The following is a 54,807-nucleotide window of genomic DNA, read 5'->3' as shown; positions in this document are numbered from 1 at the left end:
GTCTGGACGAGGGCAGAGAGAAGTCAGTATTTCTGTCAGAAATCAGCCATGTCCAAGGAAACTAGAAAGATAAATTCAGGGCCTTAACATGTCATTTACCAGTCTAGTATACACCAGGCCTTCAGGACAATAAATAAACAGAATAAGATCAGCATCTATAATCACCCTATACAAAACACCTTTATACCAGAATAAAGCTTGGTCAATGTCTAAAAAAAATTAGCCCTCAACCAACATAACCATGCCAACAAAACCATCAGGATAGATGCAGTTATACTGACAACACATTTCTTTTGCCAGCATAGCTTACTTTATTCAGGGAACTGGTATAAAGTATGCTGGCAAGAAGGCTCTTTTGCAGTAGGATTGCTGATATTGTTTGGACATATTCCTGCAGGTTTCATCACAGAACATAACCTTCCATTCCTGGAGACTCCAGGACTATCCTGGAGGGTTGGGAACCGTAATTTTTCAGGTATGTGTGGCATCTCCACTGTGAAAGTTGCCGGGTATGGCTATAGTAGGAAACGCTTTTTAGTGTAGACAAGGCCTGAGCGTCTCCACACAGAGAAGGCTGCACCGCTATAACTGTACCAGTAGAATCAAAACGGGACAACTTCTGGGTATCCCGCAAGCTATTCCGCTCACCTAGGACTACAACTCCCACGATGCCTGTGGATGCCCTGGGCTCAGAGAGAGGGTGCGCAGGCGCAGTGACTGGGGAGGGAGAGGAGCAGTTTTGCTGAGGAGAGCTGCAGGACGCTCAGTCCCTGCCGGTGCCGGGGTGAGTCTGTGGGGGCAGGTGGTGGCGGGCGCGCGGGCTGTCTCTGGGCTGGGCCCTGGCGCAGCCCGCGGTGAGGAGAGGCCCGGCTGGGGGCAGCGGGCAGAGCCTCCCCGGAGACGGCGTGGGGCGGGGTGCGCCGAGCCGCGGGTGCGGGTCTCGGGGAGGCGCCGCGCGCCCCGCAAGGTGGGCACGAGGCTCCCCGCTGGGCGCGAGGCTGCTCTGCTCCAGGTGTCCCCAGGAGCAGGGGGAGGTTTGGTCCAAGGGGCTCTGGCAGCGTCACAGCTCCACGCCCCGGGAAACTTCCTCCTTCCTTTGTCGCTGCGCTCAGCGGCTCCCGCCCTCGGGATTCCCTGCCGCGCTGCCTTATCTGCCCCCTGGCTTGAACAGCTCATTAGCGTCTCACCAAGGGAACCCCCTCCTGAAACTCGCTGTCCTCTGGCTCTGGGAACAGCAACTTTCCCACTCTCTGCTCCCGCCTCCACCCCTGCCCATCGCTCTGCGGCTTTGCTCTGTTAGAACATGCAGCCTTCAAGAGCCTTGGGGTGGTTCCTCGTTTCTTAAGCCATTCGGTCCATCTCCCGGCCCCAGATATGTTCTGGCTTGGGGCCTTGGTCTCTTGCTTTGAGATCTCCAGCCGAGTTTTGTTAACTACCGGAAAATAAATGCCCTGTCTGAAAACTTTCTTCATTCATGTTGATTAAGTATTCGATAATCAAGATATTTGCAAACAAAGATTTGGTGTTACAGGAATTATGATCAGGTCTCACCCACACCTGCATTGTAAATCAACAGATTGGAAGTGTACTGCTTTTCTTTGTTAGTCTTGGAAGCATATGTTTGTAAAACAGCTGTACTTAAAATGTAATAGAATAATCATCACGGATTACCTACAAAAAGGAGAAAAAAATAGTCGTGACCTGTTGAGCATTTTTCTGAGGTGTAAAGAAGGCTTTGAAATGGCTTTCGCCCCCCCCACCAAAAAAAATCTGTGGGGTGACTTTTTTTTTAATGTGTGTGGTTTTTTTTTAACATTAGAAGTGTTTGATTTTTTTTAAATAACATCTATTTAGCTTAGTAACATTTTGGAGAAAGGAAGCCTTTGTTAAAAATTCAGCTCCCCCCATCCCTTCAAGTGAAGCATGCAAACTAACAATGTATGTCTTCTGAAACCCAGAGCCTCTCCTCCACCAAAACCCTGGAAAGGACACATCACATTTTTTTAATAATCTTCTTCAGGTCATCTTTAATATATGTGAGTACCAGTATTGCACTTAGCTTTCTTATGGTTTTGAAGACATGAATTCAAGCATTTATTTTTCTATCTTCCCAAGTAGAGGTATGTGTTAACCTTTCTATCATCAGTCTGACTGATCATATAAAATAGCTACAATTTATACTTTAAAAACTTGGCCTGCAGAATCAGAGCTCTCTCTTTCTCTCCTCAGCTTTGACACAACTCTCTAAATTTGTTTTGTACGTGTTCTACAACTTAAAAACTGCTTATAAATAATTTTTAGAAAGCTACTTGCCAAGGAATGCTTTTCTGGCATACCTATGTTTAACAAAAGGATTTGTACTATATGGAGTGTTAATGTAGAAATCTTCCGGTAATGAAAACTGCATGTCTCGTGAGGCTGTGTTCAAACAGGAAATAGGCCCATTATAAAGAGATGTTTACGTCAAGACATGTAACTTGAATGACAAGGTTCAGTGGGCCCCTTTGCAGTGTAAATGTGCATATACTTGTCTGTTTCAGTGTGCTCTGAGATTCTCATGAACAAGCTTGCTGTGTTGGCCTCTGAAAGGTAAACTCTGACCTAATGTATTCTAAAACATGGTGCTGTGTTCTTTAATCTAGAAAAAATAACTCTAGAGGAAGGCAGAAACAAATATTTTAAAAATATATGTTTTTAAATAATTGCCATGTTATCAGCAGTTGCAAAATTAGAAGATAGTTGGGTAATCCTGGAATGTAATTTAAAACAGGAAAATAGAGAGCAGGCTATTTCAGTAAAAAAAATTCCTCTCATAGATATTCAAACAGCTATGTTTACAATACCCTGTTGCAGTAGACAAGAAAAGAAATAGTATCTGTGGAAACAATTATTCTAGCTGGGGTAATTTCATGTTAATATGCCTTAAAGCAAATTTACTTTAACACAGTTAATGTATCCTATACAATTACATTTTGCTAACTGATTGTGTATATAGATTTTTAATACACAGAAGCTTTAATGGGATGAATGATTTGGCATGGAGTCCTTTAGAACTTGGAAGCGTTTGGTCTTTTGCTTTTCTTTCCATTGTTAGACTACCAAGTATGTGGGATGAATTTAAAATGGTTTGGTAACTGCTAAAACTTGTTTTGATATTCTAGATGAAAAGATAAAAGAGGAGTCTCTTAAAGTGAAGTTTTCCTTTCTCCTTTTTGTTTCAGGCCATTAGTGGGTTGTCGCTGCTAAATAAGCAAAAAAGAGAATGCAACATAATTTCTCTATCTGGAGAATTATAACTAAAGCATACTTTGGCTTTTCTGTTTTTGTTAGAGGATAACAAATCACTTAAGGACATACATTGCACACATGTAGCATTTTCAAAAGTGTACACATACCTGTAACCTTAGCAAGGAATTTCTGCCACAGGCGCTCTCACCTCCCCAGGCCACCTGATAACTGCAGGGTTGTAGCTAGTTTGAATTAGTGTGTGTTATGGCTTTATTATTATTCTGGTATGCTTATCTTTCTGTTCTCCAGTTCAAGGTCTGGCATTTATCTATGATCGTAATACCTGCCCTTCAGCTAGCAAGGCTTACAAATCTGGAAATGCCTTTAAGCTGTTGTGCTGAAGAGCACAGCTCATTCAAGTGCTGTCCCCAGAAGCTCTGTGTCATTGCTACAGTGCTTTCAGCCCAATAAATGAAAAACCCAGTGTTCTTGAATCAGTCTCCTGTGGGAAATTTCATAATGTTATCTACTAGGTTATTTTGCTGTTCAGTCCTATTTGTATGATTCTATGGAATGAGTGATTGCATTTTTAAGAAATAAGCATCCAGGTATAGGATCTTATTGGACAAGATTATCTGGAATAATGTAACCATCTCGTAAAACAACCCAGTACTGTACTCACTCTGCATCTTTATTAATGCTATGTATTTATGGACTAAAAGTATAAGCACAAAAAGTAAACATGGCTAAGCTGAAAAGAATCAGTGGCTCTTACTGATGTAGGGGGGAAAAATAGCAGGTATTGGGCAATGTAGGTGCTTCCAAATGTAATCTTTGGTGGAAATGTTTTTTTCTTTGCAGGTATATGGAGGTGCAAAACTGTAACATCTGAGTTTGTGATTACGTGTTAGGGATTCCAGTTGCCCACACAGACATCTGTTAGTTTGATCAGAAAAGGGCTCATGGTTGATTGTGGTCATTTGACAGGACAATTGGCATAATGTATGTAAGTTTCATTATAAGGTGAACTGCATTTTCTCCAACTATATCAAAATTTACAGTGAGAAAAATCTACAACTTTTCACTGTAGAAAAACTAGAGTGGTGTAACCCAAGATGGGAATCCATCTAATGGATATATAACTCTTTAGGACTGGATTGGTTATGAAGAGAAAATGGTTGCCCTTTTGGGGCCAAGCACATGAAACAAATTGGTGGGGTCATGTTAGTTCTTAGTAGTAGGTGGCCCTATCACAAAATTACCATAACTCTCCAAAACTGGTACTCTGATTGGATGATTCAGCAGAAATGCCAAGGATTGAATGGCTGTAAATCAGTGGTCACCAACCGGTACATCGTGATCAACTGGTCGATCCTGGAGTCTCTGCCGGTCAATCACGATCTGGGAAGTGGCCAGCACACCCCTGAGGCCCCGGGGGAAGGGCAGGGGTCTCTACACACTGCTCCCACCTGCAGCACCCCCGCAGCTCCTGTTGGCTGGGAATGGGGAACTGGGGCCAATGGGAGCTGTGGGGATGGTACTTGCAGAGAGGGGCAACATGCAGAGCCATGTGTAACCTCCTCCCTCTCCCAGGCTGCTTCTGGGAGTGGTGTGGGGCCAGGGCAGGCAGGAAGCTTGCCTTAGCCCTGCTGTGCTGCCATCTGAGGTAAGCACCACCTGGCGGATGCCTGCATCCTGCCTGGACCCCAGCCCTGAGCCCCCTCCTGGAGCCAGCACCCCAAATCCCCTCCTGCTCCACAACCCCCTCTCGCACCCCAGCTCTGAACCCCATCCTGGAGCCAGCACCCCATACCCCTCCTGCACCCCAACACTCTACACCAGCTTGAAGCCCTCACCCCCTCCTGCACCCATGCCCCAGGCTCAGCCCAGAGCCCGCTTCCGCATGTCGAACCCCTCAGCCCCAGCCTAGCGCCCACAGCCCTTCCCACACCACAACCACCTGCCCCAGCCTGGTGGGAGAGGGTGAGCGATGGAGGGAGGGGAGCAGGGTCTTGGGGAAGGAGTGGAGTAGATCCTGGGTTGCATTTAAATTCAAAGAGTGATCTTGTGCTTAAAAAGTTTGGGGACCACTGCTCTAAGTAGTAGTGCATAGTACTATTAATGAGGGATCCCACAACGAGAATCTTAAACTAAGAATGTGCTGGTATTCATATTGCCTTTATGTCTCTTTAAAATAGAGTTCTTATTTCTTCTAGTTTTGGTAAATGAAGATACTTTAATAAGTCTTGTTTAAAGAGAATGTGGAGTTCACAAATGGTGACGTGTATTCTTGTACATTGAGGGTTAAAGTTGCTGGCATTGTAAGACTTCCTTTGGGGAAAACTTCAGATTAGCTCAATTAAGCAGCTGGAATTGTTTCAGTCTCTAATTGATGGTGGAATGCTGATAAAATCTGCCCGTAGACCCTCCTCTCCCTGCCAATTTAGATTCATCCAGGGGCTGATTGGAAGAAGACTCTGGAGTAACAAATGAGGGTATAGTGAACTCTGTAAGCTTGCTGGCCAAAAACAGCTCCATTTGTTTTTATGATGTCACTTCTATTTTAAAATCTGAACTAAAAAAAAAAAAAACCAGTTTAGTGACTTCAGTAAAGCTTAAGATTTCAGTTTCAACTCTCCCCCCACAAAACTATGATTAAAGAAATATTAAGGCCCTGAGAAACTGTCCTTAAAGGTACTGGAGGTAAATTTCTCAGAGATGTCTTTGAAGGAAAAAAAAAATAGGTCTCGTTAAACATTCAGTTCCAATCCACATTTTAAGAGAATACACTTACAGAATAATTCAGGTGTTGAGGTGACATGTATGAAGGTAGCTGAGGTTGATGACTCAGCTAATATAAGCAGCATAACATAAGAATATTTCTCTCCAGTGCTTTTATTTCTGTTGTTGCTCATCATTTTCCCAGGCAGCAGCAGAGTGACCTGATTCTTGTTTTTTTCACTCCTGTCCACAGTGTTCTAACTAGTCTCATGTTTTAACTTTCCTGATGCTTACTAAACCTAGGACTAGCAGAGGAGACATTGAAGTTGTTTGAATGCAGACTGGGACAGCACTGCATTAATTCATATTTGGAATGCAATACTTTAGTGATGATGACAACTAAAAACTATTTTTAAATGAAAGGTCAAATTTATCAAAAAATCATGGCTTTGTCCTCCTCCCTCCCTTGTGCCTGCGCCCCGCCCCCCTTAGTACAGTTTTCTATTTGACTGGCAAATAGGAGAATAAATTCCTCAAGTCCAGCTATATTGTTCTAGTATCTTAGTTATATATACTCTGAAGATAGTGACCTTTCAGACTTCTACGTGCAAAGTTTAAGCTGTAAACTATAAAGTTAGATCAGTGGAAAACACTGGATCCTAGATTGACAGGGGAACTTTGAGATGTGGTTTGGAATGATTAATTCAAATAACAATGGCATTAACATGGCTGTAGTGAAAGCTTTTGTGAAAATGAATTGTTTAACGTAGTAAATTGGATGCTGCTTTGCAGAAAGGGCACTATGTGCCCCAAACAGCGTACAATCTAAATACCTTTCTGCCTCCTGTGATGGAGTGGGAATTTTCTGTAATATTTTGTATGAATATTATGTGTACCTCAGTTTCTCCTATATGCTATATTGCTAACTAGGTAGTGGGAAAAGATTGTTTACGCTCTGCAGAGACCCAGAGATACAGGTGTGATTCTCGCCTACAGTCTGGGGCCTGGTCCACATGTGACAATGGTTGCCTGGGAAAAAGAACAAAGGACTGGGGAGGGACAAGGTAGGGGGTTGTTAAGTGTAAGCTACTGGAAGCGGGACACTCTCCTAAACTAGCATAAAAGAGAGGCTCTGGGCTGACCAAGATGGACCATGCTGTAACTTTCTGTTCTATATGCTAACTAAGGACTTTCTGTGCTGTGTTCCAACAGCTAATAAACTTTTCTGCTTTTACGATGCTAGCTGAGAGTCACTGCAGTGGCCGAAGTTCAGGGTGCATTGCTCCCTTTGGATGTTCAGTTCTCTCTCAGGTGGATTAGCTGAAGGGAGCTCATGGTGTGAAGCAGGGGTGCTGAAGGCTCTGAGGTTTGGTCTAAGAAGGCAGTGAAGCCCAGTGTCTTATCCTAGTGAAAGAGTGAGACCCTAAGGGGGCTTGGCACGCTGAAGGGGTTCTCCACGGACTGTTCCAGAGCACTGGACCTGTGGATCTGTGACACCAATATTTTGTAGTGAATCAAATAGGGCACAAACACATTTTTGAAAACTAGTTGTTTGTACTGAATGATGGAAAGCAAATAAGTGCCAAATTTAACAGTAAATTATAGCACCTTAATATGGTTAATGGGAGGTGAAGGGTTCTAGCTTAGCCGGAATAACTGTGTAGAACTGCTATTTGCCCTGTACTAAGAGTACTGGAAACCCTGACAGCTTTTGGAGTTGGGTATGTTTCATATAAATCTTAATCTTCTTTGGCAGACCACATTCTGCAGATAGTCCTCATGGTCAGGGACTCTTTGTTCTGTTTGTACAGCGCCTAACACAGTGGAGCCCTGTTTCATGACTAGGGCTAAGAACATAAGAATATAAGAACGGCTGTACCGGGTCAGACCAAAGGTCCATCTAGCCCAGTATCTGTCTACCGACAGTGGCCAAGCCAGGTGCCCCAGAGGGAGTGAAGCTAACAGGCAATGATCAAGTGATCTCTCTCCTGCCATCCATCTCCATCCTCTGATGAACAGAGGCTAGAAACACCATTCTTTACCCTTCCTGGCTAATAGTCATTTATGGACTTAGCCACCGTGAATTTATCCAGTTCCCTTTTAAACATTGTTGTAGTCCCAGCCTTCACAACCTCCTCAGGCAAGGAGTTCCACAAGTTGACTGTGCGCTGTGTGAAGAACTTCCTTTTATTTGTTTTAAACCTGCTACCTATTAATTGCATTTGGTGACCCCTAGTTCTCGTATTATGGGAATAAGTAAATAACTTCTTCTTATCCACTTTCTCCACATCACTCATGATTTTATATACCTCCATCATATCCCCCCTTAGTCTCCTCTTTTCCAAGCTGAAGAGGCCTAGCCTCTTTAGTCTTTCCTCGTATGGGACCCTCTCCAACCCCCTAATCATTTTAGTTGCCCTTTTCTGAACCTTTTCTAGTGCTAGAATATCTTTTTTGAGGTGAGGAGACCACATCTGTACATAGTATTCGAGATGTGGGCGTAACATGGATTTCTATAAGGGCAATAATATATTCTCAGTCTTATTCTTTATCCCCTTTTTATTGATTCCTAACATCCTGTTTGCTTTTTTGACTGCCTCTGCGCACTGCATGGACATCTTCAGAGAACTATCCACGATGACGCCAAGATCTTTTCCCTGACTCGTTGTGGCTAAATTAGCCCCCATCATATTGTGTGTATAGTTGGGGTTATTTTTTCCAATGTACATTACTTTACATTTATCCACATTAAATTTAATTTGCCATTTTGTTGCCCAATCACTTAGTTTTGTGAGGTCTTTTTGAAGTTCTTCACAATCTGCTTTGGCCTTAACTGTCTTGAGCAGTTCAGTGTTATCTGCAAACTTGGCCACTTCACTGTTTACCCCTTTCTCCAGATCATTTATGAATAAATTGAATAGGATTGGTCCTAGGACTGACCCTTGGAAACACCACTAGTTACCCCTCTCCATTCTGAGAATTTACCATTAATTCCTACCCTTTGTTCCCTGTCTTTTAACCAGTTCTCAGTCCATGAAAGGACCTTCCTTTTTATCCCATGACAGCTTAATTTACGTAAGAGCCTTTGGTGAGGGACCTTGTCAGAGGCTTTCTGGAAATCTAGGTACACTATGTCCACTGGATCCCCCTTGTCCACATGTTTGTTGACCCCTTCAAAGAACTCTAATAGATTAGCAAGACACGATTTCCCTTTACAGAAACCATGTTGACTATTGCTCAACGGTTTTTTTCTATGTGTCTGACAATTTTATTCTTAACTGTTGTTTCGACTAATTTGCCTGGTACTGACGTTAGACTTACCGGTCTGTAATTGTTGGGATCACCTCTAGAGCCCTTTTTAAATATTGGCGTTACATTAGCTAACTTCCAGTCATTGGGTACCGAAGCCGATTTAAAGGACAGGTTACAAACCTTAGTTAATAGTTCTGCAACTTCACATCTGAATTCTTTCAGAACTCTTGGGTGAATGCCATCTGGTCCCAGTGATTTGTTAATGTTGAGTTTATCAATTAATTCCAAAACCTCCTCTAGTGACACTTCAATCTGTGACAGTTCCTCAGATTTGTCACCTATAAAAGCCAGTTCAGGCTGGGAATCTCCCTAACATCCTCAGCCGTGAAGACTGAAGCAAAGAATCCATTTAGTTTCTCCGCAATGACTTTATTGTCTTTAAGTGCTCCTTTTGTATTTTGATTGTCAAGGGGCCCCACTGGTTGTTTAGCAGGCTTCCTGCTTCTGATGTACTGAAAAAACATTTTGTTATTACCTTTGGAGTTTTTGGCTAGCCGTTCTTCAAACTCCTCTTTGGCTTTTCTTATTACACTCTTGCACTTAAGCTGGCAGTGTTTGTGCTCCTTTCTATTGCCTCACTAGGATTTGACTTCCACTTTTTAAAGGAAGTCTTTTTATCTCTCACTGCTTCTTTTACATAGTTGTTAAGCGACAGTGGCTCTTTTTTAGTTTTTACTGTGTTTCTTAATTTGGAGTATACATTATGGTGTCTTTAAAAAGGGCCCATGCAACTTGCAGGGATTTCACTTTAGTCACTGTACCTTTTAACTTTTGTTTAACTAACTCCCTCATTTTTGTATAGTTCCCCCTTTTGAAATTAAATGCCACAGTGTTGAGCTGTTGAGGTGTTCTTCCCCCCACAGGGATGTTGAATGCTATTATATTATGGTCACTATTTCCAAGCGGTCTTGCTATAGTTACCTCTTGGACCAGCTCCTGCGCTCCACTCAGGATTAAATCTAGAGTTGCCTCTCCCCTTGTGGGTTCCTGTACCAGCTGCTCCATGAAGCAGTCATTTAAAGTATCGAGAAATTTTATCTCTGCATTTTGTCCTGAAGTGAAATGTTCCCAGTCAATATGGGGATAATTGAAATCCCCCACTATTATTGGGTTCTTAATTTTGATATCCTCTCTAATTTCCCTTAGCATTTCATCACCACTATTACTGTCCTGGTCAGGTGGTCGATAATAGATTCCTAATGTTATACTTTTATTCAAGCATGAAATTTCTATCCATAGCGATTCTATGGAACATGTGGATTCGCTTAAGATTTTTACTTCATTTGAATCTACATTCTCTTTCACATATAGTGCCACTCCTCCCCCTGCACGACCTGTTCTGTCCTTCCGATATATTTTGTACCCCGGAATGATTGTGTCCCATTGATTGCTCTCAGTCCACCAGGTTTCTGTGATGCCTATTATATCAATAGTCTCCTTTATCACAAGGCACTCTAGTTCACCCATCTTATTATTTAGACTTCTAGCATTTGTGTACAAGCACTTTAAAAACTTGTCCCTGTTTATTTGTCTTCCCTTTTCTGATGTGCCAGATTCTTTTTTGTGTGACTGTTTATCATCTGATCTGGCCCTTACGTTATCCTCTTCTGTCCTATGTTCCTGACTATAACCTGGAGATTCCCTATCATCAGACTCTCCTCTAAGAGAAGTCTGTGTCTGATCCACATGCTCCGTTGCAGCAGTCGGCTTTCCCCTATCTCCTAGTTTAAAAACTGCTCTACAACCTTTTTAATGTTTAGTGCCAGCAGTCTGGTTCCACTTTGGTTTAGGTGGAGCCCATCTCTCCTGTACAGGCTCCCCCATCCCAAAAGTTTCCCCAATTCCTAATGAACGTAAATCCCTCCTCTCTACACCATCGTTTTATCCACGCATTGAGACTCTGAAACTCTACCTGCCTACCTGGCCCTGCGCGTGGAACTGGGAACATTTCTGAGAATGCCACCATAGAGGTCCTGGATTTCAGTCTCTTCCCTAGCAGCTTAAATTTGGCTTCCAGGACATCTCTCCTACTCTTCCCTATGTCATTGGTACCTACATGTAGCACGACCACTGGCTCCTCCCCAGCACTACACATAAGTCTGTCTAGATGCCTCCAGAGATCCGCAACCTTCACACCAGGCAGGCAAGTCACTCCTAGACATTACAGTAGTACCTATAATTGTCACAAGGATCAGTGTTACATGGTAATCTTTTTTGGAAGATACCTTTTATTAAAAATGAAAAGCGTACTTTTAAAACTAGTCTAATACTGATCCATAGGTATTTACACAGTGAACCCCAGAACGATTTTAAATGGTAGGTTCATCTCAAATCTTGAAAGGTGACTCTCGTTTTAAGTAAGAGTGTGTGTCAGGGGATGCTTAACTTGCTAAGGAGAAGATTCAGGATATTACTCAAGTGTCCTGTTATAGTTTCCAATTTTATTTTAGTAAGCTTTAAAAAAAATAAAAAAGTATTCTATCCCACATCCTGTACACCCGCAATTGCAACTGTGTCACTAAGTCTGCAGTGAGTAGGGCTGCTGGTTTCCCACTGTATTCTCTAACAGGTGTCTGTAGGTTTTGCAAATGGATGGGAAGCTTAACATTTCTTCTACACCCTGGAAACCTGCAGGCTTCTCTGATGACCTAATAATTTGGGAGCCTTGATTGGTTTATGATGTGCTATCAGTAGAACCATCAGGCCAGCTAGAACAGCTTCGGAGATCAATATAGTGACTATATGGCATCATATATAAGACAAATGAGGTCCATGGACTGCAAGTGGAATCTTAATATATTACCAATATTTATCTTGTGTAACTTCCAGATTACTTTCTCAAGGCAGAAGTGCTAAAGACAGTAAGTGGAAGGGAGTTGTGGGAGACTGTGTTGTTTGAGAAGTAGCACAAAGCCTGGTTGAAGAAGGCATATGGTACTGAAGCTGATAATATTGTTTTGGTGGAGGGGTTAGTTACTGAGCCACATCAGGGCATTTTTTTATAGATTCGAATCACTGACAGCATTGCAAATTGTTTCAAATTATAAATCGCTTTGTGATAATTGAATGCAAACACTCTCACAAAGTTGAAAAACAGCTTAACTTGGCACTCAGAGTATGCAGCTTGGTGGCTGACAATGCTGTGTAATTAGCTGCAGGAAATGTTTTCCTTTAAGATACTATACTGAATGGCTTCAATTGAAAGGAAGGGGAAAAACTTCTCTGTTCTAGAGTCAGAAGTTAGTTTGTATATATATTGTGTGGGATGCACTGTAGTTATGTTAATTACTGTGCAGATAGTGTGAATCCTTAACAAACATTTCAGAAATACCATAAAGCTATGGCATCTGTAGCAGTCTGTGCTAGACTATAAGGTACAGAATTTAAGTTGATGATGTCCTTTGTTAATTTTGAGTCACCACTTTTAAGCACATACTTAAGTAAATCTGTACATTCATAGAATCATAGAAATGTAGGGCTGGAAGAGACCTCAAGAAATCAAGTCCATCCCCCTGCTCTGAGGCATGACCAAGTAAACTTAGATCATCCCTGACAGGTGTTTGTCCAACCTGCTCTTAAAAACACTCCACAACCTCCATTGGAAGCTTACTGCAGAGTTTAACTACCCTTATAGTTAGAATTTTTTTCCTAATATATAACCTAAATCTCTTTTGTGGTAGATTAAGCCCATTACTTCTTGACCTACCTTCAGTGGACATGGAAAACAATTGATCACAGTCCTCTTTAGAACAGCGCTTAATGCAGGGGTGGGCAAACTTTTTGGCCTGAAGGCTGCATCGGGATGTGGAAATATGAATGCTCACAAAATTGGGAGTAGGGGTGCGGGCTCCAGCTGGAGGTGCAGGCTCTAGGGTGGGGCCAGAAATGAGTTCAAGGTGCAGGAGGGGACTCCGGGTTGGGGTCCGGGGTGTGTGTGCAGGGCTGGCTCCAGGGTTTTTGCTACCCCAAACAGGCCCTCCCACCCAAAAGCTGCAATCTGCAGCTCTACCACTGCCGCTTCAGTCTTCGGCGACAATTTCTTGGCTGGTCCTCTGCTCCGAGAGGGAGTGAGGGACCTGCAGCCGAATTTCCACTGAAGACCCAGACGTGCTGTCCCTCTCTGTTGGCTGCCTCAAGCAGCTGCTTGTTGGGCTGGTGCCTGGAACTGGTCCTGTGTGTGTGAGAGGGCTCTGGGGTGGGGCTGGAGTACAGAAGAGGGCTCCAGGCTGGGACCGAGAGGTTCAGAGGGTGGGGGAGGGGGATCAGGTCTGGGGCAGAGGGTTGGGATATGGGGGAGGGGTGTGAGGGCTCCGTTTGGAGATGTGGGCTCTGGGGTGGGGCTGGGATGTTGGAGTGGGGCAACCCCCTGATCCCACTCCCCAGCGAGAGCTGAGGGCTGGATTAAATGGTCTAATGGGCAGGATGTGGTTCATGGGCTGTACTTTGTCCACCCCTGCCTTAATGCATTTGAAGACTGTTATCAGGTTCTCCCCCCCGTTCCCCAGTCATCTTTTGTTAAGACTAAACATTCCCAGTTTTTTTAACCTTTCCTCATAGGTCAGAATTTCTAAACCCTTTATTATTGTTGCTGCTCTCCTGTTTGTCCACATCTTTTCTAAAGTTTGGCGCCCCGAATTGGGTACAGTATTCCAGCTGGTACCTTACCAGTGCCAAGTAGAATGGTCTTTTAAGCTTGTGGGAGATCTGGAAGAAGCTACTTAATTTAACTTTACTGATACTGGTTCTGTGACATTTTTGCAGTCTCTTGAGAATTTAGCCTGTGTTTGGTCATAGTAGCTCAGCATCTGGATGTCCTAGTAATACCAAACATGCAGTCACAGAAGTAACCGTGTTACAACTGGTAATAGTTTTCTTTAGTAAAATGGAATAGTTGTAACTATTTGAAGCATTATGTACCTGTACACTTTGTTTGTCTCTTCTAGGTTGGCAGACATCAAAAACTGTCATTGTTAGAGCAATTGAAGAGAAAATCTGGCTTAACAGAACTTGCTTGTAGTACTGTTGTGAACTGTTATCTATAACAATGGTTCTCAACCAGGAGTCTGGGGTCCCATGGTGGGCTGTGAGCAGGTTTCAGGGGGTTAGACTCATTACATCTCAGGGCAGAAAGCCAAAGCCCTGCAGTGCAGTACTGCAGCCTGAGGCCCTGATCCCTATCATTTGGGGCTGAAGCGAAGCCTGAGCATGGGACCCCAGGCAATTGCTCTGCTTGCTACCTCTTAATGCCGGCCCAGCAGAAGAAAAACAGTTGTGGCACAGCAGGGCCATGGAGCTTTTATAGCATGTTGTGGGGTCCTCAGAAAGAAAATGGTTGAGAACCTCTGATCTATAAAGTATATGAAGTGTGCACCATAGAAATCTTAGCCTACATTCCCACTGTTTGCTCAGTCTCTGAGTGCAGAACAACATGCTGACTAACAGTGACACATTCAGTGAACAAATAATCACCATGAGACTTCCCTTACTGTACACAAATGAGATGAAGGAATTCAGTAAACAGAGCAGTAGACTAGCCAGGAGATAGGGTTGTTTTTTCTAATTTATTTTTAATTTTGTTTGGGGGGGTGTGTGTGGGGAAACAATGACATTTTTGGCCTGCCAAAGATCACGTGGCCTGGAATTGACTATAATTTTAGAAATGAAAAAATGAATGCAGTGTGTTATGTAAGCACCTGCAATGGCACTTTGTGCATGCATCGGATGAATAAAACCAACATTGACAGATTGACTCTGGCTGCATGCACAGCCTCTCTGTAGATTATTCCTGCTGGAAGTAGTAGTGGGGTTCAAGTCAGGCCAGTGGTCTTGGCCCTGTTTCCAAAGTCTACTATGGATACATCTCTATGACTTTACTCTTTTGGAAAAAATCAAGTACTATGTCCTTCTCTCCTTCCACCTTCAGCTGTGGTGTTTTGCATATGTATGTGTGCACAGTGTGAGCCAAGAATTTGGCCAAAAGACAGCAACATCCCCCCATCCAATTTTTTTTAAAGAGAAGGAAATAAACGAGCCTGTCCCCTTTTATATTCCTTAATGCACTAAAAAAAGTAGTCACTAGAATGTGTGAGTGTGTCTACTTTTGAATGCTACGTTGACATGGCTGCTGCACTGCTGTAATATAGACACTTGCTACAGGCCTGGTCTACACTACAGCTGCCAGTCAATCTAAGCTTCGCAATTCGATTTACTTATCGCGGGGCCCAAACTACGCTATGTCGGCGGGAGACGCTCTCCTGCCAACAGTGCTTCTGCCACTTGTTGAGGAGGAGTACAGAAATCGATGGGAGAGCGCTCTTCCATCAATTGAGCGTGTCTTCAGTAGACCTGCTAAATCGATGCCGCTGCAGCACAGATTTAGCTCCGTAGTGAAGACAAGCCCACAGTGATGTAAAAGGTTCTTCTGTCACTGCAGTAAATCCACCTCTGCAAAAGGCAATAGCTCCCACCCAACCTAGCAGTGTCTACACCAGGGATTATGTTGGCTTTATATTGCACAGTGCATGAAATTTTTCACAGTCTTGAGTGATGTAGTTAAGATGACCTAACTTTGTCATGTAGACCAGTCCTGTATCTCATACCCAAGCTTTGTTTATATTTCATGAGAAACAATAGCTCCTTATTATATGAGGTAGTAAGTAACTCTCGTTAGTTATAATGGAAAGTTCTGTAGCTTGCTCAAAAAATCTCTTGTTTTCAGAGTATGAAATTGAGATTAAATTCTGTCTGTGGTATGCAATTTGTTCAGCTGTCAGATTATGTAATATATTCTTGAACATTTTAACTGTTGTGCTAGCAGATGCTTTTTTATAACTACTTGCTCTATTTAAACCTTTTACATTAATTTTGAGCTAGGGCTTGTTGTATTACGTCAGTCCATGGGATTTTTTAAATTCACAGCTAACACATACTTGAGTCAAAATGAAGTGAGAGAGATTGCAATGTTAGTCACTGGGCGTAAATTGGCCTCTTTTAAGTTATAGGAAGGAAAAAGCCTGACCTGGGGAATGTTTAATTCCTGATTTTCTATATATTTGGCCTCCAGCTGGCATCTAGGAAGTAAAAATTGAATAGGCATCTCTTGATCACCTGTCTACTAATATTTAGGAAACTTAAAAAGAAAAAGTTGCTAAGCATTTTGACTATGCATTTATCTTTAATTTGACAGTCAAATGTTACTTATCAGTATATAACTCACTCCAGCAGAAGTAGATGGCTAACTTCCTTTGCCATTATTGCTGACTCATGTCCTTGTTTATTACCTAATTAGTTTGTCTCCTTTACTGTGCCTCTTCTAATCAAGCTGTAAATATGACCTCGAACAAGAAAAATATAAAAGATCATTCTCAGCTACCTACGGAACACTTTTGACGTCAGTTGCTTGCAGAAACTAATGGCACTAGGAGGGCTTAGACTAGAGAAATACTGATCATAACTATTTTTGCTTTTTTCCAATCCTTTAATATTGTAGCTTTGAGCGTCCTATTGATATCAATAGAATAAGTAAAATTGGCACTATCAACATTATAAGCCAAAACTTGACTTTTCTGCGTTGCAGAGTGATTTGGTCTGGGGGGTTGGAGAGTCTTTTAAATTGCTACTAGGAGCCTAGCAGTGCTTAGATAGCATGGTGATGGACATTTTATAAAAACCAGAGGGCACTTACGATATGTGCTACTGTAGAACAGCAAAAATTGATGTGTACATGTGATGGAGGGGAAGACTTTCCCTGGGAAAATGTACTTGTACACTTGGAAGCTTGAAAACACAGTGATTTTGAGAAAATGTCCTTAATTGTGCTCCTTTTTTGTTCTTTCTAGAGCTTCATTTAAGAACAGAAATCAGTCTCTATTGGAAGTTTGAAAACTTAGTGACTTTCTGCTACTAAGACATGACGCTTCCATTCCGAAAAGATTTGGACAAGTACAAGGATCTTGATGAGGATGAAATTCTTGGCAAGCTGTCAGAAGAAGAACTGAAACAACTGGAAACTGTTCTGGATGACCTTGACCCTGAGGTGGGAATTGGGCCGCAAACAGCCCTCTTTGGTGGCACTGGTTTAGCAACTATACTGACAAACTCATGCAGCTTTCTTTAATTTATTTTATATGCACAGAACACGTATTCTAATCTGCTAAAGAAACAATACAAAAAATAAGACTCGTATCTCAAAGCTGTTTATTTCCTGTTTGCAACAGGAAAACAACCCATTTAAAGTGAAATGACCATGAAGACCTTTTTGGGAATGATTTATAATTAGAGAGAGGAAAAATTACAGTTGATGCTGTTCCTGAAGGAAATTTTTTGTTTGAAAATGTTTCTAGCTTTATTATCCTGTTTCCAACATGTATTGATCACTGTCCTTTTGTACTCCTGGTGGCCTTCTCTGTTGCATGTACTGATATATTATGACGAGGGGAAAGGTGGACTTCTTTTGCCTCCCTGTTCTTTAGCTAGATTTGGGTTCTAGTCCCAGCTGTCAATTTAGGCTTAAATTTGATATAATCTCTGTAGACTTGTGACATTGTCAGTCATATTGTAATATATTATATTATTCAGTTCTGAATAACTTGACCTGTAGCAGAGTATTCTTGTGGGATATCATTAGTTATGTATGGTTGCTTACTTCTCATGTTGATGACATGCATAATTTTTAACTGTGTGAAAACTGTCAAAATACATTTTTTAAAAAGACCCTCAGAAATCTCCCCCCTTTCTTATGTATTGCTCCCTCCTTTCTATCCACATTTCTTCCTCCATTTTTTCTATGACTTTCTCCTTTAATTCACATTATACCAGCAGTTGCAGAAGGCCTTGAATAAAATCAGGTCTCCTGTACAAAAGTGCTTCCCCATGTTGCTGGTTGCTGACTGAGTTGGCTAGAATAGACAGTTGTCTTGTGAATTTGGAAAGGTGTAGATAGCCTCCTGACTAAGCATCCAATGTGCAAATGGGATGAGTCGTTTTTATTCACTCCTCATGCAAGTGAAGGAGGCATTCATATTGAAAAGGAAATGTGAAGTAAGTACTGTGTGAGTCTAGAAGCTCTGGTACTCCTCAAGCATAACTTTTTTTTTTTTTAAACACTAATAATGCACAATATGCAATCCATTGTATGTAGACCTGGCCTCCAAAAAAATATTGGAGGGAGGTTCAAGATTTTCTGAGAAGTAGAATAGAATGAATTTGATTTTCAAAAAGACTGAATTGAAGCTGACAACTTGTATACCAGGACTTTTTAAGCTTGGTCATAATACTTCCTTTTGTTTTGTAGAATGCACTTTTGCCGGCAGGCTTCCGACAGAAAGACCAGACTACTAAAAAGGCCTCAGGCGCTTTTGACCGAGAGAGACTCCTTGCTTATTTGGAGAAGGAAGCACTAGAACAGGAAGACAGGGAAGATTTTGTGCCTTTTACAGGGGAAAAGAAAGGTAAGAATGTCCTTAGTCAGCCTGTTGGTACTCATTCAGGAATGCACTTGACTGGTGTGATGCATGGGCTGTTTTGACATCCCTCTTTGGGTGGCATAGCCAGCAACTCGCCTCAGCCAGTTCATTAGAAGTGTCATTCTCCCTGTCAGTAGTTGGAAGTGCTCCATTAGCGTGCACCACCAGTGCTCCAGAGAATTGTTTATGGATGATTCCATTAATAATTTGATATTACATTAAAATATATCAAGAAAATTCCATTGAAACAACATGATCTAGTGGACTAAGCCCAGTATCAGGAGCCAGGAAGTTCTGAATTCAGGTTCTAGGTCTCCCACTGATCTGTTGGGAACTGCTCTCTGCTTCCCCTATCTCTAAGACAGGAATGCTTACCAGCCTCAGAAGGGTGTCATTATCATTAGTTATTGTTTTATAGTGGTTTCAAAGTGTACATGTATTGCAGAGTGTAAAACAAACTGTATATATTACAAATAAAGCCACCCTTATAAAACTGGAGAAGAAGTAGAGGGGTCCAGCATGGTGGTGGGGAAAGAGAAGAGAGGCTATAAAGAGGAGGGCAACTAGTGGTCTTATTAAAAGCAACCTGGCACTGAAGAGATTGGATAGTAATAAAAATGAGGGATGGCTGTGACTGATTTAAAAGGCAAAGCTTTTCTACAGCTTGGGGCCCAGTACAGCAAAAGGCATTATTGCCTGCCAACCCCAGATGAGGTGGTAGGATTCCTAGCAGAAAAATGGCCCAGAGCAAATTTAAATGTCACCCATGAAATTTATATTATGAGAAGCTTCATGTCTCATTTGGGCTTTATTAATGATTCAGGTTTCTGGTTTAAAAATATGTTTAGTGCTTACAGTTACTCTGCATTTTCGGAAAGTGTGTTGGGTTGGAATTTTATTGGGAATGCTTTAAAAAAAAGACACAACACAAGACATGCTTTCACCCCCCCAAAATGTTGAAGATGAAAACGCATATCTGGAGTGTGTATAATAAAAGTGTATATGATTATATATGTGCATACACATGCTCAGAGTTGATTCTTGTATCTAACAATTCCTATTGGTATAATTATGTATACACAGCTCAAATAGGGTATAGCGCTTGGAGATAGTGAAGAAAATTTCACTATCTCCAACTTTGCTTCCCAATAATTTAAGAAAATGTCCAAGTGTCCTTGTCCTGGATTATGATTTAGAATCAAAATAAGTCTTCAAGTGTTTATGACACTTCTAAAGCTTGGCTACAAATCACTATTGTCAAACAAATGTAAGTGTAGAAGAAATATAATGGCTAATGTGAAAGTATATTCAGAAATGCTACAAACTCATAAAGCCTCTGGAATTGAAGTAATTAATCAAAATCTTAACAGCTCTGAGGTTCTGTCCTTATGGAACAGTTTCTTTCCTGACCCAGATTTAAAATTAAGCCTGTCAATCTGTCCTCATTCACCCCATTATAAATTATGATTATGTTGGAAGGAATCAATGGACTTCAATTAATTCAATATTTTCCTTTTTTCGGGGGAAAAAAGTTCCTGTCTTCTTACTATTTGGTGTCTTCAGGCTCTGCTTTTCAACTGTACCTTGTACTCATTGGTTCAAAACACTAGATTCTAGCTTATCTAATGATGAAAGAACACCTGATTCTGGATTTTCAGACTTTTGTGTACATTAGCCAGCTTAATTTGCATATGCAATTATTGATTGCGATAGCAATTAGATGCAGAAGTTTGGGTGAATATTTTCATATATAATACTTGCAACTATAACGTTCACAACCTCTTCTGCTTCTCCTGGCTTGTATTTGGCTCTTTAATATGCTATTTAACCTATCTTGTTCTGTGTTTCTAATCTTGGTCAGATTTTCCAGCATACAGTGTAAACAGTTTAAGGGTAAAAGGTGACTGTGAGAGAAGTCCTCTGGGTTTCCTCACCTTAAAGGCCTTGTTTCTAGTCTAGCCAAGAAAGGTTAGACATGGCTCCCTTTGGACCTCGTGGAAGCAGTCCTTAGATTGGCTGGAAGGCTCTAAGAGAGTAATAAAAGCAATGCTTGATTCTCTTTACTCCACTTACCACCCAGCCTGATAACTCTGCCACCTCAGATTTCCCAGCTCTTGCTGGCCTGGAGAAGGAGAAGATGTTTTTAATATGGTTTCACTCAGCTAGACGAATGCCTTCTGAAGTTCCTCTGGCTTTCTTGTTATCAGCTTTGTAGACCAAAGCCATGGTCATTCCTTCTGGAAAATAGAAGGATCCAGCTGTAGTATAAATCATAGTGAATAAAGATCAAATGTCACTTCCTTTATGTAGTGAAGTATTACTAATGACAACAAGCTGTTCAGATGTAGCAGTGTCATGCCAGCATAGCCATTAAAGATTCCTTCTCTCCTAAAAAGAGGGTTCTTATTTAATAACCTTCCCTATCTTTTTTTCCTTCAACACTAAAGGAAAAGATACGTTTAATTTAAAAAAGGAGTAAATGGAAAGAATATATTAAAAATATTGTAAAAAGTGAAACTAGGCACTCTTCACATCAGAGCTATAGAACAGAATTTTTGCAGTGTATAGTAGTGAGGAATTTCATGCACATTTTAGACAGCATAATTCTTTGTTACTCCTTTCTCAAGCCCCCCCACCCTGCTCTGGTTTTATGATAGCCACCCCTGCCCCCCATCACCTTTCATTGGATTTAGTTGGTTTTTTTTTTTTTCTTGCATGGGAGAGTGATGCTGACTGTTAAAATTCAACCTTATCTTGCTGCCACAATTAGATTAAGATTTGCAAAAAGTTAGCTGACTTTGGATACTTCAATTTTTGGGTGCACAGCCTGAGACTTTAAGGGGACCTGATCTTCAGAAAGTTCTGAAACCTCTAAAAATCAGGCCCCTCAGGGCACTCTAGCCCTACACTAAGTTTGACCCATTATATTGCATAAGGTTACATCCTGTGTGGTGAAGAATCATAGAAAAAAGTCAGTTAAGGTATTCGGTATATGAGACTCCTGGGTTTAGGATAGAAAGATTTACTGTACTTTTGGATTGAATATAAACTTCCTTTCACTTTCTAAAGTTCCTCTCTTTAACAATAAAACCTGATCAGAGAACTTCAGCAAATATTCATCATTCTGAGGAATTTCCATTGTAACTTTCCAGGACTCACTTAGATAGAGAATAGTGACGTAAATCAAACTAACATCTTGTGCCTTGACATTCTGTGCTTAGTCTGAACGTTTTATTCTTGTGTGGGCAGTTGTTAGGGAAAGTAGGGAATTTAGTTTACTTTTGTGTCTGGATTATTATATATGCTGGGGGTTGCTGCTTTTTACTTTTTTGTAAGTATTTGTAAGACATGTCTATAGTGTCAGGTGCTTCTTGTTTCAGAAATAAAAATGAAAATTTTAAATTATCTCATTAGTTCAGGAGAAGGTAGAGAAATGACATTCAATATAAAAATTGTGTGATAGAGGATGGGCCTACACAGAACCTGAGCGTGCTTTTAATTTATTCATAGCTTTTTGTTCTAAGCTCCACTAATACAGTTCAGTCCAATTCATTCATTTACCTTTTACCCAGGGAAATAATTTGATTGTTTTAGTGTCATGCCATGATTTGTATTGGTTTTATTACTATCTCCTCTATGACAGATGCCAAAAAGGCCATGAATGGGAGGTAGTGACTGCATTTCTGAATGAATAAGTCTGACCTAGCTACAAACAATAGACACATGAACAGCACAGTACTTCACACTTGCTCTTAATGCTTTTTATTCCTAGGTATCTCAGGACTAGTCTACACTGGCAACGCCAAAGTGATGCCACAGTAGTGCTTTAACATGCCTTGTGTGGTTGCGGCGCAGCTCTGGGAGAGAGCTCTCCCAGTGCTCTTTAAAAAATTAGGTGCGGCCCCCAGTGCTAGGACACTGTTTACACTGGTGCTTTACAGTGCTGCAACTTGCTGCGCTCAGGGGGGTGTCTTTTCAGCCTCCTGAGCAAGACAGTTGCAGTGTTGTTAATTGCCAGTGTAAACAAGCCCTCAGGCTTGGTCTCCTAATTTATGTCAGTATAACTAGATTGCTTTGGGGGTGGAAAAATCCATACCCCTGAGCCACGTAGTTGTATCAGCCTAATCCCTGGTGTAGACAGCTCTCTTGTCTTCACTATGTGTACTGTAAGTGTAGACAAGCCCTCAGAATAACAAACAAACTTAAAGTTTCAGTGAACTCAGTCTGAATAGATGGAAATGAGATGTGGGGTGATGAGGAATGGGAATCTTGTTTCGGGGTTGAGTTAACTTAGCTTGACAGTGTTTCCCACTCATCTTGTGACAAACCATTCTTATCTAATGTGAGTTCTAGCTTATATTTTTACCAGGCATCTAAACTAGCTAGAATAAATTCTGGTCTGGGCTGCTTTTGCTTCCCTTATGTGCTATTTTGTTGGGACAGAGACTTTACTACCAAATGCAATAGAATAGTCTGAGTCTTATGTCTAACTCTTTTAATTTTTACTTAATTAGGTGGGAAGTCTACCCAGTTCTCTCTCCTCCCAAAAATACAAACTACATCTATCCTATTTTATATAAATCTCCTTTACCTTTGCCAATAAGCTATCTTGATCGTAGGAAGTTTTACAAAAAGCCTATTTTCTATGGGATGCTTATTTTAATGATCCCACCTTGTGCTGTAATCCTAGTGGATCTCGTAGGCTAAGCAGGACTGGGCAGGGAACATGTGTCCACTCAGTGACATGGTATTGGTGAACCAATCTTGAGTCAGTTCTGAACTGATGTTCAGCATGACACTAGGGGCTTCTGTGGTGGTCCTGAGCACTTGAGATTATTCAAATAGTACATGAGGGGAGATGTTAAAAACAATGGCCTCGCCATGCACAAACTCCGATAACTTGCCCTTTTCCTGCCTAAATTCCCCTGCTGTTTGAATTGAATATGAATATGGTGTCGTCCTTCACTTGTGTCAGAAATTATTTAGGGTTAACGTGCACTGTTACACAACTGCACGATTAACCCTTGGGTTGTTACATGTCATTAGCGTCATGATTCCTCTACATCTTAGGACCTTTAGCTACCTCACTGTCTTGTGAAACTTGATTAGCTTGAAATCGTATTATAAAGCACTTTGAAGTAATGGAAGAAACAGGACTATAGAAGTGTGAAGCATAACAAATCATATGTAAAATGAGTACGTTATACTCTTTCCAGTGCTTGGCTTTGTTTCTAAAAGCATACTGTCAAACACCCACCCCTTCTAAAAAAACCAACTTTGTTTTCAACCAGTTTTAAGAACTTGAAAGTCACATACTGTTCTGATTAAGTTTTGAAAGTACAATAAGCCATTGTTGCCTGAAGAAATAATTCAGGCAAAAGATTGATGTAACACATTTTTCTTCCATGAAGTGTCACTTTAAAAAGCTGCAGTAACTTCAGAACAAGTAGCTGTGTGTCTCGGGTCTGTGTCTCCCTGCAAAAAGGGTCTTTTGGCACAAGCACAAGGCTGGTAGTGAGAAGATCAGGGTTTTGTTCCTGGCTGTGAAACCAGTGTGTCTTTTGGGCAAGTCACTTAACCTCTCATTGCCTGCTTCCCTAACTGTGAAATGTGACACTTGCTTACCTCATGGGGTGATGTGAAGATTAATTTATTAATGCTTGTATTCCCTCTGAAATCATCATGTGGAAGGTGCTATGGTCTTACAAAATATTAGCTAAATATTAAGTAAACTAGGCTTTGCATCTCAAAGCTTTACACTTTTCTAGTCCTTCCCTCCCATCACCTCCCTGCACACTGCATTCTTACTATGGCTTCCTCACCTCATGGATTGGCTGGTCATAAAACATTGTTTCTGCTTTAACATAACAGTAAATAGGTTGGACTAAAAACTCTAATGGTATGTATTATTTATCTGGATTGACCCCGGTCACTTGGCTTAAGTTGATTTAAATTTACTGTTAGCCTTTTTAGCATCAAGAATTATTCTGCAGGAAAATCAATTGCAATTATACCCAATTTTGTCTTTCAGACAAATGGCTGGTCTTTAAAGGAAATTTTAGGGAATTTGTATGTGAAATGATAGATTAAAGGGGGATGGTGGGGGACAGTGGGTGGTGTGAGGTGTGGTGAAGTTACATGCCTAAAGGTGCTTTGAGTTTAAGAGGAGATGAAAGTTTAACAAATTGACACTTGGGTTTATGCAGTTGTGAATTGAAAACTACATAAGTGCCTTTCAGAATTTTATTCTAATGAAGAATAAGTAGTAAATATTATTTCTGAATGCCCCAGGGCTCTGTCAGGAAGAGACTTGTCACCTGTATTTTACGAAGCTGGCATTCATTTGTGTTCAAAAGATGAGTACAAGAGAGGGTTGACAAGCCAAAGCTTTTCTCCATTATGGAAATAAAAGAAAATGGCGGATACAATCTTGAATGTTGATTTGATGAAATATTTAGTCTTGAAGAGCATGAAGATATGTTCAGTGTTGTTGCCCTTATTTTTATTTGTTCTGCAAGGACTCGTTAGGGCAGAGAGTAAATACTCTTCAGTTGTCCTCAGTTCCCAACAGATGCTTTGTTCCTAGGATTAGTAAACAATTAAATTGATTTGGAGCCCAGTCTTCTTGAAGTGCAGTTTATTGTCAATTACCACTAACTTCAATGAGTTGATGGTGTTTGGCACCTTTCAGAATTGGCCCTTAATGAGTGCACAAATGGTAACAATGGTATAAACTGCTTTAATATGGTGGACACGTGAGTACTGATCAATACACTACCGTATTTTTTAAAAGCCAGAGGAAGTATAGCATGTCTGTTGAAACCTAGGCTAGTTGCCATCATGCATAGAATCATAGTACATAAAATGAGATTAGAAGGCTTGAGAAGTCGAAGTATATTCTGTAGCCTGGAAAATTTGGGTTACAACTGTTCCTAAATGCAACAGTAGGAAGCAAACAAAATAGTTTGGTAAAGATAAATAACTATTTCAGTGGTGTTCAAATACTAACCATTTGTATAATCTGCCTTTTTTATATCATGTTGTTTATTAAATACTGAAGTATCTCATGGTTTCCAAATAAGCAAAGTCTGTCACATTTCGTCATGTGACTTTAAAAAATGGAATGTTTCCAGATAGTCAAATAAATGGCCCTCATGGGCTGATGTGCAGATGTCTTTTTAAAAGTGCTTGTGTTAGTGTGCATGTATGAAGAAAAAAGCTCTCTTGGCAGCGGTCCTCTAGTTAGATCATAGTTTCCTAAGACACAGAGGTCTTATCCTTGAAGTAACTGAATAATACACTAAATCATCTTGAAGTATTTGCTCATTACCTGAAAAAAAAATTAAGCTGCTTTATGTGCAATGTACATGTGAACAGACATGATTACTGGTTTTAGCTAGATGAGGTTTGTTGGAAATATTCTCACAAAGGTTCCGTCTACACAAGGCCTTTACCTGGTTCACACTCAAAACTGCTTCTAGCACTTAAGCCAGATGGATTGGACTGGGCCTAACATTGTTAGAACAGCTTTAAAAACTGTTCCCTGCTGCCTCAGCAAGTGCTGAAGAGTAAGGAAGAAACCTGCGCCAGCAAGTAAAGGGTGCATGCAGTAGTCCTCACACTCTGACCTCTTAATTTTTTTTTTTATCAGACCAGCCAGGCACATTTAATTTATAAAAACAGATTTTGTTTTCACAATAATTTCTCTACTTTTCTATTCCTCCCTCACTATTATTGCAGGTTACCCTAAGGGGCTCAAGTGAGGCACAGGAGGCATAGAGGATCTTCAGCAGGCCCTCTGCTAGAGTGAATTTCATCCTGAGAGAGACAGAACCCTCTTATTCCTTCCTCTCTGACATTCCCCTCCTCTTAAACCAGGGGTTCCTAGACTGTGGTCCACAAAGCACTTCCAGGGGATCTTCCAGGAAAGGTAGCTGGTAACCTGGTGCTGGACCCCCTCCTTCTCTGCCTTTAGCTATAAGAAGCAGAAAGGGAGATGAAATGAAGAGCCAGAGCTTGGGAGTTGAGGGCATGGGGGTGGGAATCACAACACTTACTGCACTAAAGGCAGCTAAACATCCATTCCTTATGTTACTTTCCATGGCAACGTTTGCTGTAGTTGCAACAAGGATGTTAATGCATTCATGAATGCGCCATAAAACCAGCTCTATTAAGAAGTGGTCTAAACTATAAATTTGAGAAACTGTGACTTAAATGATAAACTAACCAAAGGTTGATCACACACAGGCAGGGGCACTGAAACAGGGGAATAAGGAGGCTATGACCCCCCCACACTTTTTACTGGCTGTAAGAGCGAGTGAGGGGGAAAGGGGCGTGGTCTTGGGGGAAGGGAAGCCCAGGGGTGGGGCTATCATAACCTTAGTCCCAGATTTGGACCTTAGCGTCCAAAATATGGGGGTTAGCATGAAAACCTCCAAGCTTAGTTACCAGCTTGGACCTGGTACTTGCTGCCACCACCCAAAAAATTAGAGTGTTTTGGGGCACTCTGGTCCCCCTGAAAAACCTTCCCTGGGGACCCCAAGACCCAAATCCCTTGAGTCTCACAACAAAGGGAAATAATCCTTTTTCCCTTCCCCCCCCTCCAGGTGCTCCTGGAGAGATACACAGACACAAACTCTGTGAAACTACACAGAGTGACTCCCCCTCTCTGTTCCCAGTCCTGGAAACAAAAAGTACTTTCCTCTTCACCCAGAGGGAATGCAAAATCAGGCTAGCAAATTCAACACACACAGATCTCCCCCCTGATTTCTTCCTCCCACCAATTCCCTGGTGAGTACAGACTCAATTTCCCTGAAATTTCCCAGTAAAGAAAACTTCAACAGGTCTTAAAAGACAGGAAAAATACATACAAATGGTCTCTCTGTATTTAGGTGACGAAATACAGGGTCAATTGCTTAAAAGAATATTGAATAAACAGCCTTATTCAAAAAGAATACAAATCAAAGCACTCCAGCACTTATATTCATGCAAATACCAAAGAAAAGAAACCATATAACTTACTATCTGATCTTTGTCCTTACACTTAGAAACAGAAGACTAGAAAGTAGAAACTGCTTCTCCAAAGCTCAGAGAAAGCAGGCAGACAGACAAAGACTCAGACACAAACTTCCCTCCACCCAGAGTTGAAAAAATCCGGTTTCCTGATTGGTCCTCTGGTCAGGTGCTTCAGGTGAAAGAGACATTAACCCTTAGCTATCTGTTTATGACAGGGGCCTCAGGAGAGACGCAGAGCGGGTAGAGGGGAAGGGGTGGGTCCATGATTTGGGTACCTGTGGGCCCTCCCCTCCCTTTTATGGTGCTTCCACTGCTCCTGCACAGGGGTACAATTTCTAGCTTTGCTCTTAAGACCTACTAACAAAAATATATCCAGCAGAAGCCAATGTCTGACACCTTCTTTTAAAAACTTTATTAAAGCACACTTTCTGAACTTACTAGACGGAGAAATGTACACTCATTCCCACAAAGCGGCACCATCTCATAAATCTCTGCTGACCTTTCTTCCATTTAGCTCAAATCACTGCCTCCCTATCTTAAAAAGTAGATGAGAGCGTAGACTTCAAGAGTGTTGTGGTAGAGTCCAATGGAAAGACTGTCAGAGGAACAGTCTGTACTGGCAGTTTCAGAATATGCAGAATTAAAACTTAAATAGTTGTATAAGCTTGTTTCATATCACCTGTTATAGCTATACAAATATGGACTTTCGTGCTGGTAAAATTGGTTCAAAAATTGCATGAGGTCCTGAGATGCCCTGGGGATTGTGGGGTTTTAGTAGGAAGTCATACAGTTCGCAGGATAATATTAAGTGTGTTTATCCTATTTGTATGAATCTATCATTCTTGTAGCTAAAACTAGAAATATGAAATATAACTCTGAGGGCCTACTATAATTATGCAACTTGTGGGCTATTAATGGTGGTTTGGAATCTTGATGGCTCCCATCAACTAGGAAAATTGACTGTGGATGCAGGCAGACTTTCCTGTGAGTCAGGCTGGGAGGAATGAAGGCTTGGAGTCTTACAGTGATGTGTGATCATGTCACCTGAACTGGAATCCATCTAAGACCTGGTGTTTTTTCATGAGAAGGAGGGATGGGAACCAAGAGGGACAAAGTATTCCTGCCTTATGCAAAAGATATATAAATGGCTGCTGGAACAGAATAAGGGGGCGGCCATCATGAGAAATCCCCTCGCTACCAACTGAGCTAGAACAAGGGCTGTACCAGGGGAAAGGATTGTGCCCAAACTAGGAAGGTGTCCAGTCTGTGAAAGAAACTTATTGAAACATCTGAGGGTGAGATTTTATCTGAATTCAGTTTTTTTACTGTATTAGGCATAGGCTTGCAGGTTTTATTTTATTTTGCTTGGTAAGTCACTTTGTTCTCTGTGTTACTACTTGGAACCACTTAAATCCTACTTTCTGTATTTAATAAAATTACTTTTTACTCATTTTTTAACCCAGAGTATGTATTAATACCTGGGGATGCGGGCGGGAGGGGGGAGGGAACAGCTGTGCATATCACTCTATCAGTGTTATAGAGGGTGAACAATTTATGAGTTTACCCTGTATAAGTCTTATACAGGATAAAATGGATTTATTGGGGGTTTGGACCCCATTGGGAGTTGGGCATCTAGTGTTAAGGGTGGGAACACCTCTTAAGCTGCTTTCAGTTTAAGCCTACAGCTGTTAGGGGGAAATGATTCAGACCTGGGTCTGGGTTTGCAGCAGGCTAGCGGGTCTGGCTCAAACCAGGCAGGGAACTGAGGTCCCAAGCTGGGAGGGCAGGGAAAGCAGGGGCAGAAGTAGTCTTGGCACATCAGTTGGTAGCCCCAAGGGGGTTTCTGAGATCCAACCCATCACATTCCCCTTCTGTATTCTGAAGTTCTGAGGCTTATTTGCCAATCTGTAAATGTTATGAAGTGCCTCATCTTAATTAAAATGATTTATACAAAATAACAAACAATAAATATAAAATACTCTCTAAAATCCTGCATATCCTGCCGTGGATGATTCAGAGGTTACTTAAAATGTGACCAAGTAAAAAGTGACACATTTTCCCATATATTAACATTTATTAGTAGATAGGGTATTAACAATCATTTTGGGTCTCAGCATGTGATGCTGACAAAAATCAAATCAGCGCTTTTACAACATCAGATATCACTTAATCCCCATTCATTCAAAGGTTCTGTTCAGCATGAATCACAACTGTAACATCACTTTTTCTTGATTGCTCTTTGGTCATCAAGGATCATATGGCATCTGTGAAGGAGCCCTGAGGAGTGCATTACCAACTACTATATCATGATTATATTCAGTACAGTAATGTAAGAAAATAGGTTTGCTTTCTACTTTTAGATGTGCACAGAACATCCCCTGAGTTAATGTGCCCTGTTGTACAACTCCCCAAAATGAGAATACAGAGGCCTTGGCTACACTCACACTTTACAGCGCTGCAACTGGGGTGTGAAAAAACACCCCCCTGAGCGCTGCAAGATACAGCGCTGTAAAGCGTCAGTGTAATCAGGGCAGCAGCGCTGGGAGCGCGGCTCCCAGCGCTGCACGCTACACCCGTAAGGGATGTGGTTTACATGCAGCGCTGGGAGAGCTCTCTCCCAGCGCTGCCGCTCTGACTACACTCACACTTCAAAGCGCTGTCGCGGCAGCGCTTTGAAATTCCAAATGTAGCCATACCCTTAGAAATGAAAATGCTTCATGATGCTGGCACTGGTTTGTTTGTGTCTTGTTATACCAACTCCATATATGTGGAGGAAAACCAAAAATCAATAGACTGCTCTTTAATGTGTTGCTGTGGTGGTGCATCAGTGCATTATAGAGAGGACAACAAACAACCATAATTGTTTGTGGGGATTTTATTGCTGCCTGTGTTCACTGTAGCATATGTATTCTGTCTTCATGCATTAATCTGAATTTTAAAACCAAAGTTGTTTAAACATCTCAAAATTAAAGCAAAAACATGCCAATAAAGTCCCATGTCACTGAGATATTTAAAAATTCTAAACTTAGTCTCAATCCAAACAGCAAGTTACAAATATTTATATTCAAAATGAGGAAAATATCTCAGATGATTGGCTTATGACCTAGCTAGCCTGCCCCTGTGCATGATGGTCTGTCGCAGTGGAGCTTGGACTAGCTAGCATAACTGAGGAATCTGAAAAAAAGAATGTTTTAGATGAGAATATTGAATAGGCACATATTGTAGATGTGGAATTGAGATTTTATGGTGGGTTTATCTATAACAGTATTGAAATGGTCATAATTACGTTCTAAGTTTGGAAGTTAATGTGAATAGTATTGTAGTAGTTGCAAAGGACCTAATGTCCTTTGCAGTAAGAGTGACTAGAAAATTAGCAGCTATGAGTTTTTATTTAATAGAGGACTAGTGTTTTGGACACCACAGAGTTACATAATCAGTCTGTTTGCAGAAAGGAGATTTAGAGTGTGCAGAATCATAAAATACTTTGCTTTTGCACTTTTCATCCTGAAGAATCCCTAAAGCAATGTAGATAAACCTTCTAGGATGGTCTGGGGCTCCAGCCGAGGATTGGGGTCGGGGGCCGCTCCACATGCACATGCTGCAACTCTGCATGGCTCCTGGAAGCGGTGGCATGTCCCCTGTCTGGTGCCTACATTAAGTGCCGCTCTCGCATCTCCCATTGACCGGGAACTGCTGCCAATGGGAGCTGCGGGGGCAGTGCCTGCAGAGCCACCTGGCCACGCCTCTGCATAGGAGCTGGAGAGGAAACATGCTGCTGCTTCCGGGAGCTGCTTAAGGTAAGCACTGCCTGGAGCCCGACCCCCTCCCATGCCCTAACCCCCTGCCCCAGCCCTGATCCCCCTCCTGCCCTCCAAACCCCTCAATCCCAGGCTGGAGCAGCTTCCTGTATCCCTCAGCCAGAGCCCTCACCCCCCCATCCCAACCCCCTGCCCCAGCCTGGAGCCCCCTCCTGCACCCTGAACTCCTAATTTCTGGCCCCACCCTAGAGCCCGCATCCCCAGTTAGAGCTCTCACTCGCTTCTGCACCTCAGCCTCAATTTTGTGAGCATTTATGGCCCGCCATACAATTTCAATACCCAGATGTGGCCCTTGGGCCAAAAGTTTGCCCACCCCTGCACTACCAACTCCTCCTCCCTCACACTGCTTTTTTTCCCCCTCCTCTTCCTTTTCTGCCTGTGACTGGAGGTGTTAATGAGCCACTTCACCTTGAATGGTCCCTTGAAATATGTGTTAACTACTTCTACTAAACAATCTGTTCCACCTTGTAGTTAGCAGTGATTTAAGGGCTAGTCTAAGAGTTTTAATGTGGGTTGTGTGGTTGCAGCAGAGAGAACTTTCTCCTAGGGCTCTTAAAAAAAACAAAAAAAACACCCCACCTGCACTAGGGGCATAGTTATCAGTGCTGGTGCACTGTCTACACTGGCACCTTACAGCGCTGAAACTTGCTGCGCTCAGGGGAGTGAGAAAGTTGCAGTGCTGTAAATTGTTAGTGTAGACAAGCCTGAAGGTTAAGATTTTTTCACAGTTTTTTTTAGTAAAAGTTAAGGACAAGCAATAAACAAAAATTCACAGAGCTGTGACCTGTCCCTGACTTTTACTAAAAATACCGGGGAGGAGGGCTGCGGGGGGGAGGGAGGAGGAGGAGGAGGAGGAGGAAGGAATGCCAGCCTGAGACCCATGGAAGGGGGCTGACGGCCCCAACCCCACTGTGGGGGTGCAGGATGGGTATGAACATGTACTGCTAAAGTGGCAGGGGGGGCACACAGCCACTGTGCTGGCTGAAGCTGTGGGAAGAGGGTGCACAGCCCAGCTCTGGCTGAAGCTGTGGGGCAGGGGACAGGCAGGGGGGCACATGGTTCTGGCCTCTGGCCAAAGCCATGGGGACAGGGTGCATGGCCCCAGCATTGTTACACCTGCTGACAGCTGAATCCAAAGTCATGAAGGTCCAGTAAAGTCACAGAATCCATGGCTAAATCATATCCTTAAGCATAAATAAGCAGTCCCACACAATGAAACCTTCCTTTGGGCTGAAAGAGCGGGAATGGATGGTCAGAACTTGCCATATTGTACCGATATTAATTGCCCTCATGTTTTTTCCATAATTGTTTCAGTAGTAAGGAAATATGCTCTTAAGTTTTAAAAGTAAATTATATACATTTTAGCTATATCTATTCTAGTACTAGTTTTTAATAGTGATTTCAGGTTTGTTAGAAGGAGAAAAATGTCACTGAAGGCACGTAACAAGTCACTATTCTGTTTTAAAGTATGTTTGTTTCCTTTTTCACTTAACTCCAGGAAATTAAATGAATGTCTATTTTAAATAGTGGTGAGTCATATTAGGCATATTAATGAGAGCTTTAGCCTCTGCAGCCTCAAATGTCATGTTCCCAAGGCTCTCATTGCTTTTGAGTGTATATTTTTTTCATGAACAGTGATTCATTCAGTGAAAAGCAATTCAGGCTTAACTTAAAGAACGAACAGGTTTATTTGTTTTTGTTTGTTTTTTGGTAAAGGGTAGAAACAAACATCCAACATTTTAAGGAACGTTTTGTTTTAACTCTGTGAAAGTATTAAGCGGTGTAACTGGCCTCTAGAGATGTACAGTGACCATTAGTCTTTCCTGGCATATTTGTAGGTGGGAGCAGGGCCGGTGCAACCATTTAGGCAGACTAGGCGGTTGCCTAGGGCGCCGAGATTTGAGGGCGCCAAAAAGCGCCCTCAAATTTTTTTTTTTAATGGTTGAGCAGCCGTTGCTGCTGGGACAGAGAGGGAGTCTGAGCTGCCGCAGTCATGCCTGCACGACCGCCCGCAGGCACCACTTATCACTGTTCGGAATGTTCAGTGTCCCCCTTAGAAATGCTAACAAGCTTATTCAGCGAAGTTTTGATGTACTTGATGCATGCTATTAGATCGTCAATTAGGCATCAACGAGATAATTTAAGAGTAAATGTCTTTTTGTTTGAAGTACCACTGAACACTAATCTGTCCATTGCCCCCTCCCTCCTGTGTTACTGCTTGAAGCAGAATCCTGGGTAACAGTAATGGGGATGCTGGATAAACCTTTTAAAATATTTCCCCTTTATAATGCCACATTTTTAATACAATTTTAAAATTAGATCCCATAATTTCAAGGCATCGATTTCCCCGTTTAGACAATTAAATTGCAATTGCCGGCATGAACATCATTTTTAAAGCTGGGTTTTGAAAATCTAATTTAACTTAAAAAATTAATGACCAAAAGATAGGCACGTGAAGTAAGGTAAAAGTAATTAACCGAGGGTCTAGCATTCACTCCCAACACCGCAAAAGAGCTGAGGGATTTCCAAAGAACTCCGACACCACTACAGTGTATCATTCAAACGTGAGAACATAGTTACTACAGATAATAAATAATAAGTTACCTGGGTTGGAAATAGATCTTTGTGGAAGGGAAAGCAGGAAACTTGTCTTTTTGATTACAGAATTATTTTGCTTCTGGATCCATTAAAATCATAACCGATTTTTTGGGGGAGGGGATGTGGGGAAGAAACTCTTTTCTCTACTAGGTTTGTTTATAGGCAGCTGAAAAGAAAAGTTAACTGGCTTTGCACAGAACTGAAACCTAAAGGTCTCTCCTCCCTCCTTCTCTACTCTGACCCCTCTGGGCTATTCCAAGTTAATTGTCATCTAATTGCCCAGCAAAGAAAGAGATAATAGCAACAATTACGCATAGCCCCCACCAGTTCAGGAGTTGTTAACACAGTACAAAGATATGCTGCATGCTTTCCGTGCACCCAGACCTAATGAGGGACTGAGGGCAAGAGGAGCAGGGCAGAGCCCCTAGGGAGTGAGCCGCAGAGAGCCAGTGCCCAGGAGGCTGAGAGGGCAAGAGGCTGCAGGGGCGTCCCCACTGCTATTTAAAATGCAGATCCCGCAGCGGTACCTCTCCATGGGACAGAGCCGGTTCCTCACAGAAGCTTCTGTCCAACAGCTCTTCCTTCTGCAGCTGCTCTTTGTGCTCCAGCTCCATCCATGGCAGCTGAACCCCCTGTCCTGACTGCAGCCAACCCCTCATCCCCTGGCCTGCCTCCAGTCAGCCCCACACCCCTTGCCCTGCCCACAGCCAGCCTCACACCCCCTGCCCTGTCTCTAGCCAGCCCCACACCCCTGTATCCAGCCAGCCCCTGCCCACAGCCAGCCCTGCACCCCCTTCCCTGCCTCAACCAGCCCCGCACCCCCTGCCATGCCCACAGCCAACCCCTGCTGCACCCCCTGCCCTGCCTGCAGCCAGCCCCACACCTCCTGCCCTGCCCACAGCCAGCCCCACACCTCCTGTCTCCAGCCACCCCTCACTCCCTGCCCTGCCCACAGCCAGCCCCTCACTCCCTGCCCTGCATGCAGCCAGCCCCTGCTGCACTCCTTGCCCTGTCCATAGCCAGCCCCACACCACCTGTCTCCATCCAGCCCCTGCTGCAGCCCCTGCCCTGCCTGCAGCCAGCCCCACACCCCCTGCCCTGCACGCAACCAGTCCCGCACCCCCTGTCTCCATCCAACGCCACACCCCATCTCCAACCAGCTTCGCATCCCCTGCCCTGCCCAGAGCCAGCCAGCCCCACACCCTGTCAGGTTATTCAATTATTTTCATTAAATATGTAGGCTAAATAATGAAATTAATAAATTTTCAAGCCGAATATGTATTAATTCTAATGAACAATGCCACATGCAGTATTCATTTTTGAAAGTTTATAATAAGCATTGTTCTGGGGGGAGGGGTGGGGGCAGAGGGCGCAAGGTGGAAGTTTCGCTTAGGGCGCAAAATATCCTTGCACCGGCCCTGGGTGGGAGCTAACTTTCTGACAGCCAAAAAAGGCTTTTAGTCATTATCTTAGCTAATACAAATGAAAGCTTCAAGTTATAGGTAACTTTGTTCAGCACGATCCCATCTTATTTTTCTTCCCTCTTGCTTTGTGAAAGACCCATATATACAGGAAACAGTGGGAATTGACCCTACTCTGCTGTTGACTGTACAAAGTAAACAGACTGAAAAAATGAGACACTTTTCTCTAGTCTCTTTTGCAATTAGTCATTTTAGGTGTAATTTGAACAGGAGTAGAGAAGTTCAAGTATAAATTCCTTTTTTTATTTAAAGTTGACTGCCTCTTTAAGTTTGAACTCTTAGCATACATTGTGCTTTGCAACAGTGGAGTATTCATCACTTACACAGTAAAGAAACTTTATGACTGTTGCTAAGGAATATCAGCGTTTGCTTACAATATCCATTTGTGCCTAGCAGCCTAGTTTTCCAGGGACTTGAGCCTCCACAGCTCTCATTAACTTCATTTGAAGTTATGGGTACTCAGTGCTTCTGAAAAAGCAAGCCCTAAATCTTGGAATTCTGAAGTTTCTCCAAGATAAATGCTAGAATGAGTTGCTGCATTCTTAGATTTCTTAGATTGACTTATCAATTACTGATGTATGCAAAGCACTATGTAAACTACCCAAAAGACTATTTTTACTGCATGTCCTCTGAAAATAACTTCTCCCATCTTCTGTCTGCAATAACTGAGAAACTTAGTGCGCTATCAGTAGTTGCTTATTCTAACTCCAGTGTATTTTCATTGATCCCGCTACAAGGCCTACCACAGTTTAGAAAAGAGCATCCTTGGGTATGCAAATATTTAACAAATTTAGTTTGCCTTTTCAGTTTCTTCAGATGCTATTCACGTATGTTGCCCTTGATTTGGACTGCTCAGGTAGGGGCTTTTTTCATTTTAAAGCCCTTGGGTCCAAAATCAGAAGCAGAATGTGTATCACTAAAAATAAAATGAATACATTTTAATCTGAAACTTCAGACAAGGTTTGCTATCTCTCCTACCTGATGAGTCCAAGTTAAAACTCTTTCAGGTAGTGGTCTTTCCTAGTGCAGTTAGTGATATCAGTCACTGTAAATCGTGAAGCACTACTAAGGAAGTGCATGTAGAGAAAACTTAATATAAATGGAAAACAAAATATTTAGCAAATATTTATCTTGCTTTAAAAGATGAATATTGAGGGTTGGGATATCACATTACTTACAAACATGAAGATCTGGCATTGTATTCCCATCATCGCACCCTCTTTCTCACTACCAACTCTCCAAAAACAAATTAGGCAGAAATTAATTCCAGGATACTTGTCAAAATTAGCCCCTTTGCCATTAGCATTCTTGGTTTTGGTGGGCTGATTTCAATCTTCTAGCTAGTGACAGTTCATGCTTGTTTTTATAAGGCAGTAGTTCAGGCTGGATAACTAAACTTGTGTGTGTATATATGTACTATAGTGAGATGAGTAAAACTGACTAACCATATAATACAAAGGAATTTCAGACTCTTTATTTCTCCCCTACACACAGGGAAAATATTTATCCCCAAGCAGAAGCCTGTACAGTCTTTCATGGAAGAAAAAGTGTTTCTTGATCCAGAACTGGAGGAAGCTTTGACTAGTGCCACAGATACAGAACTGTGTGACCTTGCAGGTTAGTTTTTAAAGCATGGGTGTGTTTGTGCATATTCATGAATGCCTGATCCTCTATAGTAAATATTACTGTATCTTTGTCACATGAAAACAGGCAAAGACTGAAGGTCTTTATTGCTTCATGAAGTCTAGTTGTCTTAGCCCTGGTCTATATTACGAGTTTAGGTCGAATTTAGCAGCATTAGATCGATTTAACCCTGCACCAGTCCACACAATTAAGCCATTTTTGTTGACTTAAAGCGCTCTTAAAATCTGTTTCTGTACTTCTCCCCGACAAGGGGATTAGCACTGAAGTCAACCCTGCTGGATTGAATTTGGGGTAGTGTGGACGCAATTCAGTGGTATTGGTCTCCGGGAGCTATCCCAGAGTGCTCCATTGTGACTGCTCTAGACAGACCTCTCAACTCAGATGCAATGGCCAGGTAGGCAGGAAAAGCCCTGCGAACTTTTGAATTACATTTCCTGTTTGGCCAGTGTAGCGAACTGATCAGCACAGGTGACCATAGAGTCCCAGAATCACAAAAGAGCTCCAGCATGGACCGAACAGGAGGTACTGCATCTGATCACTGTATGGGGAGACGAATCTGTGCTATCTGAATTCCATTCCAGAGGACAAAATGCTGGAATATTTGAAAAAATCTCCAAGGGCATGAAAGACAGAGGCTATAACAGGGACGCACAGCAGTGCCGTGTGAAGCCTACCAAAGAACCAGAGAGGCAAATGGCCACTCCAGGTCAGAGCCCCAGACATGCTGCTTCTATGATGAGCTGCATGCCATTCTAGGGAGTGCCCCTACAACTACCCCACCCCTGTGCTTCCCTCCTCCCCCACCTCTCCCAGGTTACCTTGGCAGTTATCCCTCATTTGTGTGACGAATTAATAAATACTGCATGAATTTGAAGCAACGACTTCATTGCCTCTGCAAGCGGAGATCAAAGAGGGGAGGGGAGGGCGGTTGGCTTACAGGGAAGTAGAGTGAACCAAAGAGGGCGGGTTTTCATCAAGGAGAAACAAACAGAACTTTCACACTGTAGCCTGGCCAGTCATGAAACTGGTTTTCAAAGCTTCTCTGATGCACAGCGCACCCTGCTGTGCTCTTCTAACTGCCCTGGTATCTGGCTGCACGTAATCAGCGGCCAGGCGATTTGCCTCAACCTCCCAGCCTGCCATAGACATCTCCCCCTTACTCTCTCAGATATTGTGGAGCACACAGCAAGTGGTAATAACGATGGGAATATTGGTTTCGCTGAGGTCTAACAGAGTCAGTATATTGCTCCAGTGAGCTTTAAACGTGCAAAGGCACGTTCTACCACCATTCTGCACTTGCTTAGCCAAAGTTGAACTCCTTTCTACTGTCCAGGCTTCATGAGCCATGGGAGAAAGGGGTAGGCAGAGGTAGGTGTGACTGCACAGTGCTGCCAACTGGGAGAGCAGCCTGAGGCAGAAGCCTCCTGCTATCATGATATTCCAGGCAGGACTGAATCTCCATTAGACGAAACTTAAAGAGGAGAATGACCTGGAGTCATTCCCATTTTTGTCCAGGCTCCCCCACTGACCTCACCGAGGCTGGCCAGTATCACCCATGTCTGCCCAGGCACCCCAACCAATCTAACCGAGGTCAGCCAGGAGCTCCCATGGGACGACGACGACAGCTAGCAGTCATATTGTACCATCTGCCGTCCTCAAGGCAAGGCAAGGGGATGCTGCTGTGTAGCACTGTAGTACAGCATCTGCCAGCAGCACCCAGGAGACATATGGTGACAGTGAGCTTAGTGGGGCTCTGTGCTTGCCGTGGTATGTCGTTTGCATGGGTAACCCAGGAAAAAAAAACGAGAAACGATTTTTTGCCATTGCTTTCACGGAGGGAGGGAGGCCCAACGACATGTACCCAGAACCACCTGCAACAATGTTTTTGCCCCATCAGGCATTGGGAGCTCAACCCAGAAATACAGTGGGTGGCAGAGACTGCAGGAACTGTGGGATAACTACCACAGTGCAACGCTCCGAAAATCGACTCTAGCCTTGGTACTGTGGACACACACCGCCAACTTAGTGCGCTTAGAGGGGACACACACAGTCGACTGTATCAAATGGATTTCTAAAAAATCGACTTCCATTAAATCTCCCTAATTTCATGTGTAGACATACCCTTAGAAACTGAACCATGTCATGTTACACATTGTTGAAGGTTTGTAGAAAAAGCATTGCACAAATTATCTCCCCCCCCCCCCCGTCCAATATTTCACCATTTTACTGTTTTTGGATCTGAAGAAGTAAGAAATGGGTTAAGCAAGATCTCCCCAAAACTGGCAGCTTTTTTGGGGTAAATGTGTGCTACATCCCTTCCTCAAATGTGGAAACGTGGTGCAATATGCCTTGTAAAACTAGCTTTAGACAAAGCGGCAAACAATGTAATTATGTGCATCTCTTATATGTGGGTTGAACTGCACACTTGACTGTGGTGTATGGTGTCTATTAGTAGGATTTTGATGGCTGTTTTGAAAAGAGGCAGGCCAAATAGAAGTCAGAAACGTCTTAATGGCTTTAAATTATTAGAATTAGTAATAAAATGGCAAACACTTTTCACTGAACAGCTGACATTTTCCAACCAGATGTAATTATCAATCTCTCAAATATTCTTCAGCTTCTGAATTTAAACATCAGGGAACACTAAAAATTCTTTTCTTACAGCTATCCTGGGAATGCACAACTTGATAACAAACACTCAGTTCTGTGACATAGTAGGAAGTAGTAATGGTGTCAGCAATGAAAGCTTCACAGGTGAGTATTTATAGTCAAGATCTAAATTAAAAACCTGTGTGCAATACCAAGTATCCAGTCATTTTGCTACTGCGGCATAAGCTATGTAATATATTACACTTGTATTCTTGATACAGAAAAAGCATTTCATTTCCAAGTCAAAAGTAAGCTTGTACATAAAATATTAAATTGTTAGATGAGCTGTGGAAAGGTTAGAAATAAAAAGAGATAAAATGTACTCACTTTTTGTAAAAGTGGAATGAATGAACATGTATTTTATTTGTGATTGAGTCTGAGTTTTAATATTTTCTTTTGTAATCCAGTTCCTATTTGTATTTCAAAAAACTGTTGTGGATGTGACACAAGGACTTATTGGAAAAAAAAAAGTTACTGTGTGAAAGTATGGCCAAAAGAGGACAGCATGGTGTGATGTTGCTTAGTTTTTGGCAGATGACTAGCTGACTAAATGTAATAACTAGTATGTGTACCGTTTATTACACTTAAGGTGTCCAATTCATGTTCCTTGTCTTACATTTCAGACATAGTAAAAGGTGAAAGGACGATACCATTTTTAGATGAACCACCAAATCCCACACATGTAGAGGAGAGTTTGCAAAGGATTAAAGATAATGACTCTCGTCTTGTTGAAGTTAATCTGAACAATATAAAGGTAATTGTTGGGAGGCTACAATAACTGCATTGTTTTTCTCACCTAAAAATAACTTTTCAATGTGGCTTTTATAGGTACCTAGATTCCAAGGCCACTGTGATCATCTTGACTGACCTCCTGTGTAACACAAGACATAGGGCTTCCCCATAATAATGTCTTTTGATCTAGAGCAGTGGTCCACCAACGGGTCAATTGCAATCGACTGGTCGATCCTGGATCCTCTGCTAGTCGATCGTGATCTCTGGCTACTAAGTCTGGCAGTGCAGTGGGGCTCAGGCAGGCTGCCTGCCTGCCCTGGCCCCACACCCTCCCGGAAGCAGCTGGCTGCTGGCACCTCTCTGCTGCCCCTGGGAGGGACGGCAGGGCGAGGCAGCTCTGCACGCTGCTCCTGCCCCCAGCACTGTCCCGGTAGCTCCCATTGGTTGGGAAACGGCCAATGGGAGCTGCAAGGGCGGCGTGGGCAGTGCATGGAGACCTGCTGCTACCCACTCCCCCAGGGCCCGCAAAGACATACCAGCAGCCAGCCGTTTCCGGGAGTGGGGTGAGGCCAGGGCTGGCAGGTAGCCTGCCTGAGCCCTGCTGCGCTGCCCTCTGAGAGCCGCCTGTGGTAAGTGCCTCCCAGCTGGAGCCTGCACCTCGCACCCCAGCCCGGAGCCCCCTCCTGCACCCAAACTCCCTCCCAGAGCTTTCACCCCTCACTCCTGCATCCCAGCCCTCTGCCCTAGGCTCACCCCGGAGCTCCCTCCCACATTCTGAACCCCTCAACCCCAGCCCAGAGCCTGCAGCTCCTCCTGCACCGAACTCCTGTCCCAGCCCGGTGAAAGTGAATAAGGGTGGGGGAGAGGGAGTGACGGAGGGAGTGGGGAATGGAGGGAGTGGGGTGGGGCCTCGGGGAAGGGGCAGGGTAGATCCTGAGTTGATCTTAAATTCAAAAAGTGATATTGTGCGTAAAAAGGTTGGAGACCACTGATCTAGAGCATCTCTCTAAAAATAAATAATCTAATCTTTGTCTTGAGCTGTGTACTTCTAAAACTATCTTTGATAGGCTAATTTGTAAATGCAGCAACTTTTCCAATAAACGTATGGTATATGTGATGTCAAATCAGAAACTTTGAGTTAAAATTTTTATTTAATTCTGTTCATGGAGGAGTGTTGTCAATTATGGTTATTACAAACCGAGTGATGTTTGTATATAGTATCTTACTGTGTTGTCATATAAAAGATGCTGGTGGTAGTTATGGTTATTTCTAGTCATAAATTTGGCTGTCAAACTTTTAAAGAAGATTAAAATAGAATCGGTTTTTTTTCCCCACTTACTCAGATAACTCAGAACAGAATCATAACATTTTTGGCGAGCAAAAAATAACCCAGGTTTCTTATTGCTTCCACTAAGAGCAGAAAATTGGATGGGGATTTTTGTACACTATATCAGACGTAACCCCCTGCTATTATACACACTTGTAAAATGTACAAATATATTGTACACAAAATGAGTTGCAAATTTCTTAGCAGTGTTGGACCAAAATCATTCCATTCAGTTTTAGTACACCAAACCATACTTCTAACTCTAAATTAGCAGTTGTTCCTGAATTGGTGTAACAGAATAGAGTTAACTACACTTCAGTAATTGGATCTACTTTGTGTTCAGAAGTAATTTCTATTTATTAATTCCATTTTCTCATTAGTGTTTCTCAAATTGTGAAATATGAAGAACTTAATGAGATACTGATTAATATGCAGACAGGCATTTAGTAGAATATTCAATTTGTACACTTTTTCTTGTTCTGGTAGCTTTTACAGATCAAGATATTCTAGTCTAATTCTAATGTGGTACTGGCTTGAGTACAGTAAAGATAGCATATAGGCCATTTTAAAAGGCAAAGAGTCAAGCCTATGATTTTGCCCTTCATCCGCATCCAAGCCTGTGCTGTGGGACTTGGTTATTAATACCAGTAAGGGAGAAGTGGTAGCCCAGTATATTTCTCTGTAGAAAGAAGATGATAATGGGGAGGAGCTGAGTAGAAAATATTCATTGTAATGGATATAATGTAATGTACAAAATGTATATTTTATTTTTAATTCAAGAACATCCCAATTCCAACTTTGAAAGAATTTGCTAAGGCTTTGGAAACCAACACCCATGTGAAGAGTTTCAGCCTTGCAGCCACTCGAAGCAATGACCCTGTTGCTGTTGTAAGTAGGCTCTTGTTGTGGGTTGGGAAGTGGGGTTGATTTGTACTGCAAGCTGTTTAAACCTCCTGGTATTCCAGAGGATGGAAAACAATTTTTCCCTTTACCACCCTGAAGTTAAAGAAGCTTTGTGAAAGCACCTACTAGAGACACAAGGTGGAGGAGATAATATCTTTTATTGGACCAACTTCTCCAGTAAAAGATACTGCCTCACCCACCTTGTCTCTCTGAAAGCCTGGGACTGACATGGCTACAGCAACACTGCGTTAAAACTTCTAGGTGAACAGGAAGTGTTTTTTCAACTCTTTCATTCTAGACCACTTTGTGAGAGAGCCTCGTGTGGACCTACTCCCCTCCCAACACCAGTTCATCACTGCTTAGTTGTCAGTTTCATTCCCTCAACCTGTGCTGTATGCAGGCCTCAGTTTGAAGAACTGTTGTGTTAAGATGTCACAGTTCAGGGCATTCCTCCTCTTTGGTCCAGCAAAACCCTCCACTTTAGGCTTCAGGCTCCCCTGGCTGTCATCTCTCTTGAGAGGAGACACACATCATATTCCTTTTTAACCAGAGTATTTCCAAGCTGCATATACATCTGACTATACTGGGATATCCCAGCAAGAGACTCTGGCTAAGCAGGCCTGCTTTCTTTCTCTTCAGGGACAGTTATAAGGTACCATACAGCACTTCCAATGCAAGCCTATTTTATCCTTAAGGTAAAAGCACTACAGAGAAGATGTATTAAAAACAAATAAAGAATCTACATGCATGTTAATAAGCTTACCAAGATCACCCCTTCCAACATGGACTATTGCAGGAGCAGTCCTTCAGAATCTCACCCAAGTGGTTTCCTTGTGGTTTCAACATTCATCACAGCTTCAACTCAGAATAAGCACACAGTCTTATAGGGCCTTAGTAGGACCTTCCAACTCTTCACTAAGGATTTGGGACCCCATGGGCCAGCAGTCCTGTCCATTTGCTGGGTTAGGAAGAAGGCCTTTCCATGTTATTTGTCCAAAAAACCATTTATTTGTCTGTCTGGTCCCTAGAGAATCCAGTCTGAACTAGTATATGCCTACTTCTGGGAGGACGTGGCTTCCAAGAACTGATAACTGGAGGAATTACATTAGCATCCCCCTCTTCCTTGAGCACTTGCACACAATTCCACAATAACACATACACAACTTCATTTGTAATACAATGGACCCTGAAGGTCCTAATTCACTACAGTTTAACTTAATGTAATAAAATGTTTTGACCTTATTGAAATTCTGTTTCAATTTTTTCTACTTGAAATTTTGTCAAAATAAATGCATTCCCGTGGAAAGTTTAATTTTGACAAAATGGCATTTTCCAACCAGTTCTAATTACATGTACTTTATTCGGTATTGGTGACTAAAAGCAGGTCTCTTGTATTTTATATGATCAAATGGGCAGAAATTATTAGTATTTTGGAAATCAAATCTCCTGGCTCTACATCACTCAAATCTAATTCACCTGCTAGCGAACAAGAAGTCAGTTATTTTTTAATCTTTAGCATTGTGTGCCGAGAAGGGTTTTCTGCAAAGGCTTATGAAGTGGATTTGGGCCAATGTGCTAATTAGAGACAATTTATATTCAGTGAAGGTTTTTAGTTTGCAACAAGTGTAAGATGCAGGCTCTTTCCTAATTGTGTAGTATGCAAATGAAAACTTGTTTGCATTGGAAAAGGCTGATTAAAGATTCTCTCCCCAGTCTCAAATGAACGATGAAAGGCTGTGAAATTACATTAAGAACCTATAAAATGTTGCCGATTTTGGGCCATGTCCGCAGATGGTGTAAATTAGTATAGCTCCATTGGTCCTGTAAAGTTTACTGTAGTACAATTTGCTATTTAATTTTCATTATTTTTTCCTGCTTTTCAAGGCTTTTGCAGATATGCTGAGAGTGAACAAAAAATTGAAAAGTCTAAATATAGAATCAAATTTCATCACTGGGGTTGGCATTATGGCACTGGTTGATGCACTAAAAGAGAATGAAACCCTGTCAGAGGTCAGAATCGATAACCAGGTGAGCAAAGCTATAATAGGATTATAGCTGAATTGTGCTCTCACTCTATCTACTTAACAGACTGATCCATCCACCTTTGAGAAAACAGCTGCTGATTCATGACATTTTCAAAAATATTTTAATTAAAAACAAAACTGCTTTGTATCTAAGTAAATGTAAATGTTAGTCTCTTCCTATGCTTTCCTCTTCTGGACACTTCCATCCATTGAAGAAGGCAGACTAAATGCCTCTTGGGAAATGACGGGCTGCTTGTTTCATCACTTATTCATTAATTTTTATCATTCAGGTCGTTTCCCAAGCAAGTAGTGGGGATATTGAAAATGAAGAATTAGGATTTAAAATAGAGCAAGAAGAGATTAGCCCATGAAAAATAAATGTTCTATTTCTATGTAGTTTATATGGTGATTAAGGATGGGGGAAGAGAAAAATAGTATGTATACATTAATTTATGTACAATATTTTAAAAACCTTAACTGTCTGGTGGAGATCACAGCTGGCTAGGTGGAAATCCTCCTGACCACCCAAAATGAAAAGATTAAAAGGAGGGATGAAAAAAATCAGCAATATTTAAAGTAGCTGAGAGATGCCTTTGAAAACACAGGATGAAATAGAAGAAGGCTGGGCTGGACAAGTATTATTATGTCACACAGCTTCCCTCTCTACCTTCCAGTAGGGTGGGTCAGGATACTTTAGAGAGCCATCCCACTGCATAGGATGTAGAGCGCACGAGTCAGAGCCTGTTTTTAACATGTGTTAGCTGGTCAGGGTGAACACTGGCAGGAAGGGAGAGGAAATCTGTGGTTCATTATGACTAGCTAAGACATGTTAAAATACAACATGCCATGTCTAGCCTAGGGTTTTTAAATGTTTGCTAACGTGTTTTAAAACCAGACCTTTTTAATCCTTGTCTAGAGAGATCCTCAGATGTCAGAGCAAGAGATGTGGCTTATTCCCATTCTGAGGGAGAATTCCCTAGGGACTCTTAAGCCTCTCCAGAACAGGTTACCTAAGGAGGTTCTGGAATCCCTCTCATTTGAGGTTTTTTAAGAACAGGTTAGACAAGCTCCTATCAGGGATGGTCTGTGTATGGCGGGGGCATTGGAAGGGACCTGTTGAGGTCCCTTCCAGCCATACATTTCTGTGATTTTTATATAGTTATAGTTCTATTCATTTAAGAATAGACTTCCTTTTTGGGTAACTGCTGGGCTTGACATTCTCAAGTGAGGAGCATGGAAAATTTAGGTTAACTGCTCTGTAGATTCCATTGCTTGGAATAAAAAGAACGAAATATTCTTAAATATTTAGTTTAAGATGCTGCTGATGTATTTAAAATGAGTAAACTAGCTTGTTTAACTAATAAGCAGTATAAAGACTTTAACTGTAGGGTATATTCTGCAGTTTCTATGTGAAAAGAGTCCATGTGCCTAGACAGTCTCGTAATTGAAACATGTTACTACAACAGAAAAACATAATTTGATATGTGCATCTTTTTTGCTTCTTAAAATTTTGTTGACATACTTTTTTGCCAGATTCACTTAGTGTTCTAACTAAACACTGAGAGATTCTGGTTATTACACAGAATTTGTTAAACAACTGATTGCTCTTACTCTGTGGTGGCAGAGGGGGAGAACTTGCTTTTAATGGGTGAGTCTACATAAACCCCTTTAACTGAACTCTCATGCTGGGTTGAGTAAATTTTTTCTGCTCCATTTTACCTTTACAATGTTAGTCTAGCAGGTCCAGAAATGTCTCTCTAGCTACTAGTATCTTACTAGATGCTACAGACTTGAAAGCCCCAGAATGCTACCCTGTTTGCTGTGCTCCAGGATGCCTAGTACCTTTTAGGAAACCCAAGAGTGTGGGGAAACTTGCAAGAGTGCCATCATTAGGGCCAGCAGATAGGCCTCAGACAATAAAATATAGAGGGAGCCAACAATTGGAAGGAGAAGAAAGGTGTATAACTAACTGAGGGGTATGAGGATGGAGAGCTTCATAAGTTTTTGATTTAAAATTCAAATAGGTATCCACTTGAAATTGATGCCAAGTTAATTTGGTGATTGGTGCTTAAAATAGAGACCGACCGGTAGTCTGAACTTGTCATGTCTTTCAAATCAGTAGATGTGAAGAGGACTACTTGTCACCTAAGTATACTAAAAATATTCTAGATTTTTGTAGTAAATGAATATGAATATATTGAAGTTGTAATGTTTGTTAACAGAGGCAGCAGTTGGGAACACCTGTAGAAATGGAAATTGCCAAAATGCTTGAGGAGAACCCAAATATCCTTAAATTTGGATACCATTTCACACAACAGGGACCACGAACCAAAGCAGCTGCAGCTATCACAAAAAATAATGATTTGGGTAAGACCTCTCTGGTAGACTGTTGAATGAGCTAATGGCACAGATAGTGTGTTTGCTTTGTGTTTTAATTATGACATGTCCCTGATACACACATAACTCTATTCCAGTTTTCTCCTTTACTTTGAGTCCTACTCTCCTACTTTTTTTTCCCCTCTCTTAATTTCCCCCTTTTATTCAGTTTTCAGACTCTCAGGCTCCCAGGCTAGAGTCCTAGATTCTTCAGTATTCTCTAAAACTAGAAAAAATTAAGAATTCCAGACAAGACATAAGCAGAACATGCCTTACAGTTTCATATGCATTTGGCTTTGCCCTGGATAAGATTCAGTATTTCTTTAAAGGATACATTGAAATTACTAATTTTTGAAAAAATCAACTTTCCTTGTCTCTTCTGGAAGGTGTTAGCTCCTGGATTCCAAAAGGATGAAGAGTACTTCTGATGGTGGCTTTATTTTGACATGCAAAATAGGAAAAATGAATAAGAACCCTATTACTTGATCATCCAAACCCATGGACTTGGAATAGTGGATAGTTGCCTAATTTCAAGTAAAGGGCATATCCCCTATCTTGCAGCTACTGTGAACTAGGAGGCCAGTGCAGAGACTAAATTAATCCCTGTTGCCAGGGTTCCAGGATTCATCACCACAGATGTGGCTGACTGAATTAGGCAGCTTAGTTATGAACATAATGTAAGAACTCAGGTAATGCATTTTATATACCTACACTAAAGCCTCTAGCTCAATAACAATAACTAAATTTCCCACATTAAATAGAATTACCTTTTTTACTTTTTTTTTTCTCCTTACTAAGTGGTTCCTCTTTCTGGTTACGCACCCACACACCCCATAGTTCAAGAGGGGTATCTCTTCAGGACAGGAAGGGGGGAAGGTGCTTGCCAGAATAGTTTCCAAGGGTCCAAAAAAACTTAGTGGGGGACCTATTGAGAGCAGAGGCCTGAGGTTTCAGAGGCTGGTGATAGGATCCAGGGGCTCCCATTGAGGAAAGCTGTCTGTGAGGAAGATGAGCAACTGTGAAAGGCCAGGGAGAGAGGAACAGGAGGAAAGATATCATTTGAAGGGAGCATGAAGGCACGTGACATATTACATAGCTACCTCTGAAATGGCCTACATTTGAGAACAATTGATTTGATCTTTTCTCTTGTATCATCATATTTCAAGTGCTTCTCTGCTAGTTGTGAACTTTCCTGTTTTTTCACCAGTTGTGATTTTAGCATTTAATTGCTGAAAATCTATTTCTATGTTTTCTATTGATATCTTGCCTTTTTTTCTTGCTTTCTTAGTCTGGAGTATACGAGTAAAATTTTCTGCAAAAGCCTTTTCATCTCTCCAGCCCTGAAGCTACAGAGACAGGTTATTGTGAATACCCAGTTGGGTATTGAGCACTGAAACTGAAATGTTTAGTCTCACATCACTGTCTTTGTACGTTTCTTCTGACAAATTTTGTACACCTTTTCTCCTCATGTTTCTCTCATGCTGTCCTGCACCCCTGTTCTTGTTTTCTTGAAACCTTGTGCCAGTTTATTTCTAACTGCATGATTGGACTACAGTGAGAAGGCCCAGCAGTATGAACCACTTCATCTGCTTTTGCGATCAAACTAAAAAAAATGGAGATGAATGTGAGAGAGCCTAAGAATGCAGCAGTTTAAATTACTTTTTTTTACAGTTTTAAAAGTTACTTTTTAAATGAGTAGTACATTTTAGACTTTGATAGTAGGTCTCTGTAAGTACTAAAACTTGTAAACTCCATATTCGAGCATCAGTGGAGTATCTTTTCTAGCAGTGAAAAATGATTATCTCACTCTGATTTTACAATATAGCATTAAAACTTTTCAGTTCATTAATTTGAACTGAAGCAGAAGACAGACAACTTGGTTTATATAAAACTGTAACAGATACATTTATATTTTTTAATATATCATGTGATTAAGTATTTAAACCACTGTTAATATTTGGTTTGTTTTCTGCAAATATATATTAACTTCTAATTTAAAAAAAATAATGTGGAAACATCCCATCTAACCTGAGGCTTTTAAAACTTTTAATCTACTTTCAAATCCACTGTATCTGCTCAAAAAAGGAGAAATTAATTTGATCAGGAAAGAGAAAATGCAAGACAAACTGATTATTTCACTTATACGCTACGTAGAACATTAAGCGTACTCCAATCATTCAGTCAGTACTGCATAATCTTTAACTGTAAATAGCATGTGAGTTTTAGTAACTTTATTCACCAATCTTTTGTTCGTCCCTTGTGTAATTTATTGTTTTAAGAGATCTGAAAATTTATTTGCTCTGATAATGGATTGAAGATTATCAGATTACTGAACATGTGTTAATATTGTAAAGATTTTTTACCAAGTCTTAGAGTGTTCTGAAGCTTTTGTATATTCCTAATTAGAACTATAATTAAGCACAGTGCTAGAGAATGGTACATATGAAGTCAAGAATAACTGTTGAATCTGCTCATCAAATTTCAAGTGATGTGACATTATTATACTCTAATTCTTACCATATAAATCTTAAATTGTTCATGAGTATCGAAATAACGTACTCAGAGTTGCTAATAAGCAAATTTGAAATGATGAATAGTGCTAAATATTAATCAACTGTTTGGCATGAAATTTTCCATGGCTGAAAGAATTGTAGTTTAAAAGGTTAACTACTACTAATTGTCCTGTTAGCTGTTGAGATATTTTGGAGATCTTTAGACAATTATTACAGAGTTATAATTGTATTTTCTCTTTTCTTATGGACACAGTTCGCAAGAGAAGGGTTGAAGGAGACAACCAGTAAACCTTGCTGCTGCTAGAATTGCATTGTGTGGAGATTTCAAAGGTCCTCAAGGCGCATCTGCTCATCATGGGTATTGGCAATCTCAGACTTCATTTACTTGGGTAGAAGGGAAAAGACTGGAAACCCCATTCCTTTTTAGTAAAGTTGTATTTAGATCTGTGTGGAATGCATCACCTATTTCAATTTGAGACATAGTAACTGCACCAGACTTTGCAAGGTCAGATTTTTTAGAACGTTTTTGTATTCAAGACTTTAGCTATACTTTCCACTAAAGTAATGTAAATTTTGAAATCAGTGGAGTAGTTGTCTGTATTCAAAGGATGATACATGAAGGGATCAGTGGGCAAACAATGGAGTATGTTTCTGATAGGAAAGCTGGAGATGGTTATTTAAATGGAGGGATTTGTATATTTTTGAGAACAATGTTTTAGAGAAAAGGGATTCTTCACACAGAACGATTGGACTCTTATTTTGTAGCTATTAGTTCAGCCTTCTTGTTCATATACACTGAACATAAATCTTTCACAGCTGTCGAAGTTGCAGATCTTCCTTTTTATCTTGATTGGCTAATATGCTTTCCTGATACTTTGATAAAGCTCAAAAGTCATCCCTTTTCTGATGAAAACGTGAATTGAATAAGGGCTGTTTCTGTCCTCCAGTACATTTGGAGGAGAACTAATTAAAAGATGAGGGTGGGTGTCTTGAAAAATCAACATCTGTACTTAACAAAAAAAAAAGCTTCCAAAGTAGCTTACATTTCTGAATATTCTAAAAGACTGTACTTTGTTCTGATGTGTTTAAACTGGACATCTTTAGATTGATTTAGTATGTTCATCAGCATTGTTTTAGATTATATTCTTGTATAAAAATGTATATCTAAATATCTTAAATGACATAGGAATTTTCTAGCAGTAGTGAACATGCATTCTTTAAGAAATGCTGGTAGTGTGTATAGGAAAAGCAGCCTTGTGCAGCTCTGAAATGATATACGTAATCTTCTGTGGCAGATTGCAACTGAGAAATTCTGTTAAACTAAAAACAACAGTCAACCATGCTTCCTGTGAAATAGTGACCACTGTACTAGACGGATCTTTACCTTCCACTCTGACAAAGGGTCCTCGTTCCATCATCACAACATGTTATGCAGAAACTTAACAAATGTAGTGTCTAATCTGCATTGGGTAGTAGATTCATGCTGTTATTCTAAGCCATTTATTTTAAAGAGAAATATTTAGAGCTCTGTAGCTAGGAAAACAAATTAGCGAACAAGTCACTTCAGTTTCTGTACATAACAGCTGTGGACTCTTTTGTAATATTGCGAAGCTTTAGGTTTTATTTTCATTGTGCTGTTTTTTAATTGCACTATACTTGATTGCGCAGTGCTGACCATTAGACCATAACAGAAGTAAAAGCATGTTCTAAAGAATTGGACAGTCTATTTACAGTGACTTATATAATTCAACTGACTTAACTGTCCAGTGTCCATAAAATGAACATAAATACTGTAAGTTTTTTTTAAAAGCCATATATAGGTGATGTGGAGAAAAATGAGATTTTTGCATCATGCTGTTCATAGAGTTTTACAATGTACAAATTTTTCTTTAGAATAATTCCCTATTATTGTGCCCACTTCTACGCTACCACAAATCATGTTTTAGGTCTTTAAAAAATCCAGACTTCATTCTTAAAATGAATTAAAATTTTATGGCAAGTACACAACAACTTTTAAACTATAGTACCTTCAATGAAGATATAAATAATTAGGTTTTACAAGGGTGGAAAGAGGAATTATCATTTAAAAATTGGGACTGTAGTGGTTAATTCTGAATAAACATCAGTGTGTTATGGCCTAAAAGGCATTGATATAACCATGTAAAAATGAAAGGAAGTTGGAAAACCAAAGATTTCCTGCACTGCACATTTTTGAATGAACAGAGATATGATATTGTTAGTCATAAAAAAGACTCCTTTTGCCTTTGGTTTACAATATTTAAATTTTTTACATAATTTAAGCAGACTTTGTTGTGAGAATGCTATCCTAAAGTTTAAGTTCTTATATATTTGCATGCAAAAATACATTAAAAGCTAAGCATCTTTTCAAGAGATGGTGCTATACCTGTGTGGCCAAAGCATGGTATACATGTATTAAGATGTCTGAAACTATTTTACGGTGCCTAATGTTTAAAACACCAAGGAATCATTTTGTGTCAAATAAGCAGGCTGTAAAACCTTCTCTTCCTTCTGTTGTCAAAGGGTTGCATATTTATAAAATCTAATTTTTGTCATATCTGTTTGATCAGCCTCTAGACAAATTAGCCAGTTACTTTATATTTGTAATTGAAGATAGAGGAGGAAAATGAAAGGCAATGAGGTGGGGGGGAAATTGATAAGGAAAAGCATTTTTTCTTCTCTACGCTAATTGTTTGAATTATGTCTGGCCCATCAGTGGCATAAGTGGAAATCAATGGTTGGTTGAAGACGTGTAGCGGTCAGGAGTCCTGTCACAGTTGAAAGTAATGGGTATCTTTGCTCCAGATTCTTAATAGCATAGCCCCAGTGAAGTAAATTAGGTAGCTCTGTTGTGGATGGCTGAGGCTAGACACATGGTGGCAAACTTAGCAGAGAAATTAGACAGATTGGACATGGAGAATTAACCATAGATACTTGTCCCTCCAAGTTAGGTTTGAGGCACATTTGGCAGGGCAGTATGAAGACATGTTAATAATTGCTGCCTGTGATTTACCTTGTGTGGATAAATGAAGGAATCCAGAGCTGTCAAATACCATAATCAAACTCAGCAAGCAAAGCTGACATTTTGATTTACTGGCTTCAAATATATAGTAAGGTCTTGGATATGATGAGCTCATATTTTATGGGTGGTATTACTTTAGCAATAAATAACTATAAAAACCAGGCTGCTTTCCCAAAAGAGGTGGTGATTATGTGCTTTTTTTAGTCTGTAATTGATTCGTGGTTAATTCACTTTTTTTTTTAAATATGCACTAAATCTGGAAAATCAAGTAACCACACATTTTGTTGATAGTTTTGGGTTCCATTCTTAATACACAGAATCATAGATTGAATATGTTTCCCAAACATTCTGTAAATTATCTACTTACAGTTATACTCTAGAGAAATGTCATCATCTCCACAGCTTTTTGTATGAATATGCTGTTTGTAAGCTATGAATTACAGAGTCTATTAAGTTTAAGTTTCCGTTGAGGAAACATGAATTGAGTATTTTAGCATATCAGCACTGTATGCTGTCAAGCTGTATTACATTAAAAATTCTGAAACCTCAAAATATTATTTGTTTGGTTTTTTTAACAGAACACTAATTTAGTAGAAAGGTGAAGCTGGCGTATATTTCAGGCTCCTGCTTGTACCTTTGCCATTGGGAATGCTTGTGCCCAAACGGCTCTTCTGGGAGTCAGCACCTGTCATTGGCTATAATTTGATTTTCACATGGGAAAAATGTTAGCTTAGCATATGGCAGAAAATAACAAATAGTGGCAAACTGTTGTTGTCAGCTCAGTTCCATGCTCGCAGCCATTTAAGCCTATGGACTAGATTTGTTTTAGCTTCTGCTGGGATAATGTAGACTGCAGGTTCCTGGCAACACAAATCTGCAGCCTTGCTTGGGGAACAAACTGTTTGTACTCTCTCCCTCTGCCTTGGGGATCTCTAGAACTGTGGGCTGTGCTAGCCAACAAATGGAGCTTGGCCTGGGACGATACAGGATCTAGGAACCCAAGATATGCAGTATTTTCAGTACATCCCCTAGGAATCTGTACTGGCAGGCTTCTGTGGATCCCCAGCAAAACTCCCTCTCCAGGACAGCTGCCCTCTTAGACATGATGGAATCAGAATTTCCAATCCTGCACCACCAGGGGTAACTCTAACCCAGGAGTATCTGCTAAAATATAATCTATGAAAGTCCAAATAATTAAAAAGCAGTCTGTTCCATAAACCTGTAGTCTTGTATAGAACTCATGGGAACGCTTCGGCAGTCTTTGTTGGAGTCATTTCATAAAAGCAAATTCAGTAATAGGTACATTAAATATGGTCTCAAGAGACGCTACTTATGTTCCAAAATTAATACTTGGAAATATCTGTCTGTTTTCCAATCAAATTTCCTTTGAACTCTTGAGAGTCATATTAATAGACCTATTACATAATTTTGCCCATTAAAAGGACATGGTGTCTTTGAATTTCTCCTCATATGCAGTAGTGGGTAATACCTCTCATGAGTTACATTTCTAATACTTTCCACTTCATCAGTGCTCAGGCCTTGAGAAGTATACCAGACACCTAGCCAGGAATAGATTAGAAAAATTTGTGAGAAAAAGGGCGCTATCAACAAATACTCTGGTGACCCAGTCTCCCTCCCCATCTCCATCCTTAAACAGCTGCTGGAGTCCTGCCACAGGCCTGTCCTAGGCCCTACTTGTGAGGGGGAATTCTCTCACATCAACTACTTAATACATTCAACAGCTGGGGATGGTGGCTTTCAAAGTGAAAAACACTCTCTGCCGCCTGTCCAGGAGTGCCCAATCTTTATTGTCTGAGTGATGGAAGTAGGTAGGTGGTCTCTTCCACACCTCGCCCCAGCCTCATCCTCAAGTGTTTGTATCCTTCTGCCTCCTGAATAGCTCCTGCTTTATGCTGCTGCCTCACTTGATTTCAAAGGAGCAATGGGTTGAAACAGATTGAA

The 54,807-nt window shown here is 41.2% G+C and overlaps 1 protein-coding gene across 2 annotated transcripts; it reads left to right on the top strand.

Annotated features, from left to right (window-relative positions):
* The first annotated feature begins 709 nt into the window (after positions 1-709).
* LOC127057812 (tropomodulin-3-like) lies at positions 710-53,397 on the top strand. Of its 2 annotated transcripts, XM_050966916.1 has the most exons (11): positions 710-784; positions 17,100-17,296; positions 18,554-18,710; positions 37,132-37,254; positions 39,946-40,035; positions 40,554-40,684; positions 42,770-42,877; positions 44,777-44,920; positions 47,139-47,283; positions 48,581-48,650; positions 50,059-53,397. In XM_050966916.1, exons 2-10 carry the CDS (start codon positions 17,171-17,173, stop codon positions 48,634-48,636), a joined length of 1,080 nt encoding a protein of 359 aa, XP_050822873.1. In that variant the 5' UTR covers positions 710-784; positions 17,100-17,170; the 3' UTR covers positions 48,637-48,650; positions 50,059-53,397. The 2 variants fall into 2 exon arrangements, with proteins under 2 accessions (XP_050822873.1, XP_050822874.1); XM_050966917.1 differs by lacking the exon at positions 48,581-48,650.
* The last annotated feature ends 1,410 nt before the right edge of the window (positions 53,398-54,807 follow it).

This window comes from Gopherus flavomarginatus, chromosome 9 (genome assembly GCF_025201925.1).
Source record: "Gopherus flavomarginatus isolate rGopFla2 chromosome 9, rGopFla2.mat.asm, whole genome shotgun sequence".
In the NCBI taxonomy this organism is placed as follows: domain Eukaryota; kingdom Metazoa; phylum Chordata; order Testudines; family Testudinidae; genus Gopherus; species Gopherus flavomarginatus.
The sequence above is the reverse complement of the archived record's forward strand: the minus strand, read 5'-3'. Positions and strand labels throughout refer to the sequence as shown.

Coding starts and splice junctions, on each gene's coding strand:
- LOC127057812 (XM_050966916.1), top strand. CDS start 17,171: ATGACGCTTCCATTCCGAAAAGATTTGGACAAGTACAAGGATCTTGAT. Junction 18,711..37,131: donor TTTTACAGGGGAAAAGAAAG/GTAAGAATGTCC, acceptor CCCTACACACAG/GGAAAATATTTATCCCCAAG. Junction 42,878..44,776: donor GCAATGACCCTGTTGCTGTT/GTAAGTAGGCTC, acceptor CTGCTTTTCAAG/GCTTTTGCAGATATGCTGAG.